Source organism: Talpa occidentalis, unplaced genomic scaffold (assembly GCF_014898055.3).
Source record: "Talpa occidentalis isolate TD23 unplaced genomic scaffold, MPIMG_talOcc4v2.1 talOcc4.11, whole genome shotgun sequence".
Taxonomy (NCBI): domain Eukaryota; kingdom Metazoa; phylum Chordata; class Mammalia; order Eulipotyphla; family Talpidae; genus Talpa; species Talpa occidentalis.
In genome coordinates, this window is record NW_023601104.1 from 1988913 (window position 1) to 2056058 (window position 67146).

At 59.2% G+C, this 67146-nt stretch overlaps 2 protein-coding genes across 2 annotated transcripts; one reads left to right on the top strand and one right to left on the bottom strand.

Moving 5' to 3' along the window:
- Window positions 1-9430: 9430 nt before the first annotated feature.
- On the bottom strand, window positions 9431-13053 carry ODF3L1 (outer dense fiber of sperm tails 3 like 1). Its single transcript, XM_037501723.2, has 4 exons — window positions 12761-13053; window positions 11464-11574; window positions 10600-10713; window positions 9431-10026 (listed from the first exon to the last, which is right to left on the bottom strand). The coding sequence occupies exons 1-4, from the start codon at window positions 12879-12881 to the stop codon at window positions 9545-9547; spliced, it is 828 nt and encodes a 275-aa protein (XP_037357620.1). The 5' UTR covers window positions 12882-13053; the 3' UTR covers window positions 9431-9544.
- Window positions 13054-24255: 11202 nt separating this feature from the next.
- On the top strand, window positions 24256-58199 carry CSPG4 (chondroitin sulfate proteoglycan 4; the record flags this gene model as incomplete). Its single annotated transcript, XM_037504129.2, has 10 exons — window positions 24256-24301; window positions 42493-42656; window positions 44017-47553; window positions 48686-49168; window positions 49510-49686; window positions 51170-51368; window positions 51448-51582; window positions 51700-51866; window positions 54904-55087; window positions 55386-58199. Coding segments are annotated over 10 exons (6927 nt in total), but the record flags the coding sequence as incomplete, so codon positions are not given.
- Between the last annotated feature and the right edge of the window lie 8947 nt (window positions 58200-67146).

A 67146-nucleotide genomic window follows, 5' to 3' on the forward strand; every position in this document is an offset into this window, starting at 1 on the left:
CAGCACCTCTAAGCCTCCTGGAAACCAAGCGCCTGTGCCCGTGCCCGCATGGACCCCACGGCTGTGAATCACCACTGAGGCCCCCACCCATGGCCACCTCTGCTGTGGTGCCTGAGAACGGCTAGTTACGCATGTGCAATATTCAGGGTGACACCGTGCCACTCCGTGCTGGTGGCTCCAGCGCATCGCATCGTACCCCTCATGGGGACGGCAGGCTTCCACCCCGTTCACCACCCGGGGGGCTGCCAAAGACCCAAGGGGCCCGGGGCAAAATGGAGGGGGCAGAGGGCCCGGCCAGCCTGCTGGAGAACCTCAGGGCTCACTCAGAGCAGGGTGGGGCCCCATTTATAAGCCAGCAGCCCAGGCTCAGAGGGGGGGTGATGGCACAGTCACAGGGCATCCCAGCGGGCCGGGGCTCCACGCCTCGCGCTCCTCCCCCAGCCCACGCCCCAGAAAGCTGCAGAGGCCTCTGTCTCTCCCTAGCTCTGGGTCTCCCTGAGAGGCTTTCCTGAGGTCTGTCTCCCCTCGTCCTGTCCCGCCTCCGCTTCCCTCTGCAGACCCCGCGCTGTCCCGTGCTCCCCCATCTCCTCTCGCCCTCTCCTCTGCCCTGCGCCTCTCTGGCTCGCTCTGGCTCCTGCCCACCCGCCCATCTTCCCCTTCCCCCCTTCTCATCCTCTCTGTCCCTCGGGGCCCCTAGCCTTGCCACCCTTGACTCCCGGCTTTGCCCCAGGCCGAGGCCAGGGCCGGGCTGGGGGAGCTGGGCCCCGTTGAGGACCGTGCCAGCCTTCCCCTGTCAGCAGAGCCCCATGGGCCTTGAGCCCATGGACCCACAGGCAGAAGTGGGGCTGCGAGTGAGGTCTGGGGAGATTTCCACCCAGCGGAAGCAAGCGAAGGACAGGCTGAGTCCCCTGCCCAGAGCTGTGGGGCTCCCGGGCAAGGGCTCGGCAAGGAGATTTCTGCATCAGCCCGACCACTGGCCTGCGAAGGGCCCTCTGGTTTGGGGCTGGGACTAAGTGCAGGGTCCCCGGGTGTGTGTGAGCTGAAAGGGTTAATGCCCTCACCCCAAGGGCCACCCTACACCTGCTGCCACCTCCTTGTCACCTCCCATGGCTGCTGCCCCCCATCCACCCCTCTCTCGTGCTCCTCCCTTTCTCTCTCTGTCAGAAACGACAAGGAGTCATTAAATGTGTCCTCAGCTCCTGTCTCCTTACTTGCCCCAGGGAGCCAACCAGTCCTGGCATCCCGGCCCGTGTTATATTTCAAGGAAGACCACCCGCGGCCCCGACCGCGGGGCGTGTGCTCCCAGGTGCCCCTGCTTACAGAGGTGAGGGCACTGCGCCCCGGGCCACTGCGTGCTTCTGCGTGTCTGCAGGCCCACTGGCGTGTGCGCGTCCTATACAGCTCCCCTGGCACTCCGGAGGCACGTCTACTGTGTGTGTGTGTGTGTGTGTGTGTGTGTGTGTGTGTGTGTGTACGCACACTTCCTTCCTAGCTCCTGGGAGCTGCCAACCTTGTTCCCAGCAAGAGCCACTGTGCCAAGTCTCTGGGGCAATGGCAGTGGTGGCCTTGCCAGTGCGTGCTGGAGCCTGAAGGTAGAAAGTGCAGGTGGTGCAGGGAAAGGCGCTCACTAATGAGGCCACCTTCCATGCCAGCCTGGGAGCTGTGCGCTAATTATCTCTGCAGTAAGCGGCTCTCCGGGGAGGCACTGCTGCTGAGCCCTGCACCCTCCTCCCGTGGGGCCCCCCAGCCCAGCTCCTTCCAGTCCTGAGGCAGTACAGGAGCCACGGGCTCCGAGAAAGGCAGCCAGTGAGGGAGCCAGCACCCAGCCCTGCCAGGAGAGCCAGGGTGCCCTCTGGCCTGCCTCCAGGAAGCCCACCTCTCAGCACACTCCTCCATGTTTGGGCCTGGTGTCCAGAAGGCCTCTGGGGACCCAAGGACTGTACCCTTCACCTATCCCTCCACAAACAGTGAGCACGCTTCCAGAAAAAGGGCACGAGGCCAGGAGTCAGAGTCAGGTGGGCCGGCAGACAGCCCCAGCACTGCGTGACCTGGGGCAAGTTCCTGCACCTCTCTGCCTTGATTTCCTTGACTGTAAAATTGAGAATTGAGAAAGAGGACTAGAGCAACTTTTCCCAAAGAATGGTGTATGTGTGTCATCGGTGGGACATAGGACTATTTTAGATTGTACACCGAAATACTGTGTGCTGTTTACCTCTGTGTTTATTTTCATGTATATTCCCATGTATGTATGTATGCATGTTCAACTGACACACCAGACCACTCACTTCACAAATATCACTGAAGCCAGTGCCCCTGGTGATGCACAGGGTTAAGTCACCATCTATGAAACTGTCTGCAGCCTCTGCAGCATGAGTTCAATCCCCAGACTTCCAGGAGCTACCCACATGGCACAACAGACCTCTCCTGTCTCGCCCGCTGCTCCCCTCAGCAGTGTATTTCGTCAGTTTGCCTGTTCTGCGCCCCAGTCTGTCTCTTTAAAAAAAAGAAATGTGAAAAGTGAGCCAATTTAAAGAGCAACGTTAGGTACAGGGGAGTCAAAGCCAGCACAAGCGTGAGAAAAGTACTGGGAGAAGTTGACAAATGACCACACCTGGGCCAGAGGGTCTCTGAAGCCTTCCCTCCCCTGAGAGGCCGTTGTTCCCAGGCCTTCTGGAGTTGGAGACACAGATGGAACCCCAGTCCCCACCTCACCCCTTTAATCACCAAGGCAGCTCGCCCGTGGAGCAGCACAGAGCCCACTGGGTAAGTGGGGTGGCCCCTCCTGGCCACACAGAGCACACACAAGGTATCCACACAGTGACCCCCAGGTAAGTCAGGCCAGGAACGGCCCCAATTGAGGGCAGAGGTTGCCAGGCCTCGGGCTGAAATTGGTCTGGGCTCCTCAGTCACATATTGGGGGGAGCAGGGCAAGGGCTCCAGGCCGGTGAACAGGCCGCTCCACCCACCCCAACGCGGGGAGTGCAGCCTGGCCCTCAGACCTGCGTCTCTGTCCCTGAGAGGCCGGGCGTGAATCACAGAAATTTACAGCCCAACCTGGCTGGGATTTATGGGTCTGCCTCCAACTCGCTGGCCAGCGGGGAGTGGCCGCCCGTCAGCCCCCATTGCACTGATTGATGAGGCTGTTTCCTGCCAAGAGAAACTCCCCCGGTGGCGGGCAGCAGAGGGAAAGGCTCCCAGGCCCAGGGGCCAGCCCGGCTCCTGAGCCTGTCTCTGACAGGGACGCCTCTCCTGCTGTCCCTGCCCGGCTGACGCCCCAGTGGGAGGCACACCCGAGGAGCCTGGTTCTCTGGCCACGGTTCCACCCTCCCAGGCCTGCCACTTGCTCACCCCTTCCCAGCGCCCTGTGGAATGGCGCCCTCCCGGGGCCGAGTCTGGACAAGCCAAATTCCAGAGCCGGAATGGACCCCCAAGGGGCTCCAGAACACACGCTCCACAGATGAAACCGGAGGATCGGACAGGCAGCGCCTCGCCCCGCGTCACACAGCGGCACGGGGCTGGGGCTGAGGCCTGAGGCCACAGGGCCCTCGGACTAGTCACTTCAGCGTCTGGTCACGTGGCCACGGGGGTTCTCATGCTCACACACGGGCTCCTCCCCAGAGAATGCACAAACACTTGGATGTCTAAAGTCTCAAGTTCTCTGAACCTACTCTGCATCTGGAAAATGGGGCTCTGAAATAACCCCGAGAGCCTCCCTAGTGGCGGGGGCGGCAGAGCGCAGCGCTGTGAAGCTGTCCGCAGCCTCTGCAGTGCTGGTTTGATCCCCACCGGCCGGCCTCGGAGCAACCCACATGGCGAGCAGACCTCTCCTGCCGCACCCGCTGCTCCCCTCAGCAGTGTCCTTCCATCAATCTGCCTGTTCTGCTCCCCACTCTGTCTCTGGTGAATCTTCTCACCCTCCCGCGCATCTGGCCTGTACCCCAGTTCTTGTATAAATAAATAAAATTTTTTAAAAAATGAAATAACCCCAAATTTCCAAGGTGGTTATGAGGTTCCAGTGACATAACCCAGATTAAAGTCCCAGACAGAGATGGACTCAGGGAGGTGGTCCCTAGATGGTGAAGATATCCATCATCCTCCCCGAGGTCCTAGGGGCCCCCACTGCCTGATTTTCTCCACAGGAAAGGGAGGACGGTAGTTGAGGGCCTGTGGGGAAAGAGGAGCATGGGAAGCAAGGAAAGGACATGTGTAGGGCTGCAGGGCAGAATTGAGGCCATATCCTGCTGGAGGAAACCATGGCAGACTCCCTGGAGGAGGTAGCTTCAAGCAGGGATGCGGCGCTCCACCTCTGAGCACGCCTGGGGCCTTTCTGAACACCATGGGACTGAGAGGAAGCCCCCTGCGCTGAATGCAAATCCCAACCCCAGTCCAGACGTCTCCCCTGGGTCACCGAGAGCTGAGTCCTTCCCATCCTGGGCAAGTGGCCTCAGAGAGAACCAGACTCTGATCCTGGGCAAGCTTGAGCGTCCAAGAAGCCCTTCGAGAGCGGCCCCTGCAGTGCACAAGTGTTGCCACTGGGCGGCAGCGGGGAGTGAAGCTGGAGTCCGGCCTCCTCTCAGACCTGCGGCTGCAGCAGCTGCGGGCGGGCCCTTCCCCAGCACTGGGTGGTCTCTGCTCCCCCACACCCTCAGCTAGCTCTCTGGGGAGCCAGAGCTGGGTGGCCATCCACATCCAGGCATCTGACCCTCCCCCACAGCCCTGCGGAGCAATGAACCCTCTCTCCACTTTTCAGAGGGGGAAAGTGTGATGGGGGAGGGGAATCGTTCAAGGTCACCCGTCAGGCCAGGCGGATCCAGATCTCCAGCCCTTTCCCAGCCCGGGTGCCCAGAACAGAGGCTGTGTGAAGGGGTCTGCGCACAGACAGACTTGGGTTGGGGGCCCAGGGTCCACACCCCCCGCTGTGCATCACCGGGCGCCCCCCCAACCCTCGCAGACGCCACCTCCCTCAGCACCTGGCACAGGCCACACGGTTCAGCACATGACCCGCTGCTTTGTTTCTGGCCTTTCTGACAGAGAGCAGACGTGTCTGTCTCGCCTTGGCGTCCCCAGAGCTGACCCTGCCTGGAAGTCAGGGCGAGGATCTCCCCGCGCCCCGTCCACCACCACGGATCAACCCTCACGCTTCCCTTCTCAGCAGCGGGCGCTTCCTGCCCCTCGGCTCACAGCTCCTCCCCACAGCCCTGTCCCCCTCGTCCCTGTCCTGCCTCTCCCGGCTAGGCTGGCTCCCGCTGAGCCCCGCTCCGCTCCGCTCTACACACTGTTTACAAGACAGCAATGACAGTTTTTTATTTCTCTTTTGTGTCCCTTCCTCCCCGAAGGGACGTGTGCTTCCAGTCTCCCGGGGGAAACGGAGGCTGCAGAAGAGAAATGCAAACAAAGGACAGTGGGGCTGTGGACACCCCTAGCGCCCCAGCCACCCTTAGCCACGTGCACACACACAATCCTCCTCTTGTGGAGCCTCCGAGAGCTCTGTGTTATTTGGGGGGTGATTGAAAAAGCCGATCTTTACTCTAGAGGACAAGCAGAGCAGGAGGGGGAGAGAGGCAGGGAGAGAGAGGGAGGGACGAGAAGGCAAGGGGGGCAGGGGAGAGAAAGACTGAAGAGGGAAAAAATCGGCCGGAAGACCACGGGCCGGGGAGACAGAGGGTGGGCCAGGACACAAGTGGAGAGGACTTTCTACCCCCCCAGGCATCGAGGGCGCGCGCCTTCCCGCCGCTGCTGCAGCCCACCCGGCCAAGGGCCAAGGGCCGGGCCCAGGGAGGCCGTGGCAGGAGCCTGGTCTAGAGACTCTGTCCTCGGGAGGCCCCCAGGCAGGCGCCACTGGGGCGGGGGGGGGTCGGCTTGGGCAAGGGCTCACACCCAGCGCACCCCACCGGGAGGCCCCAGGCTGGAGGGCTGAGAGCCAGCCAGGGGCAACTCTGGGCTGACAGTCACCCCAACTCTGTCCTGAGCGAGAGAGCCTCCCCCCCCAACACCCCCCACCACTGCACCCGTGCCCGTCGGGCAGGGAAGGGCGTTCTCAGGGCTGGTCCGTGGCCCCACAGCCGTGCATGAGTGCCTAGAGCCGGCCTGGCTGGAAAGAGGCAGGTGCAGGGGTGAGGAGGCGCCTGGAGGGCCAGGGGGTGCGTGCGGTAGCAAAAGGCACGAGGCGCGTGCTGTGTGTGGTGCTGCGGGTGTCTGTGCACGTCTTGCCTGCGTGCAGTAAGCAGAGGGTGAGGGCGTGACGGTGCGCAGAGCACACACGTGTGTGTGAAGCCTGTCGTGGAGACAGTCTACGCTGCCTCCACACAGATGTGGGAGGAGCAGGGCATGGGATCCCCCTTCCTGGGTGCCTGAGGATGGTGCCTCCGTGCAGTGCTGTTGGCAGGGCCCCTCTTTCGCTCCTGCCCAGGTTCACCATCTCCCCAGGTTCCAGGAGCCTGAGCGACAAGCACCCTCAGGGTCTCCTCAGCAACAGCAGCACCACAGAGACCCGACCCCGCGGCCAGTGTCCAGGAGGGCAGGAGACAGGTGTTTTGCTACTAAGTCCTGACCAGGGTCACCCAACTTAGAGGCCAGGTCCCAGAGACCCTGGAGAGAGGGGCGGTCCAGGGGGCACCCTGCCATGCGCCGGGCCTTACTCCCCTCCAGTATCTGGTTGTGCTTGAAGAGAGCTGCTCCGCATGCTCCCAACAAGATGCCCGAATCTCCTGGAGGGCAGGACTACCTTGGCCAGTGCTTTTTGGATTCAGAGCCCAGTGTTTGCTGAATGACTGAATGATGGTATCTCATGACCATGTGCCAGGCTCTGGGCCTAAGTGCTGAGGGTACAAGTTGAAGTCCTGCTAGAATCAGACCAGAGCTTCCTGCCAGGTCAAGTTTGGTCCTGCCCCTACGAGTTGTTCAGCAGGAGCTGAGTCGGGTGTCAGCGGGAAGCCACTGCTCTCCAATCTTCTGCAGGCCAACTACCTGGATGCATCACCCCAGGCGAGGAAAGGCCAAGAGAGGACTGTTTTGCCAAAAGGTCGGTCCTAAGCTAAATGAGCCTGTCATTTCGGGGGCTGAGGCACAAGTGAGGCCGCATTCATCTTTCCTGGAAGTTCAGCCCCTCCTTGGCGGGACCATCGAGGGATGCTCCAAACATCTTCATTTCCCAAGGTCCATTTAGAACCCTGCAGCCTCCTTGCCTGCCCTTGGACCACAAATCCACCCCAAGGTTTAGTTTCAGCTCTTGGGCTCACTTCCAGTCCCTACCTATTTCTGGGGGGAGCTGGGGTCGTGGGGAGGGTCTGTGCCAGACTGCACCGTGGATGTAGTCTTTCTTTTTTAAAAAATATTCTTTTTTTTTAAAGATGTATTTATTTATTTATCTATACATGCACTGGGTACAGTCAGAAGCACGGGAGGGTGAGAGAATTCACCAGAGCCAGAGCAGGGAGCAGAACAGGCAGACGGACCGAAGTACACTGCTGAGGGGAGCAGCGGGCAGCAGGAGAGGTCTGCGTGCCCTGTGGGACCCTTGCCTGGTGGGCGGGGATCGAACCAGCGCTGCAGCTTTGCAGCCCAGCGCTCAACCGCTGCGCCACCAGGGGAGGCCTGATGTAGTCTTAAGGGAAGTCAAAGGTCTCATCCCAGCCTGAGCCCTGACTCTGGTCATAGGCTGAGCCCTGATCCTGGGCCTCAGTTTCCTTATTTTTCCGGTGGGGGCCCTAAGCGTGGGCCAAACACTAAATCAGAAAACACTTATTCAGAGGTTGATCTGCAGCCCCCGACCTGGTGGCACAGGAGCGTATCAGCCGCTGCCACCTGCCAGCCCCCACCCCCACCCAACACTTTCAGCCCAAGCATCACTAATTTTTGCAGCCACCGTGATAAATGGCATTGTCGGCAAAATGACATCTTTCTAATCTGCCGCAAGACAGATGGATCCCGAGCTCACTGGCTCTCTTGAGAGCCTCCCTGGGCCAGCCTGGAGGATTGGGGAACAGACACAATACCCTGGCCAAGGGGTGGGCTACAGGAGGAAATTTCTGGCCTGCCCTCGGGTATGACCTCCCTGGGGTTTTCTAGAAGCCCTTTTGTAAAATGCTAGTTTTCAAAAATATTCCAAAGATAATCTCTGCTGCTCCTTTTTGTCCAAAGTTAGTTCCTCCATTCAATTTTCATTTTGAATTAAATTCTGAATATTCTCAAATTCACCAAGATGAGCCAGGAGCACGCTGGGGCCGCGCAGTCCTTCCTGCTCCCTCCACCCCAGGGGCAGAAGCGGCAGGACATGCCTCTGCCTGAGTCACGGGGTCTGGGGGCTCTTTGCTCCCTCCCCTTCCTCCCTAAATCCCTCTGGCCCCACAGCTGCTGTCTCTTCCGCCATCTGCCTCAGTCTGCAGGCGGGGTAGTAGGCCCGCATGCATCCTGCAGCCCGGAGAGCTGGCTAGGGTGAGAATGGGGATCTGGATATCGAGACTTAGGGAACACCAAATACACATTCCAGCCCCAGAGACCCCACCTTCCACTCCAGACCACTGGCACCTGTCTGTCCAAAAGCCATGGCATGGAGGGGTGGGCGCTGGTCTGGACTCAGACAGAGAGGCAACACTGCCCCCTCCCGGCCAGCTGATGCCTCTCCTCTACGGAGAGCTGCTGGCTGACCTGGGGAGGCCAGGGACCTACCAGCAACCCTCAGAAGTCAGCTCCTCCCAGCAGTCTCCTCCGTCCTTCTCCGCCTCCCTAGGAGGGCAACCCCCTGCTCTGCCCAGCCTTGTCCAGCCTTCTCTCACTACCCAGAGAATCTTCTGAAAAGGCTGCATCTTATCCAGCCCCATCACACTGAGGACAAAGCCCCTGCCCTCTGAGGGTCCTCGCTTCCCTTTTCCCGGCATCCCCAGACTCTCATGCATGCCCCTGCCCTCATCCTCACTCCACCAAGAGTGCCCTCCCTTCACACAATCTCCACGAGTCCTGTTGGATCCCTTCTCCAACAGGGATCCCCGTCCCCATTCCCAAGCACCAAGCAGTGAGACCCCGCCCTCCCCTGACCGCACTTCCTGCCCACACTTCCTGCCCTGCTCCTCTCCTGAGCACTGTCAGGGGCCAGAGTTCCACTGTCAGGAACGCTGGAGCTGGAGGGAACTTGAACATCCTCCAGGCCGATGCACCCACCCCCAGCGGCCAAAGGGCAGCCCTGAGGCCCAGAGATGGGGTGCTGGGGAAGGCAAGGTCACACAGCACGCTAGTGGCTAGAACTCAGTTCTCCAGAGACTCTGCCAGGGGCTCTGTGGGGAGCATGCGCTGCCTTTCCTGGTGAGCCGGAGCAGAGCTTCTGCAGGACAAGGACCCCCACAGTCCCTCCCAGCTCCCCCAAGTCAGGGCCCCAAGGAAGCAGCCTTGAGTGTTTGCAAAACAAAGAAATAAAAAGATGTAAATATTTATCTAAGATCTTCTGTATGCTGGACACAGCAGGCACCAGCTCTGCTATGAGAAACCTCAATTTCTCAACATGCTATGGAAGAACAACTCCTGTGGGAAGGGGCAGTGCGACAGGAGGGGCTCAGTCGTGAATGTGGACGACAAGAGGGGTCAGATGGGGTGAGTGCTTGACGCCCATGGAGAAGGCGGGTACTCGGGGCTTGTGCACCGTGACCTGCTGGACCTCGTGGGAGCCGGGGCCAGGCCGAGGCGTGTGGTCCACCGGGTAGGCAAAGCGCTTGGCCATGCTGTAGCTGGGGCTGCGGTTCTGGTAGACAGCCGGCTCGGGCCGGGTGTGCTTGGCGGGCCCAGGGCCTCCTGCCACGTTCTCCTTGTAGAACCAGTTCTTGTCTGGGGAGGCCAGACTGTAGCAAGGGGCAGCTCGCTTGGTGGGAATGTTGGGCCCCAGCAAGAGCGGCAACTGATACTGGTTGGGGGCTGGGTTGGGGTCCATCACTCTGTATGGGCAGCGGTAGCCAAAAGTATACTGGGGAGCCCTGCGTTCATCAGGCGGGTGGGTCTTCTCCAAGTGGTAGTGGCAGGAGGCTGGGGTGGCGAACAGGCCTGAAAGTGGGCAAATGAACGGGGGGTATCTCAGGGCAGGGAGCCAGACCACACCGCCTGGATCCAACTGATTGGTCCAGCTGGACTTGACCGGCCTGATGCGACGTCACTAGAACCACCTCGGCATCGAAAGGGATGCCGCCCTTGCGTGGGGCTGTGGACAGGAAGGGACTTACATCCTGACCTCAAAATTGTGACACTATTGTCACAATTTAACACCACAAGTGTCATCCAAATATCTGTTGGGCTGTCAGCATTCTGACATTGTCCCTGGGACAGCACCAAGAAAATGGAAATCATGGTGGTGCCTGAGCTCATTAGCATGACAGTATCACAAACATGACATGAGCTCGACCACCTTGGTATCACGTCACCCTAAGGTCCCCCCGAGACATGTACACCTAACATTGGCATCAAGATGTAAGAGTCACGGTGCCCGCACGGTGACATCCGTGTCTTGGCGTGACAGTGCATCCAGAGACACGTCTGGGGACAGAGGACCCTGCGCAGGTCCGAAGGGTGGGCCCCAGCTCCCAGCTCCCACCGCCTACCTCCCTCCCCATCCCATCTTACGCAAGTTGGAGATACGCTCCTGCATGGGGACCTGCGGGCAGCTGGACACTCCGAATCGAGTGATTTGGGGATCCAAGAAATAGCAAGGCCCAGGGCTGTACATGTCCACGATCCCTGCAGGCAGCCAACCAAAGGCCCAGTGAGCTCTAAAGGCTGCCCCAGGGTGAGCCTGGCCTGCCTCCATGTGGCCTCCCGTTGCACCTCTGATTGCCCTGGCTCTCCCATGTTCCAGAACACTCTTTTCCTCATCTGGGAAGTGGGCTGTTAATGCATGACCTGACGTTCTCAAGAACAGGTTCAGAGGAACAGGGCTTGGTTAGCCCCCCCCCCCATAAGGGACGGGTGCCAAAGGGTGACAGCAGGCACAGTGACTGTGGTTAGTAGTGAAAGGGGCACAGTATTAAGGGGGTCCCCTGAGGAATGTATGTCTCCCCAGCTACCTTATTCTCAGACTCCTGATACATACCTGCACCCTGCCCAGCTTCTCCTCTCGATGGTTTTGACCCTCCCATGTCCCCTGGCTCCCAACCTTCTGGGGGCTTCTAAACCACCCAGGAATCTTTGGGGGCTACAACTCCTCATCATTCCTGCCCTGTTGCTGTGGCAAGTGACCCAACAGCCACCAGAGTTAAAGGGCCCAGTCAGAAAGGCGTCCCTTCAAAGCTCAGCTGAGAGGTGTGTGTGGAGGGCGTCATGTGGGCACCCCCACTGGCTTCCTTCTGGATCCCACAGGCCACCTGGTTACCCCTCTCAGGGCAGGCCTTGGTCCACAGGGGCCTGTGGCTGCAGAGAATGGCTGTCTGCCTCTCACCCTCACCCCACCCATCTAACAACCAGCTGACAGAGGCCATGGTGAGGGCGCACGTTTCTCCGAGTGCCGGGTGTGCAGGGTGTAGGCTGGCTCCTGGAACATGGAGATGTCGTGGTCTACGTAGCCAGTGCAGGATGGCCGGAGGTACTTGGCAGGCCCTGGACCTGGAAGGCAGATAAGGCAGCCCTCAGTCTGGGCCCACCAGGCCAGCGGCAGTACAAAACCCACGAGCACACTGGGTGCTGTGCTTCCACAGTGTCTCACTATCACAGATCCCAACATCCAGCCGCTTCCTTTAGAAAAAGACAGTGCTCCCAGATAAAATCCATTTTCTCTTGGCTAAGCAATGCATAGTTAGGCAGCCAAGAGTTGCAGTGAGTTGAGAGCATATCCTGTTCCAAGTACTCTACTAAGCATTTTTCTTTAAGCATGGAAGTACTGAGGTGTAGGCCAGAGGTGCAGGGGGGATGAGAGGATTCACCAGAGACAGAGTGGGGAACGGAGCAGGCAGATTGACTGAAATACACTGCTGAGGGGAGCAGCAGGCCAGACAGGAGAGGTCTGCTCTGCCATGTGGGTAGCTCCCTGGCCAGGGATGGAACTCAGGCTATAGAGGTGATAGTGCTGAGACTTAACCCCTAGGCCACCAGGGAGGCCCTCTACTAAGCATTTTATGTGGATTATTTCTTTTAAGCCTCCAATAACCTTGTAAGATGAATACGCGCTTTCCCCCTTTTACAGATGAAAATACTCAGGCGTAGAATATCGATTTGGGGAAGGACTACTGGTGCCTTGGTGGCGGGTGTGGTGTGGTAATATGCATCTGAAAAGGTGTGACCCTATACCTTTGAATCATCTCCAGTGTTGTTGACCAGTGTTACCTCACTAAAAAATGCTAATAATCAAAGAAAAAAAAAGAATTTGCCCTAAGTCAAAAGGCACATGAAAATTCTGAGACAATCAACAGAGCCCAAACATTTGAACACTATAGTAAACTACTTCCTACACAGAGAATCAATCATTAACAATGTAGTAAGAATTAGTGTGCCTGCTTTCCCAATGAGAGCCCAATTCAAGGGAAGTAAGCAAAGTTAACCTGGGCTAAAAGCTCTGGCGAATCCCTAGCCTTTTCCAGAACTGGTCTCACAGCACTCCTTTGTTCCCTCCCTTCCACACTCCCCTGAAAATCCCCAGCAACTAATACTGCCAGAGAGAGTCTCATTGGAGGCGTCTCTCCCACAGGCTTCCAGGAGTGTGGAGGGGCTTCGTGGGAGGCAGAGCTGGAAGGCTGGGACCAGGCCAGCAGCTCTGCAGAGGACCGGGCCTGAAGAGTAGGTGGGGCACCCTCACCTTTGAGATTTGCCATGATCACCGGGGTCTGTTTCACTTCCCGTGTGGAGGGTAGTGACTCCTTCTTCTCAGGGCGCTGGCCATAGAACGAAGCATTGCGGGCAGCCTTGGGCAGTGTCATGAGTGGGCAGGGGAGAAGACAATAGCAGTTACTGAGAGAGGAGCTGGGCCTGTGTGGGGGCTTGGTCAGGGCGCCCCTCCCCCAGCCTCTCAGTTCAACCTCCACCCCACTCCAGAGGCAGCGGGGGCTCAAGGGAAGCTGGTCCTCCAGCTGAGCAGCTGAGGCCGTTGAGGATCAGCCTACAGCCTGCCTGCAAGTCCCAGCAAGGCCAGAGCTAGGAATGACATCACTTAGAACTTGGACTATAAAATTGTGTTTATTTCCCCCAGTTGCCGTGGAGCCTGAACTGTGCCGTGGAAATTCTATGGCGGCAACTCAGTGGTGAAGCCCTGAGAATTTGGCCTCACTACCCCATACTCCAGACCAGACTAAATAGGAGTCAGTCCAGAGGGTCCCCAGAACCGGGGATCAGGGAAGGAAGAGGGAGAGGTGTGTGACAGGTGGAGATAGCTCTTCACTGCTGTCATGCCCAGGCAGCTGGGTAGGAATGAAGAGCCAATGGGTCACAGGTAAAGGGTTCCTGCAGCCCACATAGCCCCCCCAGGGTGGCTCTCAGAGCTATCCCGTCTGCCCAGTCCACCTATCCTCCCAGGTAATGAACACTCCCTCCTGTCTCTCCAAGTCTGTGTCTCCTTGGGAGAGGAGCAAGCAAATTATCTCACACTATCCCTTTGATCCTAGGCGCCTAACCCCAGGGCGCGGAATCTTTAGAAATCCCCGTTTAACTCAAAGATTTGCCAATGGGGGAGAAAGATGGGTGGAGGGTGTGACACTCAGGCCTTACTTAGGAGGCCACTTCCTGTGTCTCTTTCCTGAGAGGAAACACTGAGTGGTTGGGAAGATACCCAGCTGCCTTTAGGATTGAAAGCTCCGGTCTGGGGACCACTTCACTCCTAAAAACCCAGGAGGTCTGGGGAGCCGGAGGTCTCTGTACTCACTGTTTCCCAGTTCGTCCTGGGGACTTGGTCTGAACTAGGTAAGAGAGTGTCCTGAAATGGATCAAACCCAGGGGAACTGGCTGACCCAGTTGATGGGTCCTCACCCGTGCCCTAATAGGATACAACCCAAAAGCAGACACATGGGGAGAAACCACAATGACAGGATTTTTTTATACAGGAAATGAGAAAGAGGAGTGCAGAGAGAAAGAGGGGCATTTACAGGCTGGCGTGTGATCAGAAGCCATTTGTCTGCCCCAGGTAGCATCCTCTGAGCAGAAACGAGGTCCAAACTGAAGCCTCATGTGGAAAGCTGGTGGCTTCTGCACCAACAGCCCTCCTCACCAGTGGTTTACTACCAAATACCAGCTCTGCCTCTGTTTCCCATAAGCACCTGCCCCTTAAGACAACAGGGAGGGCCTCCCTGGTGGCGTAGGTGGTTGAGCGCCACACTGTGAAGCTGTCTGCAGCCTCTGTAGTGCTGGTTCGATCCCAGCCGGCCAGGGAGCTACCCACATGGCACAGCAGACCTCTCCTGTCTCTCCCGCTGCTCCCCTCAGCAGTGTATTTCAGTCAGTCTGCCTGCTCTGCTCCCTGCTCTGTCTCTGGTGAATCCTCTCACCCTCCCGCGCATCTGGCCTGTACCCCAGCTCTTGTATAAATAAACTAAATCTTAAAAAAATAAAAGACAACAGGGAATAGAGTCTAGAAAGCTCCACTTTCTACCACTGAGTTGGTTATGATTGCCACCCACTGACCCAGAGGTTGCTCCTCACTTTTCCTCTTACAGTTCCATTTTAGGAACAGGTGACTGCTGGCTTTCAAGATGGTATCTGTCTCGACTGTCATATACAGATAAGGAAACTGAAACCCAGGCAGTGTTAAGCATTTGTCCAAAGACTCCCATGACATCAGTAAGAGACAGAACAAGGACACAAGTTCAAGGGCCCCCTCTGGACAGACAGAGCCTCTGAGCTTAGAGGAACCAAATCACACTCTGAACTCACCCCAACCAGCAGGTATGAGGAAGACTCAGAACAGACTGGCCTGGCTTGCTGGGCCTTCCAGAGCTCCTGATGGGACTGAAAGTGTCAAACTACCTTAGTGGTTGTAGACCCTCCCCAGACCCTCACATCGCCTGTGGGGCAACCCAGTCTGTGATTCAGAAATCAGAGGTGATTTCTGCCAGCGCCACCACCTCACCCCTGTCCTCATCAGCTTTTCCAGGAGGAAGCTGAGGGCCTGCTGAACCTGAGCCCCAATGATCCCATTGCACAGTAGGGCAAAATCTGGGCTGGACCTCCACTTTCCTGGTCTGAGGCAGGAGTGTTCCAGGGAACCGTCCTGACACTCCACCACCTGCACTACTCCTATTTGTAGCCTTTGCCCAAGGCACTCCTGGGGAAACTGAGCCACCTCCCTACACCCCAGCATGTCCCATGCTGTCCCACTTCTACTCCAAATGCTTTCCTGTTGCCTCTTCCCCCACATTGCGTTCTCTCTCTCTCTCTCTCTCTCTCTCTCTCTCTCTCTCTCTCTCTCTCTTTCTCCCCAGAGACCACTTGAAATGTGGCTCCTTCCCCACTGTAGACTTCCTGTGCTGCCTCCCCTCAGCAGAGTAGAAGCCATCACACCAAACTCTGATGCACACCCTCCCACTGCACCCTCAGAACCCCCAGTTTCCTCTGTCACCACCCCCCACATGACCCCTAGGGCTTGCAAGGACCCATCAGGACCTCTGCCTCCGACCTGGTCTGCCTTCCATGGACCTTCACTTTGCCTTGTCCTCCCCTCCTGGCTTCAACCACTCATCCTGCCCCTCCCTTCATCGGCCCTCTCTTATTAAAAACCAAACCCCTGGGGGCCTGCCTGTTGGCTCAAGGGGTTAAGACGCAGCACTATGAAGCAATCCACAGCCACTGCAGCACGAATTCCATCCCCGCCGGCCAGGGAGCTACCCACATGGCACAGCGGACCTCTCCTGCCTTGCCCGCTGCTCCCCTTAATAGTGTATTTCAGTAGCTCTGCCTGTTCTGCTCCCCACTCTGTCTCTGGTGACTCCTCTCACACACACACACATACCCGCCACCCCGCATCTCTGGCCTGTGCCCCAGCGCTTGTGTGCATAAATAAATAAATCTTTAAAAAAAAAAAGAAAACCAAACCCTGGCCAGGCACCTCTCCAGCCGCACCCCAACCTGTCCCTCCGCCCATTGTCACAGGTGCGCTTAGAGGTGCTGACCTCTCCTTCACTCTTGCACCCCCACAGACTCCCCCAGGCCCACCACTCTACCAAAACTGTGACCCACAAGAGGAAGCCAAAGCCAGTGGACACGTCACCTCACCAGTGGGGATCTTGGCCAAACCTCCCACCATCCCCTCCTCACAGCACTTCATCCTGGTTCCAAGGTGTCCTCCTGGCTTTGCTGCCATCCCCTCTGTCCCTTCACAGCCTTCCTGCCTCATCTTCCTCAGCCTGACCTTTCAAAGTTGGCCTCTGCTTACTCATTGCAAGGGAAAAACAGTTACTTTACAGGAAAAATCCCAGCAGGCAACGCCTCAGCCAAGCAACCTAAGTTCACACTGTAAGTCCACATCTTGACAAAATGGGACAGGTAGGTACTGACTGCCCCCGCAGCCTGCCCTGGGGGCACCCCTCCAGGTCTTCCCTCCAGAGGTGCATAACCTGAGTCTAATGATGAAGAAACCACACAAACTCCAGTCAAAGTTCACTCTACAAAATAACTGGAGTGTCCTTGCTCCCAAATAGAAACATCCTGAAAGACAAAGAAACACTGAAGCACAATTCCAGTCATAGAAACTTGAAAGACAGGACAACTATAAAGCAAAACCGAGGTCAAAATCACGAGGAATAGAAGGGTGGTGCAGGAGGTGGTGGGGGAGCTGGGGGTAGAGACTGGGACAGGTCGGGGATGGGAGCTAGACTCTCGGAGAATCCTGAGAAGTGTCCCCAGACGTCAGCTTAGAAGGCTCACTCCTAAAACTTCCATGATGTTAGAAACCAGTGCTACACAGAACACTGTAAAGTTTATTTTTAGAAAAAAGAGAGAGAACCACAACAAGGAGATAAAACAACCAGAGTCTAGCACCGAAACTATGAAGGAAAAAATAGGACAAGTAAGAGCAACATCAGGGGCAGGATTTTGTTTGGCTCTAACGGATATCATTGGGAAAATTGACAAAACCAGAAAAAAGCCCACGTCCAGGACAAAGCACTGTGCCCGTGTCACCTTCCTGGTGTCCATGGTCATCTCCGGTTGCGGAAGAGAAGGTTCTTAGGAAACACACACTGAAGCACTTAAGGACAAGGAAGCATTATGTCTGCAGCCTACGTTCAAATGGTTCAGGGAAAAATAGCTTCTATACCTGGAGAGAACAGAATTTTTAAATGTGGCAAAAGATTCACATTTGGAAAATGAAGAGCATGTGGGGCCTCCCTCGTGGCACAAGGGGTTAAGCACCGCACTATGAAGCAATCCACAGCCTCTGCAGCACGAGTTGGATCCTCGGCTGGCCAGGGAGCTACCCACATGGTGCGGCAGACCTCTCCTGCCTCCCCCGCTGCTCCCCTCAGCAGTGTATTTCGTCAATCTGCCTGTTCTGTTCCCCGCTCTGTCTCTGGTGGATCCTCTCACCCCCCGCATCTCTGGCCTGTACCCCAGCTCTTTTATGCATAAATAAATAAATCTTAAAAAAAAAAATGAAGAGCATGTAGGGATACACTTGCTACTTTCCTGTAAATCCGAAGTCATGTCAAAACAAAAGCTCGGGAAGGAATGGTGTGTCAGAATTCAGCCTGGACTTTCCTCTCATGTAAATGCCCCTCATCTCCCGGGGTCCTCTGAGCTCTTGTTGCTTCCTTCAGCCCCACCCCTGCACCCTGGCAATTCCCCATATAGCTGCCTCTGGTCCTAACCACTTCAGATGCTTCCACAGCACTGGGTATCACTTGGGGGCCTCAAAAGCACCTCTAAGTCAACATACCCAGAGCTTTGCTCATGAGAAGGCCCCACCCCTTGTCTGTCCCAATGAATGATGCCAGCACCCATCCAAGTGCCCCGCTCCCACCACTGGACTTGTCCAGGACACCTCCTTTGTCATCCAACAATCGACAGGTCACTTAAGAGCCTGTGAGCTCCCAAAGGCAGGTTTCCTGTCATTTATCATTGTGTCCCTAGCCCCTTCCCCTTGCATGCACACACATGTCTGGCACAAAGTGTGTGCTTAAGAAATAAATTTTGGGGCCTCCCCTGGTGGCACAGTGGTTGAGCGCTGGCTGCAAAGCTGCCCGCAGCCTCTGCAGCACTAGTTCGATCCCCGGCCACCGGCGAGGGTCCCACATGGTGCGCAGACCTCTCTTGTGGTGCCCACTGCTCCACTCAGCAGTGTATTTCGTCAGTCTGCCTGTTCTGCTACCTGCTCTGGCTCTGGTGGATTCTCTTACCCTCCCACACTTCTGACTGTACCCAGTGCTTGTATAAATACATAAATAAATCTTTAAAAAAAAGAAAAAAGAAAAAAATTTGGGGGCCTCCCTGGTGGCGCAAGGGGTTAAGCACCGCACTATGAAGCGATCTGCAGCCTCTGCAGCACGAGTTCCATCCCCGGCCAGGGAGCTACCCACATGGTGCAGCAGACCCCTCCTGTCTCGCCCGCTGCTCCCCTCAGCAGTGTATTTCAGTCAGTCTGCCTGTTCTGTTCCCCACCCCCTGCATGTCTGGCCTGTACCCCAGCTCTTGTATACATAAATAAATAAATCTTTAAAAAAAAAAAAAAGGAAATTTTGAACAAATAATTCTCCCAGAAGCTGCAACTTTAGATCTGCTTTGTTTTGAACATGAAACATACCAAAAAATCAAAAATATTTTTGCTTGTTTTTTAAAGATTTATTTATTTATGCATGCAAGAGCTGGGGTGTAGGCCAGAGGTGGGGGGTGGGGTGGGGGGGGTGAGAGGATTCACCAGAGAGAGAGGGGAACAGAACAGGCAGACTGATGAAATACACTGCTGAGGGGAGCAGCGGGTGAGACAGGTGAGGTCTGCCTCGCCATGTGGGTAGCTCCCTGGCCAGGAATAGAACCCATGCTGCAGTGGCTGCGGACAGCTTCATAGCGCTGACACTTAAACCCTTGTGCCAACAGGGAGGCCCCAAAATATATATTTGCTGAATGAATGAATGAGTTGATTCATTATCAGGGAAACACCACTCCTTCGAGAGGGAACAGTCTTAATTTAAGTCTCAGACACAAGTGCAGTTTGACTCACCAGGGGACTGGCCACTCAGAACTGTGCAGTTTTGTCTGAGTCTTCTGTTGCTGTATAACAGATTACCCTCAAAACCTAAGAGCTTTGCTGTATAACAGATTACCCTCAAAACCTAAGAGCTTAAAAAGCAATAAATGGTAATATTTGCACACAGTTTCTGCGGGTCAGACATTGAAAAGTGGCTACGCTGGGGGGGCCTGGCTGGAGAGCGCCTGGGCAGCAGTCATCAAGATGACAGTAAGGACCACATCATCTAAAGGTTTGCTTGGAGCTGGCAGGTCCACTCTCGGGAGGCCCACGCGCATGGACGGTGAGTTGGTGCTGGCTGTGGGCGAGACGTCAGTTCCTCTCCGCAGGGCCTCCGCAGGGAGTTAACTGTCTTCAGGTCCTGGTGGCTTTTCCCACCTTGCCTTGGAAGTCACACTCTGTCATTTCTGCAAAGCCCGACTGGCCACATGGGTCACCCCCTTCATTATGGGAGGTGACCACACAGGGGTGTGAAGCCCGCAGAGAGCCATCCTGGAGACTGGCTGGCGCTGTACAAGGACACTGCCATGCCAACCGGGCCAGCTCAGGGCTGAAATCCAAACTCCGTTCTGTGCAGGCGGCGGGCCCTCCACGCCCCACACAGGCTGAGACAGCCCTGCTGTCTTGCTCCAGCTGTCTCTCGGTTGTCAGTCTTGCCTCTCCATGAAGAGATTCTCCGGAGTCACGCAGAGAGCAGCCACAGTAGCCGTCATAAGCACCAGGCACTGGCCTTCACAGTTTATAAAGCCCAGCAGCTCTGTTGCAGGGCATCACCCAAGCACCCCGGGGGTGCCACAATTGACAGAGGAAGAGTTGCAGAGAGCCGAAGAGATCCACCTGCGGCCACATAGAAAAGCTTGGCACGCCCAAACGGCTGGCTCCTGAGTCCACATTCTTTCCACAGCCCTGCCCACAGCCAGCTCAGACCTGGTCTCCCGACATCCACCGCCAGCTCATTCTCAGTCCCCAACAGCAACCTCTCATCCTTCTTTTGGGAGCCCCACCCCAGCCCCCAAAAGTGCCTGGCCAAGCTAGACCCTGAGCAAATTTCACTTAGACAAACTTTCCATCCAGGCAGAGAAATGTTCGCTGCCCACCCCCACCCCAGAGAAGTGCTCTGCAGACAGCTCACGTCCCCCAGCACAGCACAGCTCACGTCCCCCAGCGCAGCCCAGCAGGGGTTAACAACATGAACCGATATTTAGAAACAGCACACGTCCCGGGGGAGACAGCTGTGGCCAGCTGGTCACAGCCACCGAAGCCACAAGCCTTTGTGGACGTGGTGTGGAGACGGGTGTCCACTCCAGGAACAGAGGCTGAGAGAGGGTCCGCCACCAACCCCGGTCCCCGTGTCCCCCAAACAACTTGGGTGTCACTCAGAGCCTGCCACTGGCCTCCTCTCTGTCCGCAACCGGCTCCCAAGGGCAAAAAACATAACTTTTCGGCTCCTGAATTGTGTAATTGTTGGGAATAGCTGACCCCGCCCCTCCCGAGCCTGGCCGCCTGCACTTGGAGGCAGGCCCAGGGTTGCCTCCAGCCAGGAGCAGGGCAAGACCACTCGCAGCAGAGGCCCCTGGTCAGAGGTGCAGGCCTGGGCCCCCTGCCACGGGCTCCTGGAGGTGAGACTGTGGGGCCACAGAGCCAGAGCTGACAGCCCATGTCCCCTGCACAGTAGTGACCTGAGTCCTGTGGCCTTCAGGGCGGAGGGCCAATGCCCCGAGGGCACCACCCCATCTAGGGCACAAGTACCCGCCATTTACCCACAAGCTGGCTTTGGCCAAGGCTCCCTGGGTGGGGCCCAGGCAGTCAGTGCAAAACACAGAGGCACTCAAAGGGCCAGGCCCTGGCCCAGGGCAGGACCAGCCGCAGTCATGCTAGAGGGGACACTCTCAGCCCAGGGAGCATGAGGGTAAGGACGAGGAAGGGCCTGGACGGTGCGTGCTGAAGCCCTGGGAGCGGGGATGAGCTGTGATGTCTTATTCTCTCCGAGGCAGAAACTGCGCAGGGTTGTGGGCTTCCTCCTTCACCCTTCTGGTGCGTTCTGTTTCTCCCTTCCATCCCAGGCTCCCTCCCCTGTGGTCTGCTGGGGAGGGGTCAGTCTAGGGAGAGAAAGGCACTGACCACACCTCATGGCCCAGGAAGCCGTAGCCGTGCCCAGGGGCAGTAGGAGAGTACAGAGATCACGACTCCGGGAAGGCTGTGGAAAGGGAGGTCAGGAGCAGGCGGGAGGACGAGGAGAGCTCCCTGGAGGAAGGGGCGACAGGGCTAGGAAGGCAGAGGCAGTCTGGGATGGTCACCAAGAGTGCCGGCCAACCCACGCCAGGGAAAATCATGGCAAAGGGCAGAGGGAGGAGATCTGAGTCGGGCTGAGGATGCCACGGCACCCTGGTCAGCTCTGCTGCTGACGGGGGCTTCAGGCTTAGGGGAAGGCCGAGAAGGCAGCAAGGCGGTTAAGCAGGCTCCCTGGCCCCCTGGCCTTGCTCTGAGATGGGAAGAGCTGGTCAAGGATCAGTTCCAAAGCAATGGGGGACCTCAACTTTTTCTGCCAGACTACCTGGCATGATGCCACTGGGCATGGGTCTTGGGTTCAAGTCCTGTGCTACCGGGTGAACAAAGCACCCCTTTTCTATTGACAGTCTCCGCTTCCACATCAGTCAGAATGGAACATGTCCCCCGACACACATACTTCCCTGGGTTGTCAAGAGACCAGGTGAATGTTTTGTAAACTGAGAAGCCCAGCCGGCCATCATTGCCTGCTGGCTGCCGCGCGCGATCCTTCCAGGACTGTGTTTCTCGGCCCAGCTAGCAACGAGGCGGGGAGGCTGCAAGCTCGCCCGACCGGGACCCAGCCGTCGACCGGGTCTCATCTGGAGGCTCCACAGACAGACAAATGACTCCCACTCCTCCTGGCAGTGACGGGGAAGCTGGTGTGGGTGGGCATGAGAGCGAGGGCCAGGCGAGGATGGGAGAGGAGAGAGAAGGGGGGGCAGACGGAGCAGGTGGGACCCTCCACTCTAGTCGTTAATTATAAAGAAGTAAAGGTCTTTTTCTTCCTTCCCTCTTCATCACTGAAAAGAAAGCTCTTTTCCTCCACACAAACTCTTCCCCACAGCCCCCCCAACTGTGGGCCCACACTAGGTCAACAAGTAGCCCTAACAAGGACCAGGTGCCTCCTCGTTGAGTTGAGGTGAAGGAAAAACAAGGGACAAGTTGTGGAATCAACGGCTTTATTTGGGGAGGCCACGCTGCCCCACCCTGCCCTCCTGGGGCAAACCGAATGGAAGTTCTGATGCTCGTTAAAATCCCTACTGAACAGCAGCAGTTGCTTCTTAGTCACCCTCAGCACGCATTTATTTAGCACTTACTGCATGAAGCTGACTTTGGATAGGAAAATTCAGCCCTCAGGGCTGACTTTCCATCCCGGGAGTTGATGGGCGGGAAGCTACACGCAAATTCAAATCTGGGGAGGATGGGCCAGGAGACCCATCGCGCTCTATTGAGCGCCTCCTGCGTGCCAGCCCTGGCTCAGCACGTGAGGTACATCAAAGCATTCAATCTTCGCTAATCCAATTTTACGAGTGGAGAAACGGAGCCACAGAGGGGTGAAATGACTTGCTCAAAGCTGGACAGCTAAGTCAGAGACCTGGGAATCGAATTCAGGTCTGCGCTCTCAGCACAGACCTTCCTCCCCTGCCCCCCGCTGCCCCCCACACATATACCCCACTGTGTTGTGGTGGTCGGAACGCTGAACTGGGGGGATCCAGGACCTGGTTCCACACTTTAGCAACTGTGTGGACTTGCTCAGGCCCCTTAAACTCTATCAGCCTCAGTTTTCTCATCTGAGAATTGGGGCTCAGTTTCGTTGGACACTCTGAAGCGCTTTACTCATGGTGGAACTGTCATGGCCAAGGGAAGGGGCTGGGGAGACAGAGGGTGCATTGGAGGGGAGGAGGACGTGGGGGCCAACGCAGGCAGGTGGGACAGCAGCATTGTGGGCGGAGAGGGAAGGGGATTCCAGCGTCATCTTCCACCTCCCGGCCAGCCCAGAGCCCAGGCCAGGCGAGGCTGGTGCTGGGGCGAGGCAGGGAGCAGGCAGAGCCTCTAGGCCTGGAAGCTCTGTGGTAAAGTTGCCCTTTCTCCTTCTGTTTGGGACGAAGCTGAAGTTGTTGCCTGGGAGGGAGCCAAGAGAAGAAGGGCCCCAGCCTGAAGCTGTTAGGTAGGAGCTAAATCCAGGGCCAGATTTCCACGAGACAGCCCCAGGAAGTCGGAACACCCGGATTCGGGAGTCGGGAGGCTTGGGGTCGTGGCCCTGCTGGCCACAGAGCTTCTGTCCACCTGGGGGCCTTGCAAAACCACTTCCAGCGCCAAGCCACCGACCCCAACCCCATAAAATGGGGCTCGGAAGGGCCCTCATCCACTTTGCAGGGTTCTTTTGAGGCAAATGATACTGTGGAGGTGAGAACCCCTCCTGCCTAGGGGAGTGCCCAGAACCTCTCTCCTTTCCAGGCAGGCAAACTCTCGAGGCCCCGCTGAGCAGAGAAGGCCAAGGTCACAACGTGGGGCAGAGCCATGAACAACCTCAGGCTGGTGCCTCTCTGCCCAAGTGGCGCCCTGAGGAGGGCTGGAGGCAGAGAAGCGCAGCAACAGGTGTGAGGGGGCTGCATGTGCCCGTCCTCCAACCTGGAGTGTGAGAAGACACCCCCCCCTTCCAGGGCAGGAGGGACAGGAGCCAGCTGGCCCGGCTGCAAGCCCCTGTCAAAGGAGGGGTCCAGGGGTCAGAGCGCAGGGGGACCCGGTCTGACCTTGACCTCTCCGCGGTGGGGCGCGAGAGTGGCCCAGCGGGCAGGGTCCCAGCCCCTGCAGCCAGCGGGAGGACCAGCCCAGCACGGGCCCTTTAAGAAGGTTGGGGGCCGAGGGGGAGCCCCCGCCTGAAACCGGAGCGCGGGTAGCGCCTGCCCCGCCCCCCGAGTTAAGGCCGGGCCGCCGAGCGGGTGCCCCAGGAGCGAGTCTCTCAGCTCGAAACTGCGCGCCCGGGTCCCGACCCTGCGCCCTCCGAGCTCCCGCAGACCCTGCCGCCCCCCGTGGCCATGCGCCCGTGGCCCCCGCCCCCCGCCGCGGCCGCCCTGGCGCTGGCCCTGGCCCTGGCCGCGTGGACCGAGCGCGCGTCGGCTGGTGAGTAAGGGGCCGAGCGGGCTGGGGCTGGGACGGTGGAAAGTCCCGGCAGGGGGAGAGACGGAGGGGCCCAAGTGTCCCCCATCACTTCAGGCCGGTTGTGGGGGCTCTGCTCCTCCCAGGCTGCGCCCGGCTGGGGTTTTCTAGGGCATGATTCTGGGCCAGGTTGTCTGCCATGGACCTGGGGGCGCCCGGGCGCTGAGCGGGCTCCCTGCGCCGAGGTCTCCGGTGACAGCCCTGGGGTCCCAAGGACACCCGCCCCCCAGGAAGGAGACAGTCCCCGCTCAGGCTCCCCGGCCAGGAATGGGGGGTGCTGCAAGGAGCAGAGTGGGGAAGAATTAGTCTGCCTGTCCTTTGGGGCCCCAAATCTTGGCTTCCACCTCTGGCAGCCTCCCCTGACCCTTCCAGCCACTCCCCAGCTCTGCTGCTTCTTCCCCTGCGCTTGTCCAGGTGTGTCTATCTGGCCTCTTCACCACCTGTTGGTCCCGGGTCTGCCTCCTCTCTCCTCACTGAAAGGTCTGCTCGGTGGCCCACGGGAGCACTTGGCGTCAGCCTCCTGGAGGCAGGACCCGTGTCCCTGAATGTCCCGTGCCCCAGCAGATGGCCCGGGCATCTCCCTGCCACACCTCCCCGTCCCAGGCGTTGGTGTCTGACCTGAGCGAGACTGAATGAAAGTTTGCTTCTGGGAGGTGCTGGGTGCTTCCCTCTTCTGTTGCAGCGCCAGAAACCCCCGCACCACAGCATTCTAAGGCGTGGTCGAGCTGTGCCTGAAAACCGTGGCCTCCGGGGCCCCTCGTCATTACTGCCCACGTATGAATCAGTGCTTCAGCCCAACATCTTTCAGAACCCTTCCCAAAAGCAACTGCAAGCAGAGGAAGGGCCTGAGTCTCCTTCCAGAGGCTCTGCCACACCCTTCTCCCCTTCAGCTAGGGAAGCCAGGGCTAATGGGCAGCATCATGAGGTGCCCAGAAGGGAAATGAGTCAGGGGAGGACCCCCTTGGGGTGAGTCAGTGCTGGATCCCCAGGCCCCCTTCTGCCCCCAGGGACCCCGTCCTTCCGGGAGTCAGCGGCTGGACCGCTGCAGAGTTGAGAAGGGGCCACCTGAGGTCCCGGAGACGCCAGCTCATCCAGCCAAGAGAGGGATCTCCCCACCTCCCTTCCCTAGGGCGTCAGCTAAGAGCGGCTTTCAAATACCTCCCAGCACGGCAGTGGCAGCGTGCGCTCTCCTGGGCAGTGAGGAGTGCAGAGACAGGCACGGGCCAAATTTGGACTCTGGAGGCAAAAAAGCAAATTAAAAATCAAATGACAATCCCTATCTTGTCTCCAAGGATCCAGATAAGGAATATGGAGACGAGATATTCAGAGACGAGCTGGGGCGGGGCAGCAGGAGGCCAGACTTAGGGACCCGGGAGGAGGTCGGTGCCCCAGACAGGGGCTCAGCCTGGGCAAAGGCACTGAGGTGGGTAGGAGCAGAGGGGAGCTGACAAGGGAACGCCAACAGCCCCGCGGGAGCACAGGCCAGGACGAGCGCCTGGACTGGGGCACAGAAACCTTACATGGTAAAATGAAACCCACAGACCATGCCATGTTGGCAGTGGGAGCCAACGAGGTCTTAGGACAGCAGAGTGGCATGTGCCAGTGAGGCTTAAAACGCCAAGCCAACCCTGGCCTTTAGGAAGGATTTGGAAAAGGGGATGGGGGGAGAACTGGTCTTCTCTCCCTGTCCCTGCAGAGTGCCCCTCCAACATCTCTGTCACCCCACCTGGCTTAGCGCCCCACACTGGTCTCTTCAGTAAGAGCGGCCCCTACCTGAGGAAGGCATCAGGTCCCAGAGATCACAGGAACCCACCTGAGGCACCAGAAATGCTTTCCCTCGTGGGATCTGGGAGAGTCAGCAGCCTTGGAGGCCACTGGGCCAAGCTGCCCATTATACAGACAGGAAAGAGGAGGCCCCAGAGAATCCCAGGAGGTGCCCCAGCCTTGCTTTGAGAGTGCTTCCAGCCTGGGGTGGGGGACACTGAGCTAGGCCACCGTGACTGTGGACACAGGTATGGCGTCTAGCTCCTCGAAGCCTTATGGGTGGCCCTGGGCAGAGGGACAGTGGTGGGGCACAATTTGAGCTGACGGCAATGGCATTCCGTCGAGGGGGGCAGCGGGCATAAAACCAGGAGACGAAAATGACCAGGGGCCCTGGCTCTGGCTCCTCTTCCCTGGCCAGGCTGAGCTTTGACCTGCACTAGGTGAGGGACTGAATTGGGCCATGGACGTGGAGAGCTCCTGCATTACCTGGGTGGGGCTCTGAACTGCTGGGGGTGTCAGAGAGCGGGTCACAGGGTCACTGGGTGCCAGAAATTGAGCCAGGGGAGATTCTGCTGCTCTGGGGCTGGCCTGAGGAGAGGAAAGGTGCTGGGGACAACTCTGGGCCTTGAACTGTTCGTGCCTTGGGGCAGGGCCTTGGCCCAGCCCACCCAGGCGCTGGAAGAGCTGTCCCAGAACCAAGTATAACAGAGCCCCCTCCTCACTCTGCCCCGTCAGGCCCCCAGGCTCTGGCAGGACAAGAAGGGTCTTTCAGTGCTACTGGGAGGCTGGCTGGACTGAGGAGGGGGCTGAGCCAGGTGGGCCGGCTGAAGGCAGTGGGGTGTATGGAGGGCTCAGGAAGAGTAAGGCTGGGTCTGGGAACTGGGCGTGCTGCCCAAGAAGGGGTAGGCCGGGGAGGGGGAGTTGGAAATAGCCCTGACACGCGCTCACTGCGCAGATGTTGGTGTGCAAACAGTCCTCACAATCGGGTATGCGGGACCCTGCACGCAGCCTTGCTCTCAGACCTGGGCTCAGACCTGGCGGGGTGGCCTGGGCCTGGACCTCAGTGACTGCTGCCAGCAGCCTCCATCTCCAAGCCCCCTGCATCACTGACCTGAGCTGGGTAGTGCCCGGGAAGAGGGGAGGACAGGAGGACAGAGGACTGGCTGCGGGAGGACTGGCTGTAGGCGAGGAGTGGCAGGCAAGGCTGTGCTGTGGCTCTTATGCAGTGCGCGGAGCAAACAAACATGGGCGCTTTGGGGGCTCAGTCCTTGAGTCTGTCCCCTCCGCTGTTTCCTCTGCTCCTCACTGCCTCACCCCCAATCCTCTGGCCCCATCCAGCCCCTCTCTTCTCCAACCCAGCCTGTGTCTGGTCTTATAGAAGTTTCTGTAGTTAAGACCCTGTCGCTAGGGTCAAGCTCAGGGTGGGTTGCAAAGGTGCTGCATCGCCATGGTTCCTCCGTGTGTCTGGGAGCTTTTCTTTCTTTCTGGACTGAAACAGCACCGCATTGTAACATGACACAGGCGGCAGTGCATCGTGAAAACCAACGTGTTCATGAGTAATTTTTTAATAAACTATATTTGTAGGAACAATTGTGGCCTCGGATCCTCCCTGGGGTTGGGGCTGCTAGCTCTTCTGTGCTTCCCAGGGGGGCCATGACTCCAGACCAGAGAGGGAGTAGAGCTGTCTTATAACTGAGCTCTGGCCTCAGAGGCACCCCATGGAGAGTCTACCCGTGTTATCCTGCCACCCCTCTGCAGCCCGGGTTCAAGGAACATTCCCATTACACAGATGAGGAGACCGAGACACAGAGAAATTCAGGAACTGACCTTAGGGCACCCTTTGGGGACACAGACTCTGATGTTCTCACTCACCCCAACAACAGCCGGCTTTTCCAGGTCAAGCCAGGGGGCAGCCATCTGAAGGGGGCGAAGGCATACCAGTAAGGGAGAAAAAGCTCCTTGAGAACCCCAGATCTCTGTTGCCATCTCCCCAGGCCCCTCGAGCAAGTGGCCCCCACCTATGCAGCTCTCCCCAACTTGTTCACAGCATAAGAACAGCCCCCACTCCCTGCTGACAGTCAGGGTGGAATGAAGCCACATTGTCTGCAACGTGGGGTGGGAGCTCTGGGGGCTGCTGTGGAGTTGGCTTGCTGGCACGGCTCACCCACGTTCTGGACAGGCCTGTCCTGTTGACCATTGCTTCCTCCCTCCCGGCTCCTGCCCACGCGGAGCCGGGCTGCCAACTCGGGTATGCGTTAGCCAGCCTCCCGCCACTGCTCGTGTAACTGCCTCGGTGTGGTGGGCCAGGGGGACCACCTCTCGTCCCAGCTCAGGCCTGGGAACTGAGGCCAAACCAGGGCTCAGAGAGAGGCAGCTACTTGCTCAGAGTCACACAGCATGTTTTTAGCAGGGAGGGGGCTAGGCCTCCCTGCTCTTTGTGTGCGTACCCTGCTTTGGGTGTGGCCTTTCACACAGAACCAGCAGTTCCCCAAGGGTGGACCTCCCATCTGCTTTTCTGGACGTCTCCACTATCATGCTGAGCACAGGGCTGCACTTACAGAGGGGCCTAGAAATCCCAGGGCTTAACATGTGGAGGCGACTGAGGCTGTGAAGATGGGCTGCCCGCCCCAGCCTAGCTCCCGAGCACAGCTCCGTGAACGTGTGCTCATAGACTGAAGTTATATGTAAGATGTGGTTTGATAAAGGGTTTAGTGGATTTAAAAAAGGACTTGAAAACTGCTGATGTGCTTTGAGTTGAAACATGTGAAAGCTGGGGCGACATGGGCCAGAGAGAAGGAAGAACTCGCTGGCTTTCAAAGACTCCAAATCAAGATACATACCCAGAGTTCCTGGAAGATTCACCAGGATCTCCCCAGCTGGAGCGACAGACAGGACATAGCCCCAGCCCTGCTTCCCCCAGCAGGCCCTTCAGGCCTGACCCCTCTTCCCCAGCATCCCATGTGTACACCCCCCCCCCACCTCCCAGAGCTACATGGGACATCCTGAGCATCCAGGTAGGCTAGAGCCTCAGGGTGCCACCTACCTGTTGGCCCAAAGATGCCCCTACTGTGCTCCCTCTCCCAACTGTGTACCAGCCCCACGTTCAAGGAGGTGCTGTGCTCAAGCTGCGCCCCGCAACTAGTCTTCCCTGTTCCCCCCACCCAAGTCCAACTCTAGCACCACCACTCCACGGAGCCTGCAGGCTGGCCCACCCTCTCCTGAGGCCTGCCCTCCATCTCTGGGGGTCACAGGCCTCCCTCCCCACTCTCATCACCTGGCCTCTGGTTCTTGACTTCTGTCAGGTGATGCCCAGAGGTGCCAGACCACCCCGGCATGCCCTCGCATGTGTTCACACACTCACACAGACTCGCAGTGTTGCTCAGCGATGGCTCGGGCCTGGCAAAGAAAGTCTCCCAGCCCTGAGCCAGCAGTCCCGGGGAAAACCCCCAAGTCGGGAAACAAGCCCCAGCTCCACGGCCAGACAGGGCCTCTGGCTTCAGCCAGCCTTCTCCCTAGGGAGATGGAGGGGGCTGGGGAGAGGAGGCCAATTTCCGTTCCCACCTAAGAGCAACCGCTCCCCCGCCCACATTTCAGGAGGGGGCAGCTATAAATATCAGTGGGCCCAGGATGCTGGTTCCCACGACACCGGCCCTCCCGCCCCCTTCCCTTGTGCTCCGTGGCCAGGGTGACCTAGCTCTCCTGCAGCTGGGCGCAGGCCAGCCGGGCCTGGAACCCAGACACACACACACATACACACCCCCACCCTGGCCAGGGAAGGGGCGAATCACCCTTTTGGGGTCTTAGAGCAGCTGAAAGTAAACTCCCCTCCCGCCCCTGGGTTCTGACTCAGGCCCACCTCTCACCCCGGGAGCCCCAGGGCCTTGCAGGCGGTGGTTTCCTACATGGAGCTGAGGGCCAATACCAGTCCCACCACTCCAGTTACAAGTGACCCGGCCCTTCTGAACCCCTTTCTCTCTCTAAAATGGGAGGTGTTTCTGCCTCCTGTGTGAGTGTCTCTAGAGCCCTCTGCCTGCAGGAAACGCTTCAGGGTGCCCGTTGCTGTGGCTGCCAGGACTCTCTTACTGCTGACTTCTCCCAAGGCGGGGTCCACCCAGGAGTGGGATTCTCGCTTGGGAGTCTTTGGCTCCTGGGTGGGGACTGGATGTGGCCCTGTGAGCAGATCCGTTTAGGACAAAGTGGTGGGGAAGGGACAGGTGGGAGCCGTCGGCCAGCCGCTGCCCCCAGGCCCTCCAAGGCGGGAGGGAGGGGCAAGGCTGTGCTGAGGCCACAGCCTTCCCCACAGGAGGAGCAGCTGCCCCCAGCCCTCCCCAGAGCCTAAGACCTCTGAGGGAGATTACCACGTCCGGGCCGCGAACCAGTGACCACATGCAGCCCAGACCCTGTGCCTTGAGCAGGTGGGTGGGATTGAAGAGAGCACGTGGGTGCTGGGCCCCTTGATGGGGCAGCGCCCTCCTCTCGGCTACCTGGGGCACCCTCTCTGGCAGGGGCAGGGCAGGGCAGGGCAGGGCAGCTCCCGGGGCCGTCACCAACGGTCGCGCAGCTCCAACGGCTGTCACCAGCAACAGGGTCCACCCCAAGGGAGTGAGGGGTTATGGCTCTGGCCTGGGCTGTGTGGTCCAGCCAGGGGTGTTGGGAGGACGGTCTCCCCTGTGTGCAGTCAGAGGTAATGGGATGGGGCCAGGACATGGTGACAGAGAGGGGGCAGTGCCAGCTGGGGGGATACTGGTAAGAGGCCAGCCAGAGCCTGGGCCCAGGTGGAGATGGCACTGTGTGGGCACCCTCTGCCTTCACCCCACAGAGCTAACTCCTCTCGACGGACCGCAGGGCAGAGTGCAGCCTGCTCCCCGGATATGCGGACAGAACCCAGGCTCCCGCCCCCGGCCAGGACTCGTGTCTGGGCATCTGGGGCCCATGTGTTCTGCTCTCCCATCTGGGGCCCAGCTGGGTGCCTCCAGAGGCAGCAGATGCGGTCTGTGCCTCCATTTCTTGACCACCCCCAGGTAGGCGAGACATTGTAGGGACCTGAACCAGCTCTTAATGGCCCCCCTCCTTGGGGTCCCTAGTCCTGGACAGGATCTTCGGTCTTCAGGCCAGCTCTAAAATTTGAGCACGAACCTCCCGGGGAAAGGAGAGAGAGAGAGGCCACCGCTTGTCCTGTCTACACAGCAAGGGAATCTGGGCCTGGAGCGGGCCTGAGAGGCGGCCGGCGCCCCTGGCATGGGGACACTGCTTTCCTAAGTTGGCACTGAGCCCGAGGGCTCTCCTGGGACTGGAGTAACGGCTTCTCTCCGCCCCCGGCTCAGTCTCCCACCCCCTGGCCCCAGCCCCACCCTGCCAAAAATAAACCCAGACCACCGCATCTTGTACCAGCCAGACCCACCCAGCCCTCCAGAGCCAGTTGAGTCACCGCTCAGTGCTGCTCCTTTTTTAACTCTCTGAGTCACTGTGTGGCTCCAGCTCCATGGCACATGCCCAGGGCCGCAGCCACCCCCCGGCCCCCAGCGCACAAGCAGGGGACCTGAGCCAGGGAGCTGTGAGCCCAGTCCAGAGCCGCAGCGCGCAACCCCGGGCCGGGGAACTCACCCCCAGCGAGCCACAGCCCGGCCCGAGCCCAGTGGTCCAGGCACCACCCTGCCCATCTGCACGGCTGTCTGGAGGGATGGTGGTGATGAAGCCCACGGCTTCACCTCTGCCCCCACAGACGGGCCCCCGAGACGCCAGGAACAAGGCTCCAGGCGGCCGCTCCACGCAGGAGCAGGCAAGACCTGGCCTCCAGGATGAGGCCCAGAGATGCCGAGTTCCTGGCCTTCCTCACCTGCATCCAGAGCACTCTGGCCGCTCTGCCAGGAGCACCTGCGGCTTTCTGAGGCACAGTGACCCCACTCAACTGCTCCCTTGCTTCCTATTGTCCCTTCCACGCCAGTGTCCCCAGGGCGTGGGGCCTCTCTCCCCTCCCCTTCTTGATGTCTCTCTCCACCCCACCACTAACTCTCCCCCAGCCCTTGTCTGCCCCATCTCCTTGGCCTTGCTGTGTCCTCTCTCCTCTCCCCACTCCCCACCCAACAGCCATCAAAGTGCTCCCCACCGCCAGCGTCCCAGGCCCTCCACAGGTCCTCTCTGCCCTCTCAGAAACCCTAGCACACGCTCACCTCCACCCGTTCCCACAGGGGCTCAGGGCCCCAGGGACTAATCCTGAAAGAGATTTTCCGTCCCCTTCACCTAAGACCCCTCCCCCTGGCCTGCCCCATCCTGTCCTGGGGGATGTTTAGGTCCCACAGGCACTTCCTTGGGGGCTGAGAAAGGGAGACAGGGGGCCTGGGAATGGCCCCACCCCCAGCCCCTGCTGAGCCAGAGCCTGCGGAGCCTCAAACCCCATCCATCTCCTGTCTGTGGCTATGGCCTCCGTCTATAAATAGGGGCTCTTATTCTATTTTCTTTAAAAACAAGCCCCAGACTGTCACCGCAGGCCCAGAAAAGCTCTCCCTGCTTGGGGCAGCCCCACCACACCTCACCCCTGCCTCTGGGCCTGGAGGGCAAAGGAGGACTAGAGAGACCAGAGGCGGGCACTGGAGGGGCATCCCTCCTGCCCTGTGCACCCCTCCTTGTTTCCCTTCTCCTTTCCCCAGCAGCCTCAGTCTTGTCCCCAAGACCCACCGTGTTAGGGACAGTGTGAGAGGGGGGCAGGGAGAGTGAGACCGGCCCCGGCCCCAGCTGAGGGCACCCAAGCGCGCAGAAGGTGCTTTCGTCTGGGCGTGGAGGGAGACTTTTCCTGAGGGAGTAAGAGGACAGTTTGCAGGCAGAAAGGAAAGGCAGGCAGAAGGCCCAGACTGAGCCAGTGTGGGGGTTTGAGATGTGGGCGTGAAACCGCCGAGGTCCAGCGAGACCAGCGCAGGAGGCGTTCAGGGGAAGCGGACAGGAAAGCCTGGCCTGGCAGGAACCAGGTCACCCAGCACCTTGCATCAGCGCCGTGCTCAGGACTTGGGGCTTGATCCTGGGGTAGGAGCCCATTGAAGATGCCCAGGCAGGGAGGATGCCGGGGTGACTTCCCCTGAGGTCGGTTGTGGCTGCTGCTGCCAAAAGGAGACAGGAAGTCATTAAGCCAGGCAAGGGGTGGCGGCCATCTGCCTTGTGGGGTGGCACATGTGAGGGGAGAGAGGGGGCGATGAATTGGAACAGGACTAAGGGCCAGAATGATGGGACACAGGAAGGAGGATGGAGACGGCCCGGAATGACTTTCAGATTTCCACCAGGGCAGGCAGGTGCGGGGCTTTCACCGTGAATGGGCTGGAGGAGAGAAGACGCGGAGTCTGGCCTGAGTCGGGAGTTGGGTACTCCCCTCCGGGAGGGCTGGTGCTGGAGCCTGTCCATGACTGCCTGGTCTGGCCGGCCTATGGCCCCTTAGGCCAGGGGTGACCCCGTGGAAGTGACTGCACTTTTCTTTTTTAAAAAAAAATCTATTTATACAAGAACCGGGGTACAGGCCAGAGGTGTGGGGTGGGTGAGAGGATTCACCAGAGACAGAGTGGGGAACAGAACAGGCAGACTGACGAAGTACGCTGCTGAGGGGAGCAGCGGGTGAGACAGGAGAGGTCTGCTGTGCCATGTGGGATTCTCGCCGGCCGGCCGGGATTGAACCCAAGCTGCAGAGGCTGCGGGCAGCTTCACAGCACGGCACTCAGGCGCTCAACCGCCTGCGCCACCAGGGAGACCAGAGACTGCACTTTTCCACCTGCACTTCCTGCTGGGCTGGGCTAGCCCCGGCCCGAGGGTCCATCGGGTCATCTTTCCCACATGGGGAAACTGAGGCCAGAGAGAGCAGAGCAGCACATGGCTCTGAGTGAAGTATGTGTTGGCAGTGGGGGTGATCCCTGGCCTAAGCATCTGTTTCCCCTCATCTCCTGCATGTGGGACTTCTGTCTGTGAGTCCATCCACCCCTCCCCTGCATTCCGTGTGGGGGAACTGAGGTGGCAATGGTGATGGCGCCTCCAATGCACAGTCTTGTCAATACAAGCTGGGCTCTTTCCAGAGAACAGTCATTGCTTCCACTTCCCCGCCCCCAGCCCTGCTCCCCAATTGTCTCCAAGCCCAGCCTGCCTGGCTCAAGGGAATCCCTAAGACACCTCCCCAACTGCCCAGCCCTCAGCACGCTCATTCCAGAGCTGAGGGGAGACTCAGACACGAGCCACAGGCTTCCAGGTGCTGGAGTCTACCCAAGAGAGGGGCTGGCCCTCAGCCTCCTAGGGGCAGGCTTCCCACCCAGGCCACAGCGCATATCTCTGTCCCTCCTCCTGCTTCCCTCACCTCTTAGACCCCAGTGGGCATGGCTGGCACTTATCATAGTTTCTGGAACGTGCCATCCTCAGCCGGCCTGAAGAAGAGCCCTCCCTGATCTGGCCCAGCCCAGAACCAGACCCCATCCAACCATGTCTGGAGATGCGAGGGGGCTGCCAAACCACCCATCGAAAGCAGATGTGCTCCCCTCCCTTCCTCACTGCCTCCTGCCTCCGCCCCAACCCTACAGAGGGAGCCGAGGACAAGAAGGAAAAAGTGTCTTCCCCAGGCAGGAGGCCAGCTCCGACACCCTCCTCCCTCCCAGCCAGGCAGATGTCCCACTTCCCATTCACACGCAGCCCCCAGCCCCCACCCCACACGCACACACAACCGCCTGTGTGTGCTGTGCCCCTTCCTCCCCGGCGCCCACGCCCCCTGCACGCCCCCATGGGGCTTGGACCGGCTCTACTGCTCCTGGGGCGGCCCTAGCCCAGCCTCTGCCTTCTTTGAGCCTCAGTTTCCCCACCTGCAGGCTGGGAGCTACCTCACACAGAGGTAGGGGACAGCTCCCACTGTTTCCTCTCTGCCCAAACCCCTACCTCAGCCTGGGCCCCTGGAGGTGAGAGACCCACGTTCCCTCTGGGGCCAGGAAACCCCGGGAAGCCAGCCTGGAAAACTCACCATCTCCGAACAGGGAGGAAAATTATAAGGCAAGGAAAAGCCTTACAGAATTGCAACCCACTGAGGCAGCCCCACCCCTCGGCGCCTCAGGCCTGGGGAGCAGCAGGCCTCCACAAAGGCTCCATTGAGAGCCCTGCTTCCTCCCCGCCCAGCCCTCCAGCCTGGGTGGACTAGGCTGATTCTTCCAGCAAAACCTCTCATTTCCCTCTTTCTTCCTCCATGACCCACATGCCTCCAGGGCTGGGGCACGTGGCTGGGAGCCCAGGGCACGGCCCTGCTCCTGTCTGTGGACCAAGTGCAACACCCCAACCTCTGCTCCTGTTATAGGGCAGCCCCGATATTGAATGGGTTGCCTGGCTGTGGGTCCTCACCCGCGCGCTTACAAGGGACTTATGAATACTCCACTACAGACACACACAAAAGGTTCATAAAAGCTTTATTTACAAGGGAAAAGGAGATAAGGAAAATGTACAACTCAGGGAGAAAATAGGGAAATAAAGTCTTTAATGCGTCCTACCCGATCCGCCGACCTGGAAACCCAAAGTCACTCTCAGAGCTGGCCGGACGCTGCGAGCTGGTGGAGAGCCAAAATGGGGATCCCCCCCCAAAGCCCACATGTCTGCCTTTTCTATCCACCTGGCTGCTTAACCCCACCCTCAGGTCCCAGCCACCTTCCCTTTGGTGGGGATGGGATTTGCAGTTCCCAGTGTCTTTGGCTTTGGCCTGGGGTGGGGGTGGAGTCCACAAAGCCTGTATGGAATTAGCTTTAGGACAGCCTTTTCCCCCTAACAATTCCCCCCTTTCACTTTTTGCCACCATTTCCATTTCCTTTTCCCTTGTAAATAAACCTTTTATTAACCTTTTGTGTGTGTCTATAGTGGAGTATTGATAAGTCCCTTGTAAGCGCGCGGGTGAGGACCCACAGCCAGGAACCCGTTCAATATCGGGGCTGTACTATAACACTTCCTCTCCGGGGACCCTACATTGGAAGTATTCCCCCCGGCATAGGTGAACTCCACCGCTTGGCTAGAGGACCACTCGCTGAGGCCCATGACATAGCTCAGGCTCAGCCAGTGGCTGAGGAAACCATTGTCCCACCCTGGGACCAGAAAGGAACTGGCCAGGTCAGCTATCCTGGAGTTCTTGGAGCGAGGCAGGAAGGAGGGATGGGGCTGCCTGACCCCAGCCAAGATCTCAGAGTTGAGACAGGGGGGCTGTGAGCACCAGGGCCTGATGTCCAGGACTCAACTGGGGCAAGCTCTTGTCTTTGAGGGGGCAGCTTCTGCTGTAAGTTCTGTGTGGCTTTTGGGCAGGAAAGGAGGGTGGTCACTGGGCCGCCTGCGGCTTGGGTTGTGGAGTCCCTCTAGACTCAGGGACAGAGCGGGCATGTTACATCATCCCTTTGCTCTGACGAAGTCAAACTGTTATAGGACAGGGAGAGGGGGTTGCTCTACAACAAAACCCTGTCACCTTCCCTCATGTTACCTCTAAGGTATCTGTGTTGAGGAAGACGATAGCTTGGTTTGGGGGCTGTGGTGGGTGGGGGGTGCTGTGGGACCGCTAAGGGAGGGGCTTCAGGAGCAACTGGCACCCATGTAGGTCAGTGGCATGGAGCCAGGGAGGCCAGAGTAGCTGGAGAGAGTGATGGTCCCGCACCCCGATCCGCCCTGCCCCAATGCACTATGTTGACGGTGTTCTGACCTGCACCCAGTGTGGGAGCGCCAGCCCCATGGTGCTGGAGCTGGAGCTCAGGTTCGAAGTCAGAGGGAACTTGTCTCCTCAGCCCAGCCTCCTCAGCGGGTCCTTGGCTAAGGAGCAGAATACTGGTAAAGAAAAAGTGGGTCCCTTGGAGATATGGGAAGGGGATTGGTGTGAGTTCTGGAGGACCCAGCATCAAGCAGGACGCTTGGCATCCTCTCTCACACAGAGCCAGCATTTAGTCCCCAGCGGACCACCACACACATCCTTTGGGAGACAGAGAGCCTTTCGTCTCTGCCTTGGCCTTGCACGAGCAAGCCACCTGGAGGCCTCCCTCAGCTCTCTCTCAGGAGGACCCGCCCAGCCTCACTCCGGCCTGCCCAGGATCTGGATCTGGAAACAGGACCTGTCACCCCTGGTGTTGACCCCCAAGAGGCTATGTGGAGAAGTCCAACTTTGCCCCAGAGCAGGACCCCTCCAGCCCCAGCTGCCTAGTAGAGTGCCCCCCTCACCCTCCTCGCTCCTGCCCATGGCAGCAGGCTCCATGCTGACCTTGGCTGACCTCCGCCCGGCCTTCGCTGCCTCTTGATCTTTTCACCTCCATCTCCTTTCTCGGGCCTCAGTCTGGGCCCCTGAGCTTAATCTTTGTAGAGCAGGAGGATGTTGTCTTTCTCAATCTGTTTTATCATCTCTCCTAGGCCTTCTGTCTCCCCCAGGTTGGCTCTGCTTTTCCATCGCTGCATTATTGCGTTTGTGAGTGATGACTGGACATGGGCCCTCGTCTCCCCCCTACTCCATCTAGGCAACCCCGAATCATCCCCCCCCCCCAGGTTGCCCATCGCCCTCCGCAACAGGGTCGGGCACTGCCCACCCGCCATGCTGCCCAGTGGCTCCAGGCTCCCAAACTTTCTCCCTTATAAAGTCAGGCGGCTGCAGACACCCAGGAATGCTGCTGCCGCCGGGACGCATGACGCATGCCGGCTGTGGGGCTACTGCTGCTGCGGGGCTGCCTGCTGCCCCTGAGGCCGGGAATGCGGTGGGAGAGGGCACTCGGGGAGTGATCTGGGGAGCAGGGTGGAGTGGGGTGCCAGAGCTCAGGCAGGTGCAGGGAAAGAACCGCAGGCCCTCTGTGTCTCTGGCTGTGGCTTCTTCTCTGCAGCCTCGGTTTGCCCGTCTGGAAAGCGCGAGCCGAGCCCCCGCGCAGACCTGGGCTGCAGAAAGCTGTGCTGTCGTGGAGCCCATGGCCCCAGGAATGAGGGCCCAGGCCTGGAGGAGCAAGAGACCCCACATTTGGCTCTCCAGGCTGTCCACGGGCAAGACAGGGGGTCCCTGTGACAGCCGAAGCTAGGGAGAGACGGGAAACAGCAGAGGCAGAGCAGAGGAGATGTGGGACAGAGAAGGGGAGGGAGGTGGACTGGTTGATCCCACAGTTCTGGGGACTCAGAAGGACTCCTCCCAGGCTGGAAGGGGCACCATTGCTGAGACCCTAACCCCGGCCAGCCTGGGAGGGTCAGGGAACTGATAGCAGACACTGCCCACACCTTCTCCCCTTGTCCCAAGAACCTGCAGACAGGAGAGTCTTGGGCATCATGACTGAAGCCAGCCTCACGCTTGGGGCCACCCAGGGGCAACACCCCTTTCATACATGTCCCAGGAGTGCCCCCTAGGAAGTCAGGAGCTGCCAGCACAGCCCGTGCCCTGCCAGGTGGCTTGCGGGGGCCCCTCAGCCTAGGCTTCATCTCTCCTGGCGAGAGGAGGCTTGGCCAGGAAGGACACAGGCTCTCTCTGTGCCCCTGGCCCTCCTCCCGGGAAAAGGCATGGAGGGACCCAGACAGCAGCACCCTGTTCGTGGGCAGGAAGGGTGGGAAGCTGTGGGACTTCTCCACCTTGGGCAAACTTCTCAGATGGATGGGCGCCTGGCAGGAGGCAGGAGCCTCCAGGAACACTCGGCTCCTTTCACAAAGCCAGGCCCAACCAAGTCATGGCGGGCAAGGCCAGGGCAGGCCTGGACACAATCACCGCTCTGTCCCGGCGGCTCCCGGCCCACACGCGCACACATGCACAAACACACAGCCTTACACAAACCCCAAACACGCCCCCAGCAGCCACCCACGCGCTCGCACACACATGTGAATACACATCCACAGAGCCTGGACTCTTGAGGTTTCCAGGCAGGCACCCCCCAGGCAGCCCACGTTAACCCTCCCGCCACCTGTGTGAGAGCTGACTCCCGGCCTGGGGGGGCCCTCGGGCCTCATCCTCACAGACAGGAGGGGAAGGAAGGGCAAGCGAAATGGTGACGCTGAGGCCCAAGTAGGGCCCTCTCCCAGCCCAGAGCACAGCTCACACAGCTGCTTCAGGCCTTCGTGATGAATCATGGGCCTCTGACCAGGAGAGTCCGGGGCAGACCTCCAAGCAGTGGGGGGGATACTTCCTGCCCTCCCCTTGCCATGCCTGCACCCCATCAGGCTACTCAGCCTGGATTGGCCTGTGCTACTATTCCCTTTACTCCTTCGTTTTCCATTTTTCCAAATCCTCTATCCCTCCCAGGCTCCCACGTGGCCTTGCTGCCCTCTGAGAGTGCCCATTCCCCTCCTTCCCTCCTCCTTGACCCTCTCCTCACCTCCCCAAGGAAGCCCCTGGGATTGATCCCTAGTTAATTACTTCTTTATCCTGCACCCCCTCGCCATTAGAAACCCCTCTCCAGCTGTTTCCCGGGACAGGGATTCTGGGTTCTCGCAACTGCAACCCATCAGAAGCAGCAAGAGAAACAGAAGGAGGAGGCCGGGAGGTGGAGGGGATGGTGCTGTCAGAGTTTCCAAAACCCGGGCCAGCAAAGCCTCACAGGCCTCTGTTGGGGAAAGGGGCTGCTTAGCTTGTGTGTTCTCAGCCGCACAAGGCAGCTTGTGTGAGCCCTTCCCTGCCCAACCCCACAGGAAACAGCGGGGCCCAGCCCCTCAATGGGCCCATTCAGACCCCAGCTCTCTGGAAAGTACCTCTGCTTCCTGCCGCCCTCCCATTCTGGCTGGAGAGCCAGGCCAAACCGGCTGTGGCTCTCGGCTGCTGGGAGGGCTCGGGCGCAGGTGGCGCAGTGGTTAGAGCCAGCCGCCACTTCAGTTCCTGCCTGGCTTAGGCCCTGCCCTGGACCATGCCTGGCAGATTTACATCCACCTTAGCAAAGGGGGCACCGAGGCTCACACCACACGTGCAGGGTCACGGGAGCCGGGCCCTTTCCATGCGCCGTGAGCAGGAAGGCGTGCAGGCTCCTGATGAGAGGGCACCCCGATTCGCCGCGTTTGCCGCTTTCCACGGTATAAATATTTTCACTGGGCAACAGCATCTGGCTCGCAGGATTTCTGAAAGCTCAACAGTCAGCTCTTGCAGCTGCTATAAAGCTCCAGCCCACCATGGTGGTGGGTCCATCCTCAGAAGCCATGCGCCCTCACTCGCTGTGGGGGTGCCCCCAGTTTAGTATGCTGTGCTTTGTTGTAGTTGTTGTTGTTTTCAGTTTCAGATATATATTAATTGGTGTAAACCCTGACACAACATCCCAAAGCAATTCCATGCATGTAGAGGGGAAGTTTTTCCTGGTGTAGTGGAAAATTGTGCCGATGGCTCTTGAAGGCCTTCATTTTATTTTATTTTTTTTAAGGTTTATTTATTTATGCATACAAGAATTGGGGTACAGACCAGAAGTGTGGTGGGGGGGAGAGGATTCACCAGAGACAGAGTGGGGAACAGAACAGGCAGACTGACAAAATACACTGCTGAGGGGAGCAGCGGGCGAGTCAGGAGAGGTCTGCTGCACCATGTGGGTAGCTCCCTGGCCGAGGATCGAACTGCAGGAGGTTCAGATTGCTTCATAATGCTGACACCCAACCCCTTGCACCACCAGGGAGGCCTCAAGGCCTTCATTTGAAGCAGCTTATAGTGAAGGATTTCAGTTAGCTGTCTGGGCTTCTTCCTTCTGTTTGCTGTCATCTGCATCATTGAGCAGAACTTGCACAGCTCACTGGGCCCCAGCTTGTTGTAGGGTTCTGGGTTATTCTGTCGGTCCCACGTGACATCTCGGTTGAACAAAGCCAGATGCATGACACACAGCGCTGCTCCAGCACCTCCGGCCCCAGAAAATACAAAGCAGGGATCAAACTGGGGTGCTGCTTGGCCCGAGGAGGGTCTGGCAGAGCCTGGTTGTGGGCGAGGCCTTGGCCAAGATGGAGAGAATCTGCAAGGCCTGGGACTAAGCCTCTGCCTGTGTTTCGTTCTTAATAATCACTGTCCTTGTAGATCAGGTGCCCCTGGGAGTGTCCGCCCCCTTGCCAGTCCCCTGTCCGTCCTTCCCCAGGTAGACCTGCTGAGCTGTATCCACCTGGATGATTTTGCAGTTCTCATTTGATTCTGTAAGTTTCCAAGGCAAGGCTCTGGTGTTGCCAGCAAGTGCTGACAAGAGGAGATGACTTGAGGGCATTTCAGCTCAGCTCAAGACGAGCATCCTCTTTCTTGGACATGTTTCCAGAAGTCTCAGGCTCCCCCATGGGTTGATTCTGCTCCCTTGGGTGCATGTCAGCTGGCTCAGGCTGACCAGGGACCCGCACATGTGTGGTTCATGCCAGATCACCCATCAACCCTGCTCCCGCTGGGTTTAAGGGATGCCCAACAGAGATGAACTTTTTAATCCATTCCTATCTAGCCTCACCCCTAGCCCCAAACATCTGGGAGCAGAGTAAAAGTTAGATTTGGCCTTAATCTCAGCAAAAGAATAGATCAGAAATCATGGCAGCAGTTTGGAGGTCAAGGGAGGCTAATGAAGGGAAACTGGAGGAAGAAGCAACTTACAAAGAGGTGTCCCAGTATGGGACCAAGAGGCCCTGAGGCGTGACAGCTAGCCCTGGGACACTCCAGGTGTGCCCTGTTGCCTCCGCCTGCACAGCAGCCCCGCAGCCCTCCCAGGCCCTGCCGTCAGCCTCAGACCCAGGTTTGGAGAAGTCAGCTGTTGTCATTCCTGTCTCCCTGGTCGTGGTAGAAACAATGAACTGGATCTGACTGCTCACCAGGGACCATTAGTAGTTCCACAACCAGAAGCAATCTGGGTGATAGAGGAAGCTTTGACCCATTTTGGGTCCGGTACTGCACGTGGTCTGCATCTGGCCTCAGATGTACTTTGCTCATCAGTGGACTCAGGCCCATCAGCTGCTGTCCCCACCCCAAAAGAGAGCTGGGGGCCCAACCCTAGAGGGAAGTGGTATGGGTGGGCTGCCTGTCTTAGCATCACCACCAGACTCCAACCATGGCCGCAGCCAAGCCCATGGAGGTGGAGCATAGATGGAGAGTGTGGCTCAGGAGTCAGTGTGTGGAGGCACTTAAGAAATTTGAGTGGGGAATCTATTCCAGGTTCCCCGGAACTTAATCTCTCACTGATCAACACAGATTGCTTTCCCTTTGGCCAGACCCAAGATGGAGAGTCCTCTGGGGTGCAGAGAAGGAGGTCCTTGGAAACTCCTCCAAGGAGGAGACCTGGATTGCTTGAAATTTCTGAGTCTGGTTCCTTCAGAATGAAGGTCTAGGCTGGACACAAGATGAGGCCATGCCTTCTGGTTCCAGGCCCAAGCAATGCCACATAGGAGTGCCCCGCCCCGCATCCCCCATCCACTCTGCACACCTGCCCTCCTCCTGACAAGAGTATGAGCCTTGACCACGCCCGCCTCCCTCTCCCACACAGCCTCTTTCTTCGGTGAGAATCACCTCGAGGTGCCTGTGGTGACGACTCTGCGTGACATAGACCTACAACTGCAGTTCTCCACACCCCAGTCAGAAGCTCTGCTTCTCCTGGCTGCAGGCGCTGCTGACCACCTCCTCCTGCAACTCTACTCTGGACGCCTGCAGGTCAGTGTCATCTCCCTGCTAGGCTCCTGGGGATCTTGAGCTCTCTACTGTGAATGGACAGCATCACCCCAGAAGAAATGACCCCTGTTGAGCTGGCTCGGCCCTCCTGCTCTCCAGCCTCACTGCTCACTGCTGCCCCGACTGGCCTCTGCGCTAACCACCCTGGCAGTATTCCGTTCCCAGCCGCCGGGTGGCCTCGTGTTGCCCTGGATGCTCCCTCTGCTCGGGCCTCACCCTTCCCCTGTACCTGCCTAACCCCAGCCTTTCCTTGAAGTCTCCGTGTAGACATCCCTTCCTCCGGGAGGCACCCTATGGTTCTCACCTGAGCTAGATCCCCTCTTCTGAGCACTCAGCAACCCCTGTGCGTCCTGTGGACTGTGCATTGCGTCAACCCACCTGTGGCATTGTGGACGCCGGTAGCAACCAGCCCAGCCACAGCTTTCTCATCTTCTGTTCCATCCTTCAAGTCACCACAAGATTTATTAGCTAGGAGTCTTTAGGATTTCTCTTGAGGCTTTCCCCTACCCATAAGTAATCTGAGAACCCAAAGTCTTAGCCCAAACTTGAGGGAGCATCTGCTTCCGCAGCCCCATCTGGAGAGACTTGGTCATCCATCAGTTCAGCTGCTGCGGCCATTGCTGCTCACTGCCACTAGGTGTCGCTATTGAACCTGGCCTGGTACCACCTGGCGCTGGTGCGCTTCTGTTCTGCAGGGTACGGAGATGCCACACCCCTCCAGGGGTGCTTCAGACACGGACTCCCAAGGTCTCTGTTCCTTCTGCTCTGTTCTTTCAGTTCCCGCACTCCGCCACCATCCATTCTACCAACTGCCTGTGGGAGACTCGCCCCCAGACCAGCTCCAGCGACAATGTCATGGAGACAGGACCATGTCCTTCTCTCCCCAAATCAGTACTATGCCCTCAAAACGCCGAGTGCCTAATTGTGTTCCCCATCTTAAACAGGGAGTCTCCCCACCCCAGGGTGTGGGGAGACTCTTAAGGGGATTCCCAGTCGCCTGTTATTCCACAGGTGGAATCTTCTGGATTTCAAAGTGATTTTTCCGGCACCTCTCGCCAAGCGAAAGAGGAGAAGAATAAAAAAATTCAGGTTGAATAAGTAGGAAATTATGTCATTTCTTTGCGAGCCGGGACCACATCTGGCTCACGGGGGTCCCCAGAGCCTGGCACGTGTTTGGGGGATGAATAAGGACGTGGAGTAGAGAGAGGGGCGGCCTGAGAAGCACTTGTCCTAGGCCCCCCCCCATTTTGGGGGCCCCCTGTTGAGAAGACCCACTGTGCTGTACAGGGATAGTGGCAGAGTCAAGGTGCTGCCCCTCACCCCCATTTCTGTCTCTCCTCAGGCCAGACTTTTCCTAGGCCAGCAGGAGCTGAAGCTGCAGACTCCAGCAGAGAGGCTGCTGAGTGACACCGCCCTGCACACGGTGGGGCTCACTGTGTCCGACAGCTGGGCCTTGCTGTCTGTCGATGGGCTCCTGAACGCCTCCGCCCCAGTTCCGGCAGCCCCCTTGGAGATCCCCTATGGAATCTTCGTGGGAGGCACAGGGAGCCTTGCCCTGCCCTACCTGAGGGGAACCAGTCGCCCCCTTAGGGGCTGCATCCATGCTGCCACCCTCAACGGCCACAACCTCCTCCGGCCGCTGACCCCTGACGTGCAAGAGGGCTGTGCCCAGGAGTTTTCTGCGGGTGACGATGTGGCTCTGGGTTTCTCCGGGCCCCGCTCGCTGGCTGCCTTCCCTGCCTGGGGCACTCGGGACGAAGGCACCCTGGAGTTTACACTGACCACGTGGAGCCGCCAGGCACCCTTGGCCTTCCAGGCAGGGGGCCGCCACGGCGACTTTATCTATGTGGACATATTTGAGGGCCACCTGCGGGCGGTGGTGGAGAAGGGCCAAGGCACCGTGTTGCTCCACAACAGCGTGCCTGTGGCCGACGGGCAGCCGCATGAGGTCAGCGTCCACGTGGACACTCACCGACTAGAAATCTCCGTGGACCAGTACCCCACGCGTACGTCCAACCGTGGCGTCCTCAGCTACCTGGAGCCCCGTGGCAGTCTCCTCCTTGGGGGACTGGATGCTGAGTCGTCTCGCCACCTCCAGGAGCACCGCCTGGGCCTGGCACCAGGAGCCGTCAACGTCTCCCTGCAGGGCTGCATGGAGGACCTCATTGTCAATGGGCAGAGACGGGGGCTCCAGGAGGCCTTGCTGACCCGCGACATGGCTGCCGGCTGCAGTCTGGAGGAAGAAGAGTATGAGGAGGATGCCTATGGCCACTACGAAGCTTTCTCCACCCTGGCACCTGAGGCGTGGCCAGCCATGGAGCTGCCTGAGCCCTGTGTGCCAGAGCCAGGGCTGCCTCCCATCTTTACCAATTTCACCCAACTGCTGACCATCAGCCCACTGGTGGTGGCCGAGGGGGGCACGGCGTGGCTTGAGGGGCGGCACGTGCAGCCCACACTGGACCTGAGCGAGGCCGAGCTGCGCAAGTCGCAGGTGCTGTTCAGCGTGAGCCGCGGGGCCCGCCACGGCGAGCTGGAGCTGGACATCCCGGGTGCCCAGGCGCGGAAAATGTTCACGCTCCTGGACGTGGTGAACCGCAAGGTTCGCTTTGTCCACGATGGCTCCGAGGACACCTCCGACCAGCTGGTGCTGGAGGTGTCAGTGACCGCTCGGGGGCCCGTGCCCGCCTGCCTGCGGAGGGGTCAAACGTACCTCCTGCCCGTGCAGATAAAGCCCGTCAATGACCCGCCCCGTGTCATCTTCCCGCACGGCAGCCTCATGGTCATCCTCGAGCACACACAGAAATCGCTGGGGCCTGAGGTTTTCCAGGCCTATGACCCCGACTCCGCCTGTGAGGGTCTCACCTTCCAGCTGCTGGGGGCCCCTGCCAGCCTCCCCCTGCAGCGCCAGGACCAGCCCGGGGTGCCAGTGACCCAGTTCTCCTGCCTGGAGCTGGAGGCGGGAAACCTCGTGTATGTCCACAGCGGTGGGCCCACCCAGGACCTGATGTTCCGGGTCAGCGACGGGCTGCAGGCCAGCCCCTCGGCTACGCTGAGGGTGGTGGCCGTCCGGCCAGCCATTCGCATTCGTCACAACACGGGATTGCGCCTGGCTCAGGGCTCGGCGGCCCCCATCCTGCTGGCCAACCTGTCGGTGGAGACCAACGCCGTGGGGCAGGACGTGAGCGTGCTCTTCCGAGTCGCCCGGGCCCTGCGGTTCGGGGAACTGCAGAAACAGGGGGCTGGGGGTGCGGAGGGCACCGAGTGGCGGGCCACACAGGCCTTCCACCAGCGGGATGTGGAGCAGGGCCGTGTGAGGTACCTGAGCACCGACCCGCAGCACCGTGCGGAGGACGCAGTGGAGGACCTGGTCCTGGAGGTGCAGGTGGGCCAGGAGACCCTGAGCAACCTGTCCTTCCCTGTGACGGTGCAGAGAGCCATGGTGAGGCTGCTCCGGCTGGAGCCATTGCACGCTCAGAACACCCAGCCAGAGGCCCTCACCACAGCCCACCTGGAGGCCGTCCTGGAGGAGGCTGGTCCGAGCCCCACCACCTTCCACTATGAGGTGGTCCAGGCCCCCAAGAAGGGTAACCTGAGGCTGCAGGGCACACGACTGTCAGACGGTCAGGGCTTTACCCAGGATGACCTGCAGGCGGGGCGGGTGACCTACGGAGCTGCAGCCCAAGCTTCAGAGGCCATGGAGGACACCTTCCGCTTCCGTGTCACTGCTCCGCCGCACTTTTCCCCGCTCTACACCTTCCACATCCACATCGGCGGCGACCCGGATGCACCTGTCCTCACCAACGTCCTCCTCACCGTGCCCGAGGGCGGCGAGGGTGTTCTCTCAGCCGACCACCTCTTTGTCAAGAGTCTCAACAGTGCCAGCTACCTCTACGAAGTCATGGAGCAGCCCCGCCATGGGAGGCTGGCCTGGCGGGGGCCACGGGACCAATCCTCCGTGGTGACGGCCTTCAGCAACGACGACCTGTTGCACCGCCGGCTGGTCTACCAGCACGACAACTCGGAGACCACCGAAGACGACATCCCATTTGTGGCCACACGCCAAGGGGAGGGCAGTGGTGGCATGGCCTGGGAGGAGGTGCGCGGGGTCTTCCGGGTGGCCATCCAGCCCGTGAATGACCACGCACCCGTGCAGACCATCAGTCGAGTCTTCCACGTGGCGCGGGGCGGGCGGCGGCTGCTCACAACCGACGACGTGGCCTTCAGCGACGCCGACTCGGGCTTTGCCGACGCTCAGCTAGTGCTGACCCGCAAGGACCTCCTCTTCGGCAGCATCGTGGCTGCGGAGGAGCCCACGCGGCCCATCTACCGCTTCACCCAGGAGGACCTCAGGAAGAAGCGGGTCCTATTTGTGCACTCGGGAGCCGACCGAGGCTGGATCCAGCTGCAGGTCTCCGACGGGCAGCACCAGGCCACCGCCCTGCTCGAAGTGCAGGCTTCAGAGCCCTACCTCCGCGTGGCCAACGGCTCCAGCCTCGTGGTTCCTCAGGGAGGCCAGGGCGCCATCGACGCCGCAGTGCTCCCTCTAGACACCAACCTGGACATCCGCAGTGGGGACGAAGTCCGCTACCAGGTCACAGGCGGCCCACGCTGGGGGCAGCTCCTCCGGTCCGGCCAGCCCACCGCAGCCTTCTCCCAGCAGGACCTGCTGGACGGGGCTGTTCTCTACAGCCACAATGGCAGCCTCAGCCCCAGGGACACCCTGACCTTCTCTGTGGAGGCGGGGCCCGTGCACACAGACACCACCCTCCAGGTGACCATTGCCCTGGCAGGGCCACTGGCACCCCTGTACCTGGCCCAGCACAAGAAGATCTATGTCTTCCAGGGGGAGGCGGCCGAGATCCGTAGGGACCAGCTACAGGTAGGAGGGTGTCCGTGGTGTCTCCAGGGCTGGCTGTGGGTGTGTGCTTGAGCGTTTGTGTATTGTGTAACCAAGGGTTTCCAGGGAGTTTGATGTGCTGGAGTGTGATGAGCTGCCTGTGAGTTGTGCATGCCTCCACATGCCACGGGCATACGTGTACGTGCTGTGTCTAGCTGCGCAGAATCCTGGGCCCCCCCGAATCTCTGAAGTACAGCCTGAGGCTTTGGCTTCTGATACAAGTTCTCGGGAGGGTTGTCATAGGTACCAGCTGAGAGGACTGCTGGTTGGTGCAGACCTGGCTGCACCTCAGGTTCCCTGTTCTTAGCTCTTCTCATGAACCCCAGGCAACGGCTCAGGGAGGGGGCCCTGAACAGCCTCACAGAGCAACCACTGGCCAAGCAGGCAGGCCTGCCCACTGACTCACTGTGCAGCCTCAAGCCAGTCCCTTGCCCTCTCTGGGCCTTATCGCTGCATTATCAATGTCTGATCCCCTCGTGGTTCTGACTGTCTAGACTTTGGGGAAGACTATGACTAAACATGGGTGACGTCAGGAAAGCTCTGCCCTAACTTGGCCTAGGCTTCGTCTAAGGTTGCAGTAGCAGAGCATGGCGGGGTGGTAGTTTAGGCAGAGAGAGCAGGCCAGGCCAAGGTGCGGAGTCAGGAATGTGAGTTTGAGGGGGAAAATACCTTCTGTGGCTTGACCATTAAGTGAGGGAGCCGCGGGGGGGCTCTGAGGCGGAACCCGGTCTGCAGGCTCCACTGGGCCGCAGAGTAGGCGTCTGTGCCTGTAAGACGGGGGAGCCCCCTCTGGCGGTGAGGAGTGGCACAGCGGGGCGGGGGGCAGCCTGCGTGTGCACGTGTTCCATGTGTGTCTTTGTCCGCACATCTGTGTGTGGTGAGCACGTACGCCTGACGCTGAGTGAGGGTGCGTGATTGCGTGCCCCTCTGAGGACGTGTGCTCAGACTGCAGGACCACGTGACTGTGTGTGTGTGAACAGCGTGAGCGATGGCGTCTCCTGGGCTCCCTGTGGGAAAATGTGTGGGACATCGGATGAGCCTGGTCTGGTCACTAAGGGGCCGTGACGGCCTCCTTCTGTGGCCCCCAGTGAGTCCCAGTGACCTTGTTAACCAGGCAGCCCAGGAGGCGGTGGCCCCAGCGGACATTGTGTTCTCGGTGAAGACCCCCCCGCGCGCCGGGTACCTGGTGATGCTGTCTCACGGGGCCTCTATGGCCGAACCGCCCAGCCTGGACCCCGTGCAGAGCTTCTCTCAGGAGGCAGTGGACGCAGGCAGGGTCCTATACCTGCATTCCCGCCCGGAGGCCTGGAGCGATGCCTTCTCCTTGGACGCGGCCTCGGGCCTGGGGGCCCCCCTGGAGGGCATCCGTGTGGAGCTGGAGGTGCTGCCTGCTGCCATCCCACTGGAAACACAGAACTTCAGCGTCCCCGAGGGCGGTGCCCACACCCTGGGCCCGCCGCTGCTCCGCGTCACGGGGCCCTACTTCCCCACGCTGCCCGGCCTCGACCTGCAGGTGCTAGAGCCCCCCCAGCACGGGGCCCTGCAGAGGAAGGAAGGCCCTCAAGACCGCACGCTCAGCGCCTTCTCCTGGAGCGAGGTACAGCTGTCAGGGAGGCCCGGGACAGCCAGCTCTGGGGGGAGTGTGGGGGAGCCCTGGGGACTCCCAGTTGGCGCATGGACTGAGGGGAGGCGGGGAGCCCATATTTATGGAACGCCTCTGCTTTATATGCCTTAACTCTTTCCTTCCTCACCGGGGGGATAGCAATGATTGGTCCCTCTCCTCTCCATCACTCCTTCACTCTACAGGAAATGATTGTCCCCTCTCCCACCTCTGGAAGCAGGCTCTAAAGGAGTCTCTCCCCCACGCCCAAAGGCAGGTTTGAAGGGTGCTAGCCTGCGACTCAGAGCAGGCCTGACCCCCGCCCCCGGCCCCCACAGGTGGAACAGCAGCTGATCCAATACGTGCATGATGGCAGTGAGACTCTGACGGACCGCTTCATCCTCGTGGCCAACGCCTCTGAGATGGACCGCCAGAGCCGGCCCGTGACCTTCAGTGTCACCATCCTGCCCGTCAACGACCAGCCCCCCATCCTCACCACAAACACTGGCCTGCAGGTGAGAGCATTCTGGGACCACCTCCCACCCGCCCTCCCAGAGAGAGGCCTGGACTTAGTTCCTCCTCTGGAGAAGGCGCCACTGCCACATGCCTGGCTGGGTTGTCAGGGAGAAGCGCTGCAAGCAGCGCACTGGCGGGAGGCTTTGTTACTGCACCTTGTCAGTACAGGAGGCAGCTTGGCCCGCTGCTTCCTGACCCGCCTTTCAGCAGGAGACTTTTCTGTGACTCTGGACCAGAACTCCTAAGGAAAGTTCTTTGGAGTCCGTAGGGGTAGACTCCTGGTGGGATCAGTTAACCTCCCACTTCTACCCCTGCAAGTGAAGGCCACAGTTTGGCTCTCCAAGTCACTGCCCCTTACACAGCACAGAGGTGGAAGCTGAGCACAAACAGGTGACCTGTAGTTTCTGGTAGAACAGAAGGGAGGTGGCTTTGGGCCATACAGCACAATAGCCTGGGCAGGGCCCTGAATGGTGCATCTGGGGTGTGCACTCTGTGCCAGCAGGAGCTGCAGTGAGCTTTGGCTCAGGCTTTCTGTAACTTGGGGTACAGGGCATCTTTGGGGGCATCAGTAATGCCCATGGGGAGCACCTGGTGGGTGTCATACAGGCTCCAGATGCAATAGGCCCACGGGTAGGCGTGTCAGCTCAGCCAGCAGGGGGAGCTGTCTGCTGGGTTTTGCCAAAAACAGCTCCAAGGCCGCCGTCCCAGTACATGCATGCACTGCGGCCCTCCAGAGTTCTGCCAGGGTCAGCCCAGGACCTGAGAAGGGAGCCAGGGAATCCTAGGGAGTCAGCTTTCAGGGTATGGGAACCCCTCCCAATGCTACCACAAGTTACTGACCCAGGAAGCCTAGTATCAGAACCCCAGAAATGGGATCCTGCCCTGGTGGCAGGTGGGAGGCATGAGGGGGGGTCCCCTTCACTCTGAGCATGTGGAGGTGCTAGCCACACCCAGGCACTCCTCACCCACCTGCTGGAGGTCGTGACTGCCCTGGAAACACCTGAATCCTCGCCCCAAACCCTCCAGAGACGGCGGCAGCTCAGCCTCCCCGGCTCTCCCTCACCTAGAAGGGGAACCCTGGCCTCCAGAACTCACCATTCCCACAGTGTGCCCGGTCCCTGCCCAATCTCACCACGAGGGGGGGGGACCAAGCCAGAGTAAGCAGCACATCTGTTAGGGCTGGGGCTCCCTTGGGGGGCAGTGAGAACTTGGTGAGGGTAAGTGTTGGGACTTCCTGAGGGGACTCGAACTGGCTGAGAAGGACAAGGAGATTAGGGCAGATGGAGAGCAGGGAGGCAGAGGGACCTGGGGATCAGGAAATGTGATGGGCTGAAGAGCCTTTTGTGCAGGGACCCAGGATGGCCCAGGCCTCATGCCAGCTGAGGGCTGAGCTTCCGTGTGCTGGACGCCTCCCCAGGGACAGGGAGGAAAGAGGTGGGTAAATTTCATGGGGACAGAACCTTCACAGGCCTGTGTCCCCAGATGTGGGAGGGGACCACTGTGCCCATCCCTCCGGAGGCCCTTAGGGGCACAGACAGCGACTCGGGGCCCAAAGACCTGGTCTACACCCTGGAGCAGCCCAGCAACGGACGGGTGGTACTACGGCCGTCACCAAACACCGAGGTCCGAAGCTTCACACAGGCCCAGCTGGACAGTGGACTCGTGCTGTTCTCACACAAAGGTGGGTGCTGGGAGGGAGGATGCCAGCGGCGGGGGCACTGGCCAGGGCCAGTGAGGCCCAACCTCACCTCTGCCCGCAGGAGCCCTGGACGGAGGCTTCCGCTTTGGTCTCTCTGATGGCGAGCTCACTTCCCCTGGACACTTCTTCCGAGTGACGGCGCAGAAGCAGCTACTCCTCTCTCTGGAGGGCAGCCGGACGCTCACTGTCTGCCCAGGTAGGTGTGCCGGGAGCGGGCGGACCTGTGGGCTGGTGGCCCCGAGCATCAGGCAGCCACACAGGCCACATCCTGGCTCCTGGTCTGAGGCTGACAGACCCTCTCGGCCTCCCACAGGCTCCATCCAGCAGCTTAGCAGCCAGAGCCTGAGAGCCAGCTCCAGCGCAGGCACCGACCCTGGCCACCTGCTCTACCACGTGCTGTGGGGCCCCCAGCTGGGCCGCCTGTTGCACACTCAGCACAGCAACACTGGGGAGGCCCTGGTGAACTTCACTCAGGCCGAGGTAAGGACTCACACTCAGCCCCCCTGCGCCTCAGTGGCCCTCTCTGCCTGGGGCACATGTGTGGTCACAGGCACCAGCTCCAGCTCCAGCAGCAGTAGACACTCCCTGGCCCGCCATGGTCCAGGCCCTGGGTGCCTTGCCCCCCAGAATCCATCAAGCTGGGTTGAGGAAATGAAGCAGGATGGGGAGAAATCAGGGCTGCAGGGCCTCGGAACAGGGACTGGGTCCTGGACTTGGCTTCCAGAGGGAAGCTCCCATTAGGCCACAGGGCTGGAAAGGGTATGCCAGCAGTTGGCGTGGTCCTCAGTTCAGGGGAATGGCGTTTGAAATGAAGGCAGCTGTTGGGCCTGTAGGCAGAGGTACAAGCCTAGGGCTCAAGTCAGAGGCCAGTCAACCACAGAAGAGGGGGCAGGAAGCAGCTGAGTCGGTGGGGCTGGGAGAGGAGCTGCCACCCACCCATCCCGCAGATCAGGCCGTCCCTGTCCCAGCGCACAGGAGGCCCCTGGGGAAAACTAGCGCGCTCAGCATGCAGGCGCTGACCACTAGCCCGCAGAAACCGCAGGGCTCTGCGCTGACTGCCGGGAGTCCGCAGCCATCACTTAAGTTAATACTCCTTTTAAGTCAGTTGTCCCCAAAGGCAGAGCAGGCAGGGGGAGCCTTCAGGGCCTTGAGAAGCAGGTGGCTTGAGCAAGGGTGGGGACACGTCTAGGGTCTCCCAGCCATACTCCCTGACCTGGGTTCTCTGTTCCCTGGAGCCCCGGTGTCCTGCCTCTCCCCACAATGGAGCACTGAGTAGGAGGCAGCTGCGGCCGCTGTGTGCCCCAAGTCCCTGGGTGTCCTGTCCTTGGATGCCCAGGAAAGGGCAGGATACAGGGCCCTGCCCCGCCCCCCTCTACTCCCCCAAAGGACTAGACTGAATGGCCACCGGGGGCCAGGCTGGCAGTGCCACCTTGGGAGGTTGGGAAGCAGCTGGGGCAGAGGCACCACCCTCCCCTGCACTCTTCCACCAGACTCCAAAATGGGTGAGGTGGGCATCAGACATCCCGTTCTGTGGTTTAGGAAGCAGAGCCTCCCAGGGGCGAGGTGACTGTTGAGTCACACGGCCCGTAAGAGGCAATGCTCTCTCCATAGGCCACTGCTCCCCCCAGAGCCCAGAGCCCCCAGCACCCACACCTCACCTGCGTTGGCCTCCCTCTCCACCGGCCCCCTCCCGCCCAAGGATGCTGTGTGCCGGGCAGTCAGCCCTGCCTTTCTCCCAATCCCCGTTCCCGCTCTGCCCCTCTTCAGCCTGGCCAGAGCTACAGCTGGCAGTCCACCTGGCCCGCATGTGTTTTATTTATGCGGCGCATTTAGTATTTTTAGATGGACAATATCTAACCTTTGGAGATGTCACCAAAAAGGAAATAAACACAATACCCATTTTCTTAAAAGGCCTATGTCACTCTTATTGCAATGACTTGTTAGGATTGAGCAGACTGAGCCCTGCTCCCCATTTAGACCTGTGTGATCCCCCTTTGCATTGGGTGATCCCCCTTAGAAAGGTGGTGCTCCCCTATGGAGCTCTGACGAGCCCCCTTTGGAGGGGGCCTTGCTCCCCAGTTCACCACCGCCCACCTCTCTGGAGGCTGAGACCCTTCCGCCTGATTCTTCTTGCTATTGGACAAGTCCTGTTTTTCCGCTGAAGGAAAATATTTCCTGTGACTACTAAAGGGACACGGAAGGTAACCCAAGAGGACACAATGGGTAGAAGGGGAGGGGAGGGGACCTTTCACAGAGAAAGTGAGGTACTCCCTGGTGTTCAGCGTGCACAAGCCCTGAAGCACAGGTGTGGCCAGAGCTAGGGCGACGGGGAAGGGCCTAGCGGGGCCCCAGCAGGGCTGCCATGGGACTTTGTGGCCACATGGCGGCCATCACGAGTGTGCACAAGGGCAGCACAACTTTCCTGATAGCTGTAAAACTCCCGCTGGCCCCTGGGTGAAGAGCACACTGAAGGGAAGGGCGAGGGGAGGCTGAGCTGCTGCGCAGCGGGTGGCCAGGGCCGTGACCCAGATCCAGGATGGCGGTGTGTGAGAGAAGGCAGCGGCCAGAGGGGACTCCGGGGCTTGGCCTGAGCCAGCGGAAGATACGGATGGCCTGGGATGGCCTGGCCGGGGGGCAGGGCCTGAGCCCGTCCGGGACACGCTGAGGTGGATACGTCCACTGGACAAGGCTCGAAGCTGCGGAGGAGGCGGGTGGGCATAGTGTGGAGCGCAGCAGAGGACAGTCAGGCGGTTGACACAAGTAGGGGCCTCCGCGCCGCTGGCGTTGGGCACGGGGGACGGTCAAGACACTGGGTAGAAGAGGAGGGAGCAGGAGGGTGTGAGGGGCACCCAGTGACGTAGGGGGAAGCCAGAGCACGGGAAGGTGTGTTCGGGGAGGCAGGTGCATCAGATGCTGCAGAGCCGGTGGCAGCACAAAGCCCACGAGGCTGTAACGTGGGGCCCTCGGTGGCCCTGACCATGGCAGGAACCAAAGCCTGGGTGTGGGGAGCGTAGACTCTTCTCTTGGGTTTTGCTGCACAGAAGAGCAAAGGGTGGGAGCAGCAAAAGTGGGTGGAAAAGATGAAGACAAGAGTTTTCCCTTGAAGATGGAAAAATAGCATGGCAGCGTGTGGCTGGGGTGATCTTTTGGGGAAACATGGACCCAATAAGGAAGGGGCAGGAGATGGTGGACGCAGATTCTCCCCCGGGCGGGAGGGGCAGGCGCTGGCAGAGAGGCAGGGCCTGCCGTGGAGGGCAGCGCCGGCGTGGCGAGGCTTTCCCCGCGGGCTCAGAGAGGAGACAGGTGGCCCAAGGTGGCAGCGCCGGGACGAGGCAAGAGCCCGTTCTTCGCTGCGCCGTGACTGCATGATGCGGCCCACGGAGCTGGCGGGTGAGTCAGGGGCGCCCAGAGGGAGCTGGCAGTAGGGCTGCCAAAGACACCGCAGGGCCCAGCGCTGGTACTAGCCTGGGGGCGGGGCGGGGTTGGGCACACCGCCCAACAATGCGGCCTCCCACAGGTGTATGCTGGGAATGTTCTGTATGAGCACGAGATGCCCGCTGAGCCCTTCTGGGAGACCCACGACGCCCTGGAACTCCGGCTGTCCTTACCCCCTGCTCCTGACGTCTCTGCCACCCTTGCCGTGACTGTGTCTTTTGAGGCTGCCTGTCCTCAGCGCCCCAGCCGCCTCTGGAAGAACCAAGGTGAGCAGCACAACAGGCTGGCAGCGTTGGGGCACGGGCACTGGGAGAGGCCCAGGCAGAAAGGGGGAGAAGACCAGTCTCTCAGAGGCTCCAGGACCCGGGAAGCCACAGGGAGGGTGAAAGGGGGGAGGCTGGGCATCAGAGATGGGGTACAGTCCTTGTGTTCCTGGGGTCCCGAGCCCATCTCAGGTACCCGGCCTGCCGGGGAAGCGCAGCCTTGCCTTAGGGCCCCTCGTCGGCGGGCGCCCTGCTCTTCCCTCACTGGGTGGGGCCTTCATATCGTGTGTCCCCACCCTAGGTCTCTGGGTCCCTGAGGGCCAGCGGGCTGAGATCACCGTGGGCGCCCTGGATGCCTCCAACCTGCTGGCCAGCGTTCCTGAGCCCCAGCGTGCAGAGCACGACGTGCTGTTCCAGATCACACAGTTCCCCACCCGGGGGCAGCTGCTGGTGTCCGAGGAGCCCCTCCATGCCGGGCGGCCCTACTTCCTACAGTCTGAGCTAACCGCAGGGCGGCTGGTGTATGTCCACAGTGGTGCGGGCACCCAGCAGGACAGCTTCCGCTTCCGTGCCCACCTCCAGGGTCCGGCAGGGGCCTCCGTGGCGGGGCCCCACACCTCAGAGGCCTTCACCATCACAGTGCGGGACGTGAACAAGCAGCCGCCTCAGCCCCAGGCCTCTGCCCCGCTCCGGCTCACCCGGGGTTCCCACACCCCTGTCACTCGAGCCCAGCTGAGTGTGGTGGACCCAGACTCAGCTCCCGGGGAAATTGAGTATGAGGTGCAGCGGGCGCCCCACAATGGATTCCTGAACCTGGCAGGGACCAGCCCGGGGCCCGTGACCCGCTTCACGCAGGCCGACGTGGATGCAGGCCGGCTGAGCTTCGTGGCCAACGGGAGCAGCGTGGCCGGCGTCTTTCAGCTGAGCGTGTCCGACGGGGCCAGTCCGCCCCTGCCCGTGTCCCTGGCGGTGGATGTCTTGCCGTCTGCGATTAAGGTAGAGCTGCAGGAGCCCCTAGAGGTGCCCCAAGCTTTAGGGCGCGCCTCACTGACCCGGCAGCAGCTCCACGTGGTCTCAGATCGAGAGGAGCCGGACACGGTGTACCGGCTCACGCAGGGGCCCCGGCACGGGCACCTCTTGGTGGGCGGCCAGCCCGCCGCAGCCTTCAGCCAGCTCCAGGTAGACAAGGGCGAGGTGGTCTTTGTCTTCACCAACTTCTCCTCCTCCCGCGACCACTTCCGCGTCCTGGCACTGGCCAGGGGTGTCAATGCGTCCGCCACAGTGAACGTCACCGTGAGGGCTCTGCTGCACGTGTGGGCAGGCGGACCATGGCCCCAGGGTGCCACCCTGCTCCTGGACCCCACCGTCCTCAGTGCGGGTGAGCTGGCCAACCGCACGGGCAGCGTGCCCCGGTTCCGGCTCCTGGCAGGACCCCGGCACGGCCGCGTGATCCGTGTGCCCCGGGCCGGGACGGAGCCCAGGAGTGGCCAGTCTGTGGAGCAGTTCACCCAGCAGGACCTAGAGGATAGAAGGCTGGGGCTGGAGGTGGGCCAACCAGAGGGCAAGGCCCCTGGCCCTGCCAGTGACAGTCTCACTCTGGAGCTGTGGGCGCAGGGCGTCCCCCCAGCTGTGGTCCCGCTGGACTTTGCCACCGAGCCTTACGATGCAGCCCAGCCCTACCACGTGGCCTTGCTCAGTCTCCCTCAGGCTGCTCGGACAGAGGCAGGGAAGCCAGAGGCAGGCACCCCCACACGCGAGCCGAGCCCAGCCACCCTCAGCCCCGTGCCCACCGTGGCCAGGGGCCGCTTCCTGGGCTTCCTAGAAGCCAACATGTTCAGCGTGATCATCCCAGTGTGCCTGGTCCTCCTGCTCCTGGCGCTCATCTTGCCCCTGCTCTTCTACCTCCGCAAGCGCAATAAGACAGGCAAGCACAATGTCCAGGTGCTGACCGCCAAGCCCCGCAACGGCCTGGCCAGCGACATGGAGACCTTCCGCAAGGTGGAACCGGGCCAGGCCATCCCACTCACGGCGGTACCGGGCCAGGGGCTCCCGCCAGGGAGCCAGCCAGACCCAGAGTTGCTGCAGTTCTGCCGGACACCCAACCCTGCCCTCAAGAACGGCCAGTACTGGGTGTGAGACGTGGCCTGGGCCCTGATGTGGATCGGGCCGGGGGCAGGCTTGCTCAGGCTCCAGGCCTGTTGCTGCCCTGACCTGGTTCCGTCTGAGCATCCCCAGAACAAGACAGAGCTGGAGACAGCAGGGCTGGGGGCACCAGGAGGACGTTCCAGGGGTCTCAGGGCCACGAGCAGCCTGGGACTCAGCCCCCTGCCTGGAGCCTGTTTGGGCTGACACAACCAGAATGACCTCCTAGATGGGACAGGACTCTGGGTCCTGGGTCTGTGACCTTGGGTAAGTCACACCTGACCCGAGTTGCAGAGAGGTCAAGGAGAAGGGAGGGACAGATGAGGACTCCTGGCTTTTCCACTGCAAGCCAGGCCTCCCCTTGTCGCTGTCCCAGAGTTGAGAGGAAAACTTTTTCCCTGACTTTTGGGGGAAATGGTATTCCCCAGAGCAGAGGGCAGAAAGAAAAAGGCCCTCCCCTCTCTAGAAGGCATAAGCCAGTAGAATAATATATTCAGGGTGAAGGTGGGTGGGGTGCTCTGGGGATGGGTTTATTTAAGGGGGATTGCAAAAAAGCTATTTAACAAGGTGCTGAGCTAACCCAGGCTGAGGGAGCACCGGGGGGTGTGCAATGGAGGGCTTTGGGACGGAGGAGGGTCTGAGGGCAGTTTGTTCCCAAGGCCTCGCTTGGGTGGGCTGAGGGCCAGCCAGGCCATGTCTGCAGCCCCAGAGCAGGCTGGGCCGCGGGGGGTTCTCCTGAGAACTAGGGGCGGGCAGTTGGGGTGCTCGGCGCCACAGGGCCCGGATAAACGTTACTTCTGAGGTCCTGACAGCTGTGTATTGTTTGTCTGACTGCGCGCTGGGCTCTTGTCCACACTGGCCTGCACTCCCCTAGGGTGGGCCATTCCACCAGGCCTTAGTCAGTGGGTGGATGGAGGCAAGCGAGTGCTGAGTTCCTCCTCCTGGGGCCTTCAGATCTCCTCTGCCAGCCCCTCCCACCCACCCACCTCACCCCATTTGGGCAGGTGGGCCAGTCTGAGCCCTGTGTAGGGTGCCATCTGAGCCCTGTGGGTAGATCTGCTAGTCCCTATCTGAAATGAAACCAGGAGATGCCGTGTCCCCAGCTCTCAGATTCTTAGCCTGAGTTTTGACCCCCACTCTCTGCCCCTCTCCACCCCCCACTCCAGGGGGTGGGGCAGCATTAGGGCTCCCCGGGGATTTATGCATGCAAGCGTGCTGGTCCCTGGCCTTGCGGTGAGAGGATGAGGGTGCTCCTTCCCCAGGGCAAGGCGAGCAGGGTTCTGCAGAGCCCTGTGTGCAGCCCCAGTCTGTTGTCTGCTTGGAATCCAGGGTGCAGCATCTTCCTGAGGCCCTCTGAGTTGCTGAGGGGCCACCCGTCGCTCACCTTTCCCTTTTGGGTCTCTCAGAGTTGGAGGCAATGGCTATGGGCCCTGGAGAGCCCCAGACTGGAGGTGTCTGAGCTGGGGAAGGGGGCGCGCAGCCAAGTTGTGGGTATGTTATAGGACAGGGAGAGGGGCAGCCCAAACCCCGCAAACCTGCCTATTCTACATGGGTTCTGCCATCCGCCGCATCAACACAAAACATAGGAGACTTTAATGGGAAGGAACTTTAATAAAACTAGGAAACAATACAGGTAAGGCAAAGAGTCTAGTTTCTAAGTGAAGCACCCAAAGTTACCCGTCCCCTCGTGGGTAAAAGTCCATCCAAATGGGATTGGCCCAGAACAAGGCCCCAAAGCCTGCCACAAGTCTAAAGCATCTTCCAGTGGGGACCCACAGAAAAGGGTCACAAACAACTGGACAAGCCCGGAAGGAAAAGAGCAAAATCAACATCAAGATAAAAGCTGCCATTGTCACCTCCCCACAGGTCTCACCCACATCTGTGTCACCCAGTCCACGACCAAAAGACAAGCACAGTTTCTTCACGCGTCTCTAGGCTCCATGCGCCTCCTCCAGGTCTCCTGGCTCCATCCTGCTTCCTTCCTCAGTCTCTTCTGCAGCTTCTCCTCTTCCTGCTCAGCTCCACCCTCCCTTGGGTGGGGCAGGGAACCTCCCCCTTTCCTGGGGACCACCCTGTTGCAGGTAGAGAGCCCCAGCCAGCCTTTGGCCACTGCCCTGCTCTGGAGACTAGTCACCTCTTCCCTGTACCTCAGCATCTGTAACATCTAAACCAAAAACTAGGGCAAGAGGGGAGGTGCCCCCTGCCAACAATGCTGCCCCGGCCTATTCCCTCCCCTGACCCCCTCCCTCCTCAGCGTCCAGCCTCCTACCAGCTCCTCCTGCACTCCCCCAGCACTGGGCAGGCCACCTGGAACCCCGGTATATCAGTGCCGAAAGGCCCCTGAGGACCAAAGGGAGGCTGAAGATAAAAGGCTCGTCCAGAGATGCACCAGCAGGCTGTGCAGAGTAGAAAGACCCCTGAGGCCAACCTGCTGTGCTGGGCACCCTGAAAATCCAGCCCCCCAAGGCAGATGGCTGGGCCCACAGGCCCTGGCAGCTCTGACCCCAGCCCTCAGAGACCCACCTCTCCACACTGGGAGCTCCCAACCCTGGCCCCAGCTTCCTCTCATAAGCCTGGTCTTGGGCACCTTGGGCACCGCAGGCCAGCCTCCTCCAGGGGCCCTGCCAGGTGTCTCCAGGCCACTCCCCACACTCTGCCCTGCCTCCCAGAGCTCAGAGCTGGATCCTCAGGGCCCTGATATCTGGGGCCAGCTCCACCCAGGGTGACCAGTTTCCCTGGAAGTGTAAGCCTAGACGAGGGTGACAGACCCGCCAGGCAGGATCCGGCTCCATCTCAGATTTCCCCCAGAAGACTGACGCCACCCTCTCTGTTCACACAGAGGCTGCCCTGCCCCCAGTGAGCTGGCACCAGCTGACACAGCGCCGACTCCCTGGGTCTGTGCCGGACAGCGGACTGGCACCCGGGGCATTGTGCAACAGCAACGCCAGGACCTGGCAGTGGGCCTTTCACAGGCACACCAAAGCCGGGAGCCCATTCTAAAGCCGAGGGGGTCTCAATTTGTGCCAGTCCTGGCAGATCTCAGATATGCAGCGGGGCTTAAGGGGGTTCCTTTATAAAATAAAGGAACTTTATAAAATAACTCACTCTCCCTGCCCCCTAAGGAACCAGCTTCTCCCAGGCATTGAGAACAGGATTCAATCAGCATAGAAGTGTTCGGGAATGTCTGGGAGCCTCTGACACTCTTTCTCACATACCCACTTGCTTGCACATGCACACATGCGCACACAGCTGTGCCTGTGACCACGGGTTCACTTGACCTTCAGACCCAGAACCCAGGTACATACTGTCTACATAACCAATAGGCACAGATGTGCAGGTGCGCACACGCTCGGGAGCCTTGTGCCCCTCGTTGGTGGCTCTGGGAACTGACGTGTGGCCGAGGGTCGGGACGTCCTGCCCCACCCCCCCCCCAGGACCCACACTGATGTGAGGAGAGCTGGGAAATGAGCCCACAGCAGGAGGGGTGGTGGACGGGCCCTGGGCAGCAGGGTAGGGCTGGGCAGGGGCCATATCCCCGAGATCTCCGGCTTGAAAGGTTTGGTCTCAGGTGCTAAGGAAGGGGTTCCCTTTGGGCTCCTCTCCTCTTTCTAGGAGCTGGGCTTTTAAGTGGAGCTGCGATGGCAGCTCTGGGCCCACAGAACTGGAACCATCATCCTCCAATAGGAGGCAAGAGAAATGGCTCCCTCCCCCCACTCCCTCCTGACCAAGAGGAAATGCCAGGGGCGCTGGCACCTTCCTCTGGGCCCTGAAGTGCCGCGGAACAGCACAGCAGTAGACGATGAGGCCACCTCAGGGTTGAGAGAAGCGTGCAGGGTGGTCAGGGCGTCGGTGAAAGAAATGACAAACAGACACACTTCAAGAGTGAAAATCTGAGTGTAATTTTCTTTGAGTTTGTGACCAGTATATATATGTTTTCCAAAAGCACAGGAATGAATATCAATGAAATCAGCTTGCTCCTGGGCTCAGTCTATCACCATCAGGGAGGTGATCTACATAACAAACAATGACCATTATAGAAGAAAGGAGGAAGTTTAGAAAGACAATAAGGGATTAAAGTTTGTAGTTCTAGAAAGACGGGATAAGATCTTTAGCATTCTTGTAGTGGTTCCTGGTGGTCGTTATCTTTTGATAAGCTTCTGCCTTTTCAGGGAACTTCCGCTGCACTTCCTCTGCTTCAGGGTGTTATGCTGTTCTCCCCCTGCGCGCTGGTTGCCCAGCCGGACCTAGGGGCCGTGGCGAAAGCCATTCCTAAAGATCACTGCGGGGGGAGGTGCAGCAGGTAGGGTTTTGCAGTTCTCCCCCTGCGCGCTGGTTGCCCAGCCGGACCTAGGGCCGGTTAGCCCTAAAGGTCACTGCAGGGGGAGGTGCAGCACTGAAGATTCCCAGTCTCAAGAGATGAAACCTCTGGCCAGACATCCGAAGGAGCAAGCGGTGGAGCAACCAGTCCTGCTGGACCCCACTCTCCACAGCGCCCCCCTTCCATCCTAGGTGCTCTCAGAGCTAACATCTTCCCTGCACACGTGAAGCCCGTCTCACTGACGCCCTGGCCATCCCCACTCAGTACAGTGGGGTAGTGTTGACCGAGCGCTGCTGTCCTCGCCCTACCCCCCCCCACCCCGAGGCCCCAAGGTGCCTGGGAGCTGTGCCTATGCTGCGTCACATTCAGATGTCCGAGGGGCCCCTGGAGAAGGAAGCAGCCCTTGTTAAGTCAACCAGTGGCCGAGAAGGGACTTTCTACCCAACAGCCTCGGATGGAGGTCGGTGGAGCTTGCTGCCCCCTAACCTGGAAACTGCCCAGAGCCTGCAGCTAATTCAAAGCCTCACACTTAGCTTCTGGTGCTTTGTGAGGTGACAATCTCCGGGCCCTGAAGGCACCAGTTACGTGCGTCATCTCGGTCCTTGCTGCTCAAGTGGGGTCCATGGGGCAGTAGCCTGGGCAATACTTGGGGGTTTGTTAGAAATGAGGAATCTGGGCCTCCCTGGTGGCACAGCCTCTGCAACGCCGGTTCTATCCCCGGCCGCTGGCAAGGGTCCCACATGGCGCAGACCTCTCCTGCCGCCCGCTGCTCCCCTCAGCAGTGTATTTCAGTCAGTCTGCCTGTTCTGTTCCCTGCTCTGGCTCTGGTGAATCCTCTCACCCTCCCGCGCTTCTGACTGTACCCAGTGCTTGTATAAATAGATTAATTAATTAAAAGAAATGAGGGATCTCAGGCACCACCCCCCCCACCCCCCGCCGACCTGCTGAATCAGACAGCATTTTAACGGGATTCCATGTGATTACACTACAGAAAAACTGTAAAATTTAAGACACACTGCCTTAAGCCCTCCCCCTCTAATTGGGGAAGTTGACCCTCAAGAGGCAGAAACCAGGCCAAGACCACCCTGAGTCAGTGACCCTGGAGGAGGTTCGCCCTGTGCTCCTGCTCCAGGGTTATCTTTCACACCATACTGTTTGTCCTCCTCCCCCCACTTTCTTCAAGTCCCTATATCCTTGGCTGATTTGGGGCAACAAGGTTCTGATGTGGGGTTTCTGTTCTAGAGGCCCCCCCAAGGAAGCTGAGAGGAAATTGGGAGGGAGTGGCCAGCAGCCAAGTCTGATGGGGGAGGTCAACAGGAAGCAGCCCACTCCCCTACACTTGGCCTCCTTGCAGCCCCTGGTCCTTCCTTCCCTGTCCCTTCCTCACCTATCTGAGCCCCTCCTGCAGAGGGAGAGGTGTCTGGCCAAGGTCACAGGTCAGTGTGTGGGTCTCCCCAGGGCAGAGCCAAAGCAGCCATGGGGAGAGCAGGAAGAAGCTGTCTGTCAGGCTTGCTGCTACCCAGGCCTGGTCTGAAAGGAGGGCACGGGCCTCCCAGAGCCACACTGAGTGTCCCTTCTGCCCCCAGAGCAGATGTTGGCTGTGACACCAGCCCATGTGCTGCCCTGGTGCTGAGATGCCTGATTCCTCGCCCCTCCCAGGTTGCCAAGGGCCCCACCTAGGCGAAGGTCCCAGCCCTCCTTAGCTTGGAGTAAACTTAGTTCAGTCCAGCCAGATCCAGGGCCAGGCACATAGTAGGTGTTCAATAAACACTCTACTGCCAGAATATAGCCCCTCCTTTCCCACAGGCAGGAGGTCTCTTTCCTTCACACACCACCTTCCTGGGTTCCTACTCTTTCTCCCAGCTGTCCTCATCTTCAGGCTGGGTTTCCAACTCCTGCTTTCACCCGCAGATCCCTGCTGAGGCCCAGGAGGACCGGCCCACGCCCTAACTTTCTAAGGAGCAGGTTTAATCTATTCCTCCCAGACTTCCAGAATCAATTCTCTCTCCCTCCTTACTCGCCCATGGCTTCCTCCTACCCAAATACTAGGGTCCAACTTCTCAAAAGACCATGGGCACTTTCATCAAATCATACAAGGGCTACATCAAATCACAGATAGAACAAAGTTGACTGAGCAGGGCAGGAAGAGAAGACAGCCCATCACACCACAGCCTCAGCCTCCACGGATCCACTGGCCCCGTGACAGCTGTGGAACCACTGCAGGACTCACCAGAGCCAGCCGTCGCAGGCAGGGAGCAGAGCCAAGGGTGCTCCTCTACACCTAGAGGGCCCTGCGGCAATTGGGAGGTTCAGAGTCCGAGCCTTAGAGGAGGGACTCACCACAGTCTTCTAGCAATTCATCAGCACATCTGGGCCTCGTGGGGCTTGAAACCCTTCCAGATGTCAAGGATGTGCCTCTCAGCAGTGAGAGGGACCTAGAGGGGCACCAGGGCAAGAATAGGTGGGCTAAGGATGCCAGACAGGCTCCAAGAACAGAGAGCAGTGAGGGGAAACCTCTTGGGTCTCATTGAGAAAAGCAGAGCCCAGCCATAGGACCATGGAGCCAGCAGGCAGACTGGCAAGGCTGGCAGTGCCTGGACACTTGTAGAAGGCAATAGCTCAGGGCAGAAGGACCCCAGCTGGACAGGCAGCTGGGGCAGGGACTGTGGACCCCAAAAATGTTCCAGCACCAGGACATCTACTATCCCATCAGCTACCGAAAGAGCCTCAGGGCCTGGGGATGGAACCCATGAACTGAAGGAAGGAAGACCCAGCTAATGACCACATCTGTCTTCGTTTCTGCCCCATCCCCCATCCCTGCTGGCCCCAGCCCAGCTCCCAGCGGTTAGAACCTATCAGAATAGTACAACTGACCAAGGTTTCTTTTCTCAGGCCTAGTGTTGTGGCAAAGCTCCCAGAATAGCACCTGGCACATAGTAAATGCTCAATAAATGTTGCTTGTGGTTACTGGCGCTGTTGTCATGGTGTGGCTGCTCTGTTGCCCAGCGTATGGGGCTGGCATGTGATAGGTGCCAAACAAATACAAGTTGGTGTTATGATTTATTGCAGCCATCCCATTGCCTGGACCTCAATCCTCCTAGAAGACGAAATGCATGCGGCCCCCGGCTGGAAAAGAGGGACAGCAAGGCACACTCCTTGGCGGGGCTTTGGCAGGGAGAATGAGGTGTGCAGCAGGGAGGTCAAGTTCTAGCTAGAAGCTGCCTGTCTCTCTAACCTCCCCTCCTCTGACCCTACCCTGTTGATTCAGGAGACTCCCTGAGGGGGCGGGTGGAGAGCAGGGGCCATCCACCCATCTTGGAGGAGGCTTGACTTTATCAAAGCAGGAGGGGACTCCACTGGAACCTTCTAGCCCAGGGGAAAGGGAGGCAGGGAATAAAGTGTGGGCCCAAGTAGGGCCAAACACTGGGGCTTCCTGGAAGGGGGCGCCTGAGCATGCCTTGAAGAAAGCGAAGTGTTGAGCTCAAAGCCTGGCAGGAGAGCGGGGAAGATATGATGTGGATGGAAACTCTTGAGCAGTCAGGGGCTCAGGGTCAGGCTGACAGGGTGGGCTCAGGAAACCTGGTCCTCAGGGAGCAGGTTCTTCCACCACTGTCCACCTCACAGGGCACCCTTTAAGATTCAGGATGAGGGGCCTCCCCGGTGGCGCAGCGGTTGAGCGCTGGGCTGTGAAGCTGCCCGCAGCCTCTACAGCGCCGGTTCGATCCCCGGCCGCCAGTGAGGGTCCCACATGGTGCACAGACCTCTCCTGCCGCCCGCTGCTCCCCTCAGCAGTGTATTTCATCAGTCTGCCTGTTCTGCTCCCCGCTCTGGTGAATCCTCTCACCCTCCCGCGCTTCTGACTGTACCCAGTGCTTGTATAAATAAATACAGAAATCTTAAAAAAAAAAAAAAAAAAAAGATTCAGGGAGAGGGTAGGGAGTGGGTAGCTGCTGAGCCAGGACTCTGCACCCAGTTCTCCCAGTTTAAGTGGCTTCAGTTGCCCAAATACCTGGAGGTCACCCCAGGAGCTTTAAAAGTCAATCAGGATGGGATACTACCACCTCATTCATACCCATTCACCTGCCCCACACCCTACCCAGTTGATGCCAGGCCAAGTGAGCTGGGCTTCATACCAAGGAGGGAGGAGGCCATGCACTCTGCTGGCTGGGAAGCCACAGCCTCTTGATAGCCAGACAAGACAGGGAGGGGCTCTCTAGGCCACCCTGGCCTTGAACCCAGCCCTTGAGGGCTAAGCAAGGACTGACCCATCCCCTCCCACCCTTTCCTGCCCAGACCTTGCTGAGAAAGAGGAAAAGACTCCCCAGAGCAAGTCCCTGGCAGGGCGGTGGGGAGGGCAGTGGTGATGATGTCAGGGAGGAAGCATGCACTCAGCCACCAGCTGCTGCAGCCACACTCACACACACACACACACACACACACACATTCATGGGCCCGCCACACACAACCATGCACATGGGCACGTGCAGACACACTGACAGCACGGACCTGTGCACACTGGGCCTGCACCCACCTCCCTGGAGACATGCCAAGTCAACCACTGTGCGCCAGCCCTGTGCTAGGCACAGGAGATACAGCCCTGCGCAAGACAGACTCACACCAGCGCCCCTGGGGGCTGTCTTCTAACAAACAGATAGGTTTAAAATCTAACTTTTGAACTAAGTTCAAGCATAACTTTTGCAGATGAGATTGTGTGGTGTCCGGAGTTTGCTGGAAGCAAGGGAATGGGGGCGTAAAATACAGCCCAGGGTTGACGACCTTGGAAGCGGAGGTATGGGCACATGGGGACCCATGAGTCTGTCTTTGTATGTTTGAAACTTTCCATAATAAAAAGTTAAACGCGTGCACGTGTTGGCCGTTGGTAATAAGTAAAATGAAGAAAACTAAGGCAGGGGAGAGGACAGACTAGTCTAGGAAGTCTCTTTAGATTCAGTCTGGGAAGGTTTCTCCAAGGAGGTGACATTTAACCTGAAACCTGAATCATCTGAAGTTCAAACCACAAACACATCTGGGAGGAAGAACATTCCAGAAGTAGGGGAGAGCAGAGAGAAAGGCCCCAGGGTGCAAACAAGCTTGACCTATGTGAGGAGTAGCCAGCAGTCTAGTGGGTCTGGAATTCTGTAACTAACGGAGCCAGGGGCCCACTGCGAGATCAGAGATCAAGGGGGCTGTGTAGGAATTTAAAATTTATTCGAAGAATGACGGAAAGCCCTGCAGGTTGAAAGCAAGTAGTGGACATGATTTGATTTAGAATATGGTTTTGAAAGATGCCCCTGACTCTTGCCAGACCTTCAGGGATCAGGAGCGAGAGCAGAGAAAGGCCTTGGAGACCACTGCAGTAGGCTGCGTGGGTGTGGTGGCTGCGTGAGCCAGGCAGTGAGACACTGCAATGTCAGATTTAGCATCTCTTTTGAGGAACTAATAACTCTGCTCATGGATAAAAGAAAGAAAAATATTAATAGGTGCTAGGGATGATTCTAGAGCTGGGCCTGAGCTTTAGGGAAGACAGGGACAAGCACATGTGCCCACTGACTGCAGTCACAGCACACCACAGGGACCCACACTCACAGGGGCCCACGGGGGA

Bases quoted from the DNA above. Each gene is read 5' to 3' on its own strand.
- ODF3L1 (XM_037501723.2), bottom strand. From the start codon at position 12,881: ATGACACTGCCCAAGGCTGCCCGCAATGCTTCGTTCTATGGCCAGCGC. The intron at 10,714-11,463 runs GTGCGCCCTCAC...GGCTGCCTGCAG, and splicing joins CACCCGGCACTCGGAGAAAC to GGATCGTGGACATGTACAGC. The intron at 10,027-10,599 runs GTAAGATGGGAT...GCCCACTTTCAG, and splicing joins GGAGCGTATCTCCAACTTGC to GCCTGTTCGCCACCCCAGCC.